This window comes from Halichoerus grypus, chromosome 5 (genome assembly GCF_964656455.1).
Source record: "Halichoerus grypus chromosome 5, mHalGry1.hap1.1, whole genome shotgun sequence".
Classification (NCBI taxonomy): domain Eukaryota; kingdom Metazoa; phylum Chordata; class Mammalia; order Carnivora; family Phocidae; genus Halichoerus; species Halichoerus grypus.
Genome location: NC_135716.1, coordinates 75618011 through 75690099, shown reverse-complemented (window position 1 = coordinate 75690099; position 72089 = coordinate 75618011). Strand labels below are relative to the sequence as shown.

The following is a 72089-nucleotide window of genomic DNA, read 5'->3' as shown; positions in this document are numbered from 1 at the left end:
CCCCTCCTACTAAATGGAAAGGCACAGTGAGGTCGAGGGGGGACATCAGAGTCTTTCAGGTACACACCTATGAGTCTACACCAGGACCCCAGATTCCAGGCCACTCTTGTGTGGAAGACAAGCCCGTGAGCTCCAAAGGCAGGTGACCCTTTCTGAATTCCGGCATTGCCACCATGTTTGTGTGAACTTGGCCAAGTTACTTAACCTCTACGAGCCTTAATTTTCTGCCTGTTAGATGAGTATCAGAATAAGAGTTCTACCTCATAGGGTTTTTGTTAGGATTAACTGAAGTAAGATATGTATATTTCATAGTAAAGAACCACTGAAAAGAGTTAGAAAATGATCACAAGGGCTAGCTGTTGCTGTTACCATGAGCTGGTGAGGAAGACCAGTCAGGCAATGGCTATGGGATTTGGGAAGGGTGGGGGAAATGGGTGGTGGGGAAGGGGCAAGAGGGACCAGTGAAGAGATAAACAGGAAATGAGAATTTGAACTACAGGGGGGTTGAAAAGAAGAGAGGATTGAAGTCATACAGGAAAGCACAGGTTAAGAGATCTTGGTGACTTGGCTGTGAAGAAGCAACAGCCCTGTCCAAGCTGCCACAAAGAGTTGAAGCATTAGTGACTGGGGGTGATAGGGTAACTGGGACAGAAAGAGGAAGTGTGCCAGGGAGAAAGGGTTTAGGAAGAAGAGGAGAGTGAGTCAGAGAAATTGGGATTTGAAACTACAATGTAGAGATGAGTCAAAGCCCCAGGTGGAGTTTGGGGATCCATCAATAAGAGCTGAGAGAGCTGAGAGGTGGTGGTGGGGTGGGTGGTGGGGACAGAGACACAGAGAAGCAGTTTTGAGAGGAAGGCCCATAAAGAGGGGGAGAACACACCAAAGAAGAGTAGAATCAGGACTCGAGAGGTGGCAGCTCATGGCACGGAGGGCAGCAGAAGCAAGGAAGGGACAAAAAAGCAGCGCTATCAAGCAGCTAAGTCTGCGGAGAGCCCAGATGCAACATGAGGACGTCCAGGCACTGATCACCCACGTCCATAGTGGGTGATGAGGAAAACAAAGGCAAGAGAAATGTAGCTTAAATTAAATCTCCTTACAGCTTGCAGCCCACTGATGGACACCTGAAACATGCAGAGCATGACCTACCTCAAGAAACTCATGGCTGCCTTAGGACTTATGTTTTATTAAAGACTAAAAGTAACCTTATCTTAACAGCAGCTGGTCCTCAAGGTCCTGAAAGCCTTGCATCCATATTCCTTAGAGACTTATGCTATCCCTAACCCCCACGAACTAAAAAGTATATAATCAGTCACTGCTCACCATCCCAGGGCAGCTCTTTCTGCCCACGGGTCCTGTCCCCATGCTATAACAAAATCACCATTTTGCACCAAAAACATCTCAAGAATTCTTTCTTGGCCATTCACTCTTGAACCCAAACTTCACATCATATCAGACAGTGGAAAAAAACAGTCTCACTCAGGCTTTAACTTTCCTCTTTGGTGAAAAGGGAGTTAACAACTGATCTCTGAGGGCGAAATGCTGTGTGGAGCCAGAGTGGTGGGGCAGAAACCAGGCTGTGTGGGATAATAGAGCTCTTTAAACAGAATGCAGTGAGGGAACTCTGAATTTTTCAGAATTTTTAAGGTGAAAGGAACTTGTATAATAGCTTCAAAGATCAGCAAGGTCAAAGGAAGGCGGTCCAGTAACCATGGGTGCAGAGTATTGACCTGGCTTCTAGTGGAAAAATAAAACAGGCTACAATAGTGGGCATAATAGAATAAAATCGGCAAAAGAATCCTATGATGGGTGTCCTTTCTCTCAGATATTCTCTGTGAAACATTCTGGTTCTTCTGGTTCTTACAAATTGAATCAAACCCACCAAGGCCTGGAGAGGTAGGAAAGCCAGAACCATGGAGTAGCTTGGAAACAAAGGCAGTCCTTAATGGAGACTGTAAATATTCATTTAAATATCTTAGGGTTCTGATTAACTGCTTATGATGTCCTGTGGACTAACACAAAACTACCTTCTCATGTCCTTATACTTTACATAACATTAAGTTTGTTCATCACCACTAAGGAAGTCAGTAAGCAACAGTCTTGATACATAAAGTGTGTGTGAGATTTCATATTCATGGACCTTAAGATGAAATGAAGTTTAATTAAGCAATAAAAGCCTAGAATTTCTATGGTGTGTTGGCGGTGACAAAGCTAACAGTTTCTTTATTACAGTGTTCTACCTTACTATAAAATTGTTCTGGGCAAAACTAACCCAAGTCTAAGGGTCCTACAATACATGAAAGCACATTTAAAGGAAAACAGTTTAGAAAAATCTCTCAGCAGTTAATGGTTCAGATCATTTAGTGGGCTTGGACCTTTAACAACGAACAGAAGATTTCTCCAAAGAAAGATTTTCTCAGAAAAAGGATGCTTTTTCATGGATGATGATGTTATTAAGAAAATGTTTTGTGTTCAAGAGTGAAAACTTAACAAAAGCCTTTTGAATTTTTGCCCAGAAAATCTGTCTGGATTTTGATTTAACATTTACCAAGTATATCTGGCATACAGATCTAGACAGACATTGCCAGACAGAGCTCAATGCTCTGAGATTAGAGTTTCTGAATTTACTTCTTCCTTTAGGTCACACAGACTTTAGTTTAAGCTCAGTTTCCTTTAAAGGCAATAATTGGCCCTAGACAGACTCCTTACTTCGGCATAAAACAAAGACAATAGGGAGTCTTCATTTTGGTATTCAGGAAAGTTTCTTGGTTACTAACCCATGCACTGTTAATAACAACTATTTTTTTGTATTGTTTGTTTATAAATCATTTCAATATAAATCATCTCATCGTCTCTAGATATAATCATCCTGAGATGTACTTACTATCCTCATTTTTCAGGTGAAGAAAACATAATGGCTCAGTCATTAGGCATCTGCCTTCAGCTTGGGTCATGATCCCAGTGTCCTGGTTTCGAGCCCCGCATCGGGCTCCCTGCTCGGCAGGAAGCCTGCTTCTCCCTCTCCCACTCCCCCTGCTTGTGTTCCCTCTCTTGCTGTGTCTCTCTCTGTCAAATAAATAAATAAAATCTTTAAAAAAAAAAAAAGAAACAGAATGGAAATAAATACAATAAGTCAATGCTATGCGATATTTTCTGGATTCCTAAGGTGATCTGGGTGGGAGATGGAATCAAATGAGTCCTAGGGACAGTGAAATTGGGAGAGGAGACAACATGAAAGGAAGAGCAGAAGACAGGCCAATAGAGACAGTGGGAGGTTTCACAATGATTTTTCTATCTGAATCCATGGTCTTGTCAGGAAACAAGTGACCACCTCCTCTGAATCGACAAGCATGATATCTAATCTGAAGCTTAAAATGGAGACTATATTGGACATCTTCAGAACCTATGGTTGTCATATACATGTAGTTGACCCTCCAGAGTTGAATTAAACAATTGAACCAATGGACTTTTAGTTGGTTGGACCTTTAGAATTTCTTCATGATCTTCAGACTCACAGGAATTTATATAATGGAGCATGGATCTTTTTTACTGCCTGTGATTTTAATATGTTTAAAATTAAAACCACACTAATGTTCTAGAAGAACTGTTGGTTCTCAAAATTTAAGCACGCATTCCCTATACTAAAATGATTGTAATAAGAACCACTCCATTTTATTTGTTTATTTATTAGATAAGTATTTTTTTGAGTACCTGGTAAGTGCAAGGTACTTTGCCAGGTTCTATGGAGAAAAATCAAGTGTTTTTAATTGTTGCTTGTTAACCCTGAAAATATAAATGGGAAGTACTATGTAGCATAAGACTCTTAATTGAAATTATTTGAGCATTTGGATTTTCTATACCTAATATTTGATATACTCATTAAGACAGCATAAGAATATTTAACATTCAAGCCAGAATGTTTAACATGTCAGTTCAACAATATTTGTCACACATATTCTATGGATTCCACACCATGTTAGTCTTTGAGGATACACAGATATGTAAACCTCTTTTATCATGAAGCTCATTAAGACCCAGAGCTATTAATATCAACTATGCTGCAAAATTTCCTTGGTGCCTTAGAAATACAAAGACCTCTCACTGTATTCTTCAGTGTTGATTTGGGACAGGGCTTGGTATCTATTATTTTTATGCCTCATGAAGGATTCTAATATCTAGCCAATGAAAAGAATCACTGGCCTCATGGAAGTTATTTTGCTTATGACCTATTCTTTATTTTTCAAAGAATCATTTACTGTAGTTTCTCATAAAACTAGACATACACCAGCCCTATCACCAGCAATTTTACTCCTAGGTTACTCAAAATAAATAAATACACATGTCCACAAAAGGACATGTACAAGAATGTTTGTGACACTTTATTAATAATAGCTCGTGTGTCCAACAAAAGGAAAATGAGGGGGAGCCCTCTGATATACTCATACAATGAAATACCACTCACCAACTTAAAGGAATGAACTACTGAATACACACAATGTGAATAAATCTCAAAAAATATTACACTAAATGAAAGTGTACTGAAACCTGCATACTGAATCATCCTATTTGTCTTCAGTTCTAGAATAGGCAACAGTAATTTATGGTGGAAAATAATCAAAACAGTGATTGCCTTGAGGGGGTTGGCAGTTGAGAAAGACCAAGAAGGAACTCTCTAAGATGACAGCAATATTCTATTTATTAATAGAGATTTGGTTACCCTGGGACATGCATTTATCAAAACTCAAAGCATGCTGTACCTAAGAAAAGAAGAAACCTCAAAAGAAAAAAAAAAAAAAACAGATCTTGAGCTCTAATTAATGGTATGTATTTTGAAGTATCTAGGGGAGGAATGTACTGATGCAGCTTACATTGAGGGATGTGAAAATGAGATAGATTGATGGATGGAAAGCAGGATGGATAGATAGATTTAAGAAAGCAAATAGAATAAAATATTAATGCAGAATCTAGGTGGTGGGCATAGGGGTGTGCACTATAAGACTGGTTCAGCTTTTTTGTATATTTGAAAATTTATATGATTAAATATTAGGAAAAATTATAAAAGCATGTCTATAGCGTTTAAGGTGTCTAATGTTATTCCAAGCACTTTGTATGCGTTAACTCATTCATTTTGCATAAGTCTTGTGACAGAAAGAGGCTGGTTGTCCACCGAATCTACCTCTTCTCCCCAGTTGCACAGCTGTTTCTAACCAGTCACGTGCTTACCTGTGGTCACATGACTGAGCTCTGGCCAGTGGACTGGGAGCAGAAGTGATGGGTACCATCACAAGGCCTGGCCCATAGAAACCGTTCCCATCTGAGACTGGATGGAAACATCATAACCTTGGTACCTTAAGCTGAAGGTGAGGCCCTGACCCGCTGGAGGAGCAATGCTGGCCTATCGGAAATATCTGCCTGGGACTTCTTTTGAGCTTGAAATATATTTCTTGGTTATACAATAGAAATGTGTGGTTTTATCTACTGTAGTAGCTAGTACCACTCTAACTTGCAGGTAATTCTACATGATAGGTCCTAAGAGTATCCTTATTTAACACATAAGGATATAATCTAGAAGTAAGACAGCTCAGCAGCAGGCTGGGATGCAAACTCAGGCAGTTTGGTTCCAGAGTCTAGACTCCTGAGTATTAACACTATTTCTGCCCCTTTCTCTCTTGTAGGTACAAATAAATAATTGTTTGTTTCTCCTTCAAGCAACCGATATAACTCAGCGGCAGTGGATCACCTTTCAAAATACAAATTTGTATTCCCAGGAGCAGACTTTTCTTAGTAATGACTGAGTGTGCTGGTCTGCCAATTCTGCTACATGTCAGCCAGGTCTGGGGAAAGCAGGGGGAGGCAGGAAGGAAGAAGAGGACACAAACAGCAGTGCTGACCGTTGAAGGTACATTATTGTCACTGTTAATCTAAATAGTTAAGAACAGGGAGGAATCCCTATCCATTGTATATAGCTTACTAATGTCCTTTTGACCAGTGCTTCCTCTGGTCCCCCAAAATTCATATCAGAATAGGGAGGGTTGAGCTTCTCCCTTGACCTCCCCCTGGCCATATCTCATCAGTAGCATAAAAGGGAACTTATTCACCCCAGATCAATACTTGATATAAACTATGTGTCTTGGTTTACTGAACTTCTGGTAATGAAGCAGGTGTCTACAAGACCAAAAATGTAAAATGGAGATGCCAGAAGAGAACCTCTGATATTTTGCTGAGCTGAGTTTTGATAGGTTCACCATATTCCAAAGAAATAAAGTAATGACTATAATACAGCATAGGTTTTCCACAATGCACACAGAGGCAGGAAGCAGAAAAATTTATATATAAACCTATTAGTGTGGTGCTCTGGAACTTGTACTAACCATCAGACTCCTAATTACCAGATGCCATGCAGCTTTGAGTTACATTTAGGAAATTACTGAGGTTGCCAAATTCATATTTAAAAAGAATAACAAAGTACGGTAATGACAGATAGCTTGGTGAATCAACACAGAATTAAGTGAAATTCAGCCATGTCCCTTCTGTTTTCATGTTTGTGATGTTTTATCAGGTTACTGAACATGAAAATAAATCAATACAGATCATCCTTTACTTTTTTATGTTTGTTATGCTTTATCAGGTCACTGAACATGAAAATAAATCAATACAGATCATTTTGCATTACTCCAGTCAGAGGTTGCAAGCCAGCAAACAGTTTGGTACCAGGACTATTGACAATTGTTTCTGAATATTAATGGTTAAAAATCTCTGAGCATCCAGATGATCTGAAATATCTTAGATTTCAAAATGCAGTCCTCAGCTTCCTCAAAGATCTCTAGATCTTTCTCAAACCTTACTCTTAAACTTAACCTTTATTTTTTTAATTTAATTTAATTTTATTATGTTATGTTAGTCCCCATACAGTACATAATTACTTTTTGATGTAGTGTTCCATGATTCATTGTTTTCAAATAACACCCAGTGCTCCATGCAATATGTGCCCTCCTTAATACCCATCACCAGGCTCACCCATCCCCCCACCACCCTCCCCTCTAAAACCCTCAGGTTGTTTCTCAAAGTCCATAGTCTCTCATGGTTAGTCTCCCCATCCGATTCCCCCCCTTCATTTTTCCCTTCCTTCTCCTAATGTCCTCCATGCTATTTTTCATGTTCCACAAATAAGTGAAACCATATGATAATTGACTTTCTCTGCTTGAATTATTTCACTTAGCATAATCTCCTCCAGTCCCATCCATGTTGATGTAAAAGTTGGGTATTCATCCTTTCTGATGGCTGAGTAATATTCCACTGTATATATGGACCACATCGTCTTTATCCATTCATCTGTTGAAGGGCCTCTCGGCTCTTTCAACAGTTTGGCTATTGTGGACATTGCTGCTATAAACATTGGGGTGCATATAGCACTTTTTTTCACTACATCTGTGTCTTTGAGGTAAATACCCAGGAGTGCAATTGCTGGGTCATAGGGTAGCTCTATTTTAAAATTTTTGAGGCACCTCCACACTGTTTTCCAAAGTGGCTGTACCAACTTGCATTCTCACCAACAGTGTAAGAGGGTTCCCCTTTCTCCACAACCTCTCCAACATTTGTTGTTTCTTGCCTTGTCAATTTTTGCCATTCTAACTGGTGTAAGGTGGTATCTCAGTGTGGTTTTGATTTGAATTTCCCTGATGGCTAATGATGATGAACATTTTTTCATGTGTCTGTTAGCCATTCGTATGTCTTCTTTTGAAAACTGTCTGTTCATGTCTTCTGCCCATTTTTTGACTTGATTATTTGTTTTTTGGGTGTTGAGTTTGAGAAGTTCTTTATAGATCTTGGATATGAGCCCTTTATCTGTAGTGTCATTTGCAAATATCTTCTCCCATTCTGTGGGTTGCCTCTTTGTTTTGTTGACTGTTTCCTTTCCTGTGCAGAAGCTTTTTATCTTGATGAAGTCCCAAAAGTTCATTTCCCCTTTTGTTTCACTTGCATTTGGAGATGTATCTTGAAAGAAGTTGCTGTGGCTGATGTCGAAGAGGTTACTGCCTATGTTCTCCTCTAGGATTTTGATGGATTCCTGTCTCACATTGAGGTCTTTCATCCATTTTGAGTTTATCTTTGTGTATGGTGTTAGAGAATGGTCGAGTTTCATTCTTCTGTATGTAGCTGTCCAGTTTTCCCAGCACTTTTATTGAAGAGACTGTCTTTTTCCCATTGCATACTTTTTGCTGCTGTGTCGAAAATTGGTTGACCATAGAGTCGAGGGTCCATATCTGGGCTCTCTATTTGTTCCATTGGTCTATATGTCTGTTTTTGTGCCAGTACCATGTTGTCTTGGTGATCACGACTTTGTAATATAGCTTGAAATCAGGCAACGTGATGCCCCCAGCTTTGTTTTTCAACATTTCCTTGGTGATTCGGGGTCTTTTCTGATTCCATACAAATTTTGGGATTGTTTGTTCCAGCACTTTGAAAAATGTCATTGGAATTTTGATCGGGATGGTGTTGAAGATATAGATTGCTCTGGGCAGCATAGACATTTTAACAATGTTTATTCTTCCAATCCATGAGCATAGAATGTTTTTCCATCTTTTTGTGTCTTCTTCAATTTCTTTCATGAGTGTTCTGTAGTTCCTAGAGTATAGATCCTTTACCTCTTTGGTTAAGTTTATTCTGAGTTATCTTATGGTTTTTGGTGCTATTGTAAATGGAATTTATTCTCTAATTTCTCTTTCTACAGTTACATTGTTAGTGTATAAGAAAGCAACTGAGGTAAATACCCAGTAGTGCAATTGCTGGGTCATATGGTTGCTCTATTTTCACCTTTTTGAGGAACCTCCATACTGTTTTCCAGAGTGGCTGCACCAGCTTGCATTCCCACCAACAGTGTAGGAGGGTTCCCCTTTCTCCACATCCTCGCTAACATCTGTCATTTCCTGACTTATTAATTTTAGCTATTCTGACTGGTTTTAAGGTAGTATCTCATTGAGGTTTTGATTTGGATTTCCCTGATGCCGAGCGATGTTGAGCACTTTTTCATGTCTGTTGGCCATTTGGAAGTCTTCTTTGAAAAAATGTCTGTTCATGTCTTCTGTCCATTTCTTGATTGGATTATTTGTTCTTTGGGTGTGAGTTTGATAAGTTCTTTGTAGTTTTTGGATACTAGCCCTTTATCTGATATGTCATTTGCAAATAACTTCTCCCATTCTGTCATGATCAGAAGGGGTACATGCACCCCAATGTTTATAGCAGCAATGTCCACAATAGTCAAACTATGGAAAGAGTCAAGATGTCCATCAACAGATGAATGGGTAAAGAATATGTGAGATATACACACACAAGCACACACACACACACACACGCACACAATGGAATATGATGCAGCCATCAAAAAAATGAAATCTTGCCATTTGCAACAATGTGGATGGAACTGGAGGATATTATGTTAAGCGAAATAAGTCAGTCAAAGAAAAACATGTATCATATGATCTTACTGATATGAGGAATTCTTAATCTCAGGAAACAAACTGAGGGTTGCTGGAGTGGTGGGGGGTGGGAGGGATGGGGTGGCTGGGTGATAAACATTGGGTAGGGTATGTGCTATGGTGAGCGCTATAAATTGTGTAAGACTGATGAATCACAGACCTGTACCTCTGAAACAAATAATACATTATATGTTGTTGTTTTTTTTTTTTAAAAAAAGAAGATAGTAGGAAGGGAAAAATGAATGGGGGGAAATTGGAGGGGGCGATGAACCATGAGAGACTATGGACTCTGAGAAACAAACTGAAGGTTCTAGAGAGGAGGAGGGTGGGGGGATGAGTTAGCTTGGTGATGGGTATTAAAGAGGGCAGGTATTGAATGGAGCACTGGGTGTTATATGCAAACAATGAATCATGGAACACTACATCAATAAATAAATAAATAAATAAATAAATAGGGAAAAAAAAGAAAGCAACTGATTTCTGTGCATTGATTTTGTATCCTGCCACATTACTGAATTGCTGGATGAGTTCTAGTAATTTGGGGGTGGAGTCTTTTGGATTTTCCACATAAAGTATCACGTCATCTACGAATAGAGAGAGTTTGACTCCTTCTTTGCCAATTTGTGTATCTTTTATATCTTTTTGTTGTCTGATTGCTGTTGCTAGGACTTCTAGTATTATGTTGAACAATAGTGGCAAGAGTGGGCATCCTTGTCGTGTTCCTGATCTTAAGGAAAAGGCTCTCAGTTTTTCCCCATTGAGGATGATATTAGCTGTGGGTTTTTCATAGATGGATTTTATGAACTTGAGGAATGTTCCCTCTATCCCTATACTCGGAAGAGTTTTAATCAGGAAAGGATACTGTATTTTGTCAAATGCTTTTTCTGCATCAGTTGAGAGGACCATATGGTTCTTCTCTCTCCTCTTATTAATGTGTTCTATCACATTGATTGATTTGCGAATGTTGAACCACTCTTGCATCCCGGGGATAAATCCCACTTGGTCGTGGTGGATGATCCTTTTAATGTATTGTTGGATCCTATTAGCTAAGATTTTGTTGAGGATTTTGGAATCCATTTTCATCAGGGATATCGGTCTGAAATTCTCCTTTTTGATGGGGTCTTTGCCTGGTTTGGGGATTAAGGTAATGCTGGCCCCATTGAATGAGTCCAGAAGCTTCCCTTCTGTTTCTATTTTTTGAAACAGCTTCAGGACAATAGGTATTATTTCTTCTTTGAATGTTTGGTAGAATTCCCCAGGGAATCCATCAGGCCCTGGACTCTTGTTTTTTGGGAGGTTTTTGATCACTGCTTCCATCTTGTTACTGGTTATTGGCCTATTCAAGTTGTCAATTTCTTCCTGTTTCAGTCTTGGCAGTTTATAGGTTTCCAGGAAGGCATCCATTTCATCCAGGCTGCTCAGCTTATTGGCATACAGTTGTTGATAATAATTTCTAATAATTGTTTCTATTTTCTTGGTGTTAGTCGTGATCTCTCCCCTTTCATTCATAATTTTATTAATTTGGGTCCTTTCTCTTTTCTTTTTGATATGTCTGGCCAGTGGTTTATCGATCTATTTAATTCTTTCAAAGAACCCACTTCTAGTTTCGTTGATCTGATCTACTGTGTTTCTGGTTTCTAATTCATTGATCTCTGCTCTAATCTTAATTATTTCTCTTCTAATACATGGCTTAGGCATCATTTGCTGCTTTTTCTCTAGTTCTTTAAGGTGTAGAGTTAGTTGTTGAATTCGGGATTTTTCTATTTTTTTGAGTGAGGCTTGGATGGTTATGTATTTCCCCCTTAGGACCGCCTTTGCAGTATCCCATAGGTTTTGGACCAGTGTGCTTTTGTTCTCATTGGTTTTCATGAATGGTTTAAGTTCTTCTTTGATTCCCTGGTTGACCCAAACATTCTTGAGCAGAGTGGTCTTTAGTTTCCAAGTGTTTGAATTTCTGCCAAATTTCTTCTTGTGATTGAGTTCCAGTTTTAGAGCATTATGGTCTGAGAATATGCAGGGAATAATCTCAATCTTTTGGTATCGGTTGAGACCTGATTTGTGATCCAGTAATTAGTCTATTCTGGAGAAAGTTCCATGTGTGCTCAAGAAGAATGAGTATTCTGTTGTTTTAGGGTGGAATGTTCTGTATATATCTATGAGGTCCATCTGGTCCAGTGTGTCATTCAAAGCTCTTCTTTGTTGATTTTCTGCTTAGATGATCTGTCTATTGCTGAGAGTGGAGTATTGAGGTCTCCTACAATTAACATATTGTTATCAATATGACTCTTTATTTTGGTGAACAGTTGGCTTATGTAGATGGCTGCTCCCATGTTGGGGACATAGATACTTACAATTGTTAGATCTTCTTGTTGGATACACCCTTTAAGAATGATATAGTGTCCTGTATCTCTAACTACAGTCTTTAGTTTAAAATCTAATTTGTCTGATATAAGAATTGCTACACCAGCTTTCTTTTGAGGTCTGTTGGCATGGAAGATGGATCTCCATCCCTTCGCTTTCAGTCTGGATGTATCTTTAGGTTCAAAATGAGTCTCTTGTAGACAGTATATGGACGGATCCTGTCTTTTTATCCAGTCTGCAACCCTGTGCCATTTTATGGGAGCATTTAGGCCATTCACATTGAGAGTGATTATTGAAAGATATGAATTTATTGTCATCCTGTTGCCTGTGAAGTCCTTGTTTCTATAGATTATCTCTGTAAATTTCTGTTGTATATCACTCTTGGGGTCTTTCTCCTTTTATAGAACCCCCTTTAATATTTCTTGCAGGACCGGCTTAGTGTTCACATATTCTTTCAGTTTCTGCCGGTCTCTGCATCTCTCCATCCATTCTAAATGACATCTTGCCAGATAAAGTATTCTTGGCTCCATATTCTTTTCCTTTAGTACCCTGAATATGTCTTGCCAGCCCTTTCTGGCTTGCCAGGTCTCTGTGGATAGGTCTTACATTATTCTGATGTTCCTCCCTCTGTACGTAAGGAATCTCTCCCCCCTTACTGCCCTTAAGATGGTTTCCTTGGTATAAGATTTGCGAGTTTTACTCTTACATGCCAGGGTGTTGGCCTGTTTTCCTTGATCTTGGGAGGGGTCCTCTCTGCCTCCAGGACATGAATGTTTGTTTCATTCCCCAGATTAGGGAAGTTCTCAGCTATGATTTGCTCAAATATATCTTCTAGTCCTCTCTCTCTCTCCACGCCCTCAGGGATCCCAATAATTCTGACATGGAACGTTTCATAGAGTCACTTATTTCTCTAATTCTGTTTTGATGGATTATAAGCTGTTTTTCCCAGGCCTCCTCTTTTTCCTTCTTTTCTGTCAATTGGTCTTCTAGATGACTAATCTGTTCTTCTGCATCATTTACCCTAGCTGTTGGAGTATCTAGATTAGATTGGCTCTCATTGATAGCATTTTTAAGTTCTGCCAGTTCAGCTTTCATTTCTGCCCTTAGAGACTCTATGTTGTCATTAATCAATTTCTCTATTCTAGCTATCATCTTCATAACTGTTACCCTGAAGTCCATCTCTGACATCTTGGTTATATCTGTATCCATTTGTAAATCTGTGGCAGAAGTCACAGTCTCTGAGTCTTTCCTATTTTGGGGGTTCCTCCTCCTAGTCATTCTATTGATGGGTGGTTGAGGGAATGTACAGAGTCCAAATTGCTGACCACAACCCAAACAAGATGCACCTGTTTTGTAGGGACCTTAGTGTTGTTGGCCTCTTCTCCCAGCCTGTCTTCTGGGGCAGGGGCCTGCCGAGCTGTTACTCAGGCAGCCCTGTTTAGGCAGCATTGCCCTGCCCCTGTAGGGGGGAATAGACTCAATGAAAACTGTTTTTTGGGGGACTTTTGTTCTCCGGTGGCTTTCCCTGGTGGATTTCCGTGTCTCTTCCAAGAGTCAGAGCAGAAGAGACCATTTCCAACCCTCTGTCAGAACAGAGAGATCACAGTCTTTTCTTCAGTGAGCTCTCCAGGCCACATTATCTCCATTTCTGTCTGTGGTGCTAAAAACTGCAACGTCCTGGGTTGTGTGCCTCTCAGCTTCCAGGTCCAAGCACATCTCTGCCCTTTGTGCTTCTAAAACTGATAGCCACCCCTGGTTTACATGGGCAGCCCTGCCATTCCAGGTTTCAGTCTGGGGGCTGCCTTAAAGTCCTTTCCCCACCACTACTGGTCTGCGAATCTGTACTCCATCCCCAGCATGGGAGGCTTTCACCCACCAATGATGCAAATCCCAACAGCTCTCTCCCCCTTCTGTTTATCTTCTGATATGTGTCTGCAGAATCATGGCTCCCTGCTTCATACCTCGAAACCAACTGCCTGTGATATTTGGTTTGTAGAGATCCAGATATATCTTCTTACATCTCAGGCTGATTTTGTGGGTGTTCAGAGTGGTCTGGCAGATATCAAGCTCAATTGAGGGGACCAGTTGGAATAGGTCCCCTACTCCTCTGCCTTCTTTTCTGAGCAACTAAACTTAAACTTTAAAAAACTTTTACAGCCTGAGCCTAAGTAAACCAGTGGCATTTGTGACAATGTTGACACCACCCTCAGTTTCTCTCATTCATGTCAGATTTTAGGGTTTGGTTTGCAAGTCTTTGTCAGCTGAGTCCCCAGGGATGACCACAGTCAAGGTCATGACCGCGCTCAAGGTCTGCTCTGTTGGTCACTGTGACAAATAAGAATTGGATCCCAGACTCTTGACTCTGTTCTACCACAGAATTTCTGAGGGGTAAATATTTATTTAACTACCCAACTTCCAAATAGTGCCCCCCCAATTCATGTCCATGCAGAACCCCAGAATATGACCTTATTTGGAAATAAGGTCTTTGCAGATACTGTCAAGTTAAAATGAGGTGACAGTGGATTAGAGTAGCCCCTAGATCCACTATGCCTGGTATTTTCATTTATTTTTTTAAAGATTTTATTTATTTATTTGAGAGAGAAAGAGCAAGAGAGCATGAGCAGGGAGGTGGGGAGAGCGAAAAGCAGATTCCTCCTGAGCAAGGAGCCTCGGACCCTGAAATCATGACCTGAGCTGAAGACAGACGCTTAACCAACTGAGCCACCCAGGTTCCCTGATGCTTGGTGTTTTTATAAGAGGAGAAAACACAGACAAGAAAGACACATGGGGAGATGGCCTTGTGACAGTGGAGGAAGAGATTGCTTGTCTTCAATTCAAAGAACACCAAGGATCCCCAGCAACCACCAGAGGCTAGGAAGAGGCAAGGATGGAGCCACCCATAGAACGTTCAGAAAGAGCCTGGTTCTGCCAACACCTGCATTTCAGACTTGTCTCCAAAACTGTGCGACAACAGTCTTTGTTGTTTTAAACTACCCAGTTTGAGGTTCTTTGTTTGGCTGTCCTAGGATCTCATACAGAGAACACCTGGTACAGAGATAATGTTTTCAAAGATTTATTATGAGATATTCGAAGCCAAATCAATATGGAATACATGACGGGTTTCTCTTTTTGCTCACAAGCTATCCTCTAAAAGCGAAAAAGAAACAAGTATTTTTGTTGAAGCGGTAGCTGGAGGACTGCAGGGCATTTGTCACCCTCCACTACTGTGTCTGAAGGAATGAAAGGCTTTGCATGGTAAAGGGGAGCCAGAGAGTATGCCCAGTGACCACAGTATCTCCTGAGATGGTACCTGTGACACTGAACCTGAGAACACCCTTGTTGTTTACAGTCGCAAATCATAGATGCATCCCTTTGCAAAAACGTTTGGCACCAGCCTCCAGGGCATGAGCTTAATGCCCCTTGTCATGTGCTTGGGCTTGCCTGGCTGGCCTACCCTTCCAAAGCCTTAACTTCATCACCTTGGAAATGCCAGCCACGGTCCTGCCTGCCTCTCTCAGTAATTTCAAGAGTTGAGTGAATTAACACATGGGAAGTGCTCAGACAATAGCCAGCCACAAAGCCCTGAATCAATGGCAGGTGCTGTTCTTGTCTAGGACAGCCCCAAAGGTCCCAGAAGGAGAATTTCATACAGAACATTCTTTGTTGCTTTATACAGCATAACAGTTTGGAAACCATTTCTCTGAAGAAAAAAGTTCAATATAGAGGATAGCATGGTCTAGGAGACATTTTATTTGACTCCTATTTCCAAATGCCTACAATAGAAGACTGGAACAAAATGATCATTGGTGCAAAATTAGAGAACCTTGTCTTTCACCTTCTTGCATTAAATAGAGCACTCGACCTTTAGCGGAGCTGAGAGTCAATTTTAAATGACACATTCAGTAGAGCTGGCACCAAATTTTCCTCCTACATCATGGAGGATTCTGACTTCATCCACATCTGAACCAGACCTTGGTGAGGCTGACAGGACATCTCTAGTGCTCAGAATGCACAAGTATCTTCACTGACAATTTGATCTGTTTTGCGTATTCTGGCTCCCTGAATCTGTCTCTAGTCTCTCACAATGTGTGTATTTCCTAGAGAGAAAGTTGATCACTTAATGTGAACAAACAAAAATCTATCACAGAATTTTGAGACCCCTTAAAACAAAATTTTAATGAGAAAAAAAAGTAAGTCACACTTCTAAGAAAGTGTGGAATCTATTTACTGCATTTCCACATAAAGTTGGTTATTTAAGTTGCTTAATGTCATTGACCTCTGTGTTGATTCATTTGCTCAAAGTGTAGAGTAATAGAATGAAGTGTCAAAAAGGTGGATGAGTATCAACATACCACTGCATTGAGTTTACATCCAAATTTCACATGGTCTGTGGTCAAATGGCCATCAAGACAACTAGGAACCATTTTCTGTTCTCAAGCTACTGCAAATCCCTGCATTCAGTGCACCAAATGGGCAACATAGCCTGGCTTCATTTTATTTCTGGAGACTTCCTGGTCTGGTCTGACATGTAAAGAGCTTAGATGTTATCACTCCCATCCTCCCAACAAGAGAAAAACTGAAAATCAGTGACTTTTCTTTAGATATTTCCAAGAACTGAGTTGACGAGGCAAACCACCAACCTGAAAACTGGCGGGGAGTTCAGAGAATCAAAACCCACAGGGAGCAGGCACTGCAGCTGGCGGGGACATGTGAAGGATATGTGACTGTCCTGGAGGCTGAGTGTGGATTAGCTGAAGAGAAAACAAACTTCTTGTGAGCCCAGTCTCATGGGTGCCCCACACTTATGTGAATTTTACCTCAAGGAACCCCACCAGATTCTCAAGGGAAAGATCAGAGAATAATCCCTGCCTGCTTCAAGCAGGAGGAGAGGAAAGTAAACATTATGAAATATACCCAGAGCATTCTGTTCTCCTACAAAAAAGCCTGCCATCAAGGGAAACCATCTTACCAGAACCTACCTGGCTTGGGTTTTACCAGAGTCCAACCAACAGTGGGGGAAGGAATGCCCAAGTCAAGCCCCCCTTAGTCTTTTTACCCACCTAACAGGGTGAAAAAGGAGCTGAGAGATGCTTGGGAAGGTCACAGCCCAGGGCCATGAGCTGACACCTAATCATAGGAACATGGAATGCATCTCCCTCCCTCAAACTTCACCACTCTAGCAAAAACACTTCTTTATAATAATGGAGGATTAGAGCTAAAAAGAACGGCAAGATTCAGACTCAATTTTAAGAGTCTCTAAGAGAGCCTAAACGCAATAGAGAAGACAAAAACAAGGACACCAGAGGACATGTTAGCCCCTGGCACCTGCCACTACAACTAACAGTAAACACAGCCTACCTGGTAGCCAGATAAACATGAAACCTCACACTAAAGGCATATTTACCTTTGTTCTTCTTACTCAGGACATCATGTCTGTCTTTTAATGACAACAATAGCAACCACAAACACAGGCTAAAAAGTAGAAACACAGATGGAAGGGGCATAGCAAGCATCACAACAGGACTCAGATGTGTCAGAGATTTTGAAATTATCAGACCAGGAATTTAAAATAACTATGAATAATGTGATAAGGGCTGTCAAATGGACAGAAAAACAGAAAAGTGGACAACATGTAAGAACAAACAGGTAGTGTAAGCAGAGAAATGGAAATCTAAGAAGAAATCAAAAGGAAATGCTAAAAATGAAAACTACTGCAGTAGAAATGAAGAATCTCTTTGATGGGCTCATCAGTGGACTGGACACAACTAAGGAAATTGTCAGTGAACTTTAAGATGCATCAACAGAAACTTCCCAAGCTCAAAATCAAAGAGAAAAAACAGTGGCTGAGGCTGGGAGCCAGAACCAAATATGCAAGAACAGTGGGGGGATTATTATGTTTTAAATAGACTTTATTTTTTTAGAACAGATTTAGATTTACAGTAAAATTGAGAAGATAATTCAGAGTTTCTCATATACTTTGTACCCAGCTTCCCCTATTAGTACTATCTTACATTATCATGGTACATGTTACAATTAGCAAACCAATATCAATACATAAGTATTTACTAAAGTCTAAACTTTATTCAGATTTTCTTAGTTTTTTTCCTAATGTCCTTCTTTGGTTCCAGTATCCCACCCATACACATTACATTTAATGGTGATGTCTCCTTGGGCTCCTCTTGACTGTGACAGTTGCTCAGACTTACATTATTTTTGATGATCCTGACAGTTTTGAGGAGTACTATTCTTTGGGATTTTTCTAGGGTTTTTATCATGATGTGGGCTTGAGTTATGGTTTGAGGGGAAGAAAACAGAGGTAAAATGCCATTCTCATCACATCAAGGGTACATACTATCAACATGACATATCATTGATGTTGGCCTTGGTCACCTGGCTGAAGGTAGTGTTTGTCAGTTTTCCCTACTGCAAAGTTACTCTTTTCCTCCCTTCCCATACTATACTCTTTGGAAGGCAGCCTGTACTTAAGGAGTGGGGGATTATGTAATACCTCCTTAAGGGAGAAATACCTACATAAAATACTTAGAGTTTGTCATTTCTCCCCTATTTATTTATTATTTATTTATTTATTCAATTATTTGGACACATGGATGTTTATTTTACACCTTGGGTTATAATATAATACTTTTTTTTTCCTTGCTCAAATTGTTCCAGCTTTAGCCATTGGGAGACCATTCATGTTCCTTTGACATCTCAGAATTATGGCTTTATATATTTATTTTGAGCACATCCTCACGTTCTGGCACTAAAGATGTACCAGGCCCATCTTATATATTACCTGTCTCAGACCTAGAATCATTTCTGGTCACTTGTACTGGAGGATGCTATTAGAAACCATGGTCTGGGTGCTAGGCATTGCTACTGGGACGTCATCTCTTTTAGACTCTCTCAGTTGACAGAGTAAGGAAACACATGTTATAGAATAGCACAAGTATATCCACACAACTACATTTTCTATATGTAACCATCTGTATCTGTATTAAGATCAACATGAGGTTAGACTGAGATCTCCATCTCATTGCTACACTGGTTATGCTAGCTTCCTCCCTTTGTTTGTCTGTAAATTCCCACTCCAACTAAAAAACTTGGCTCACACCATCTGTCATCCATTCACTTAGTTGCTCAATTCCAATATACATGTATAGCAGTATCAGCATTGCTAAGCCTTACCCTCTTGGGAAAAAAACGTCATCAACCAGAGTAGAGTGCTTACTTGCAGTTCCTTTGTCTCTAGTCCAACAGAGATTAAGTCATTTCCAACTAATCAGCACCTTTTCCCCCACCACGTCAGTGAACTTATTTTATATATTTGTAATACACGTAGATCCTCTTGTCATGGTTTGCATTCCTTCCTGGGACCCCTCAACCTCCTAAATTATCCTAAAAATTTGTATGCATTAAGGTTCGCTCATTATACTGTAAAGTTCTAAGGGTTTTGACATACATATTCATTTTATAATGCATCCACCATTACAGTATTAGGGAAATTATTTCACTGTCCTAAAAATCCCTTGTGCTTTACCCATTTAATCTTCTCTCCCTCCCCTTGAGCTTCTAGCAGTCAGCCATCTTATTGTCTCCATAGTTTCGACTATTCCAAAATGTCATATAATTGGAAACATATACTATGTAGCTTTTTAAGAGTGCCTTCTTTAACTTTGAAATATGTATTTAAGTTTATCCATATCTTTTTGTGGCTTAATAGCTCTTTTTTATCACTTAATAGTATTCATTGTATGTATATACCATAGTTGTTTACCCATTCACCTACTGAGGGATAGCTTGGTTGCTTCCAGTTTTCAAATCACTTGGGGACATACTTAGGAATGCAATTGCTGGATTATGTGATAATACCACATATTTTAAAAATCACTTCTGGTACCAATGTTTTATGATCCTACCAGAAGTTAGCATTAGTTCCATCTCATTAGTTTCATTAGTTTCATTCATACAAAATATGAATATGGGGATAGTTATTCTCAGTGAATTAATGCTTTATCTTAACTGGCTTATTTGGGATTAACAACAAATTTGCATAGTGAGATAGATGCTGATCTATTGTGACTACACCTAAGGGATCTCAAATAAATCAATGTATTTTCATACTAATAGTCATTAAGAAGTCATTTCCTTTTTCAGTGTTTCAAGGAATAGTCATTGACCTATCTCTGGCATTCAGTAGGATATGTTCATGCCAGATATTGCAATGTTATATAGTCATGTCACATCAGCACAGTGTTTTATGATATGACTTTTAAAATTGATAACAATACTATACAATATACCTGAAAGTTGCTAAGAGAGTGGATCTTAATTGTTTTCACCACAAAAAAAAAAAAAGGTAATGGTAATTTATGGGACATGATGGAGGTATTAGCGAACCCTACACTGGTAATAATACTACAATACAAAAGTGTATCAAATCAACATGTTGTACACCTTAAAGTTCTAAAATGTTATATGTTATCTCAATAAAGTTGGGAAAGAATTGAGACTTTTTTGGGAAAGAAACCTGATGAAATTTGGAATTTTCTAAGTTTTTTTCTAAGCTTTTCTAAAAGGTTTCAAAACTATACTCCAAAGCACTGTGCTAGGCTCTGAGGAAATACATATTACGTGTGTAAGACTCTGCAGCTGGACTCGAAAGAGCTTGTAACTGTATGCAGGTGACTAAGGGAAAGGGATTGGAACATATTCCAAAGTGTTTCTAGAAGATAGTTTAAGATTAGTATCATATGAATGAAACAGAAGAGTATCACAGGCACAGTAAAGATGAAGAAAGTATTTCCTGTGGAAGTGATCAATAAGGTTGAGATTTCCACAACTGAGCAGTGTCAAACAAGTGGCCTTATGTATCTCAATAAAAGTCATTAAGTGCCAACATGAATCTCAATCCCATTTGAAAAAGACACTTCGTAAACCAAGCATTTGGTTCATAAAGAGCGGTAACTCTAAGACACCATATTAAATGCCCTGCTATTAAAGTTAATTCTTGACAGTTATTTAACAACTGGACAATGCTACTAATCAGATGATAGTATTTTATGCAGGTGTTCTCTCTTTATCTCAAATATCTGTGTATGAATATGTACATACATGCAGGGGTGTTATTGAGAAGTATTTAATAAAAATAATGTAAATTAATATGAAAATTCAATATCCAAAGCAAAATACTTAAAACTATATTTATTTTTATTTTCTAAATAAGACTGTGTATGTGGGGGCACCTGGGTGGCTCAGTTGGTTAAGCATCTGCCTTTGGCCTAGGTCATGATCTCAGGGTCTTGGGAATCCAGGCCCACATCTGGCTCTCTGCTCAGCAGGGGGTCTGCCTCTCTCTCTCTCTCTCTCTCTCTCTCTCCTCTCTGCTCGTGCTCTCTCTCTCTCAAATAAATAAAGTCTTTAAAAAAAAACTATGTGTGTACCATAAAACTGCTTTCCAAATGATATAAGTTCATGTCATTTTAATCATTTCCAATCATTGTCATTTTAATCATTTTTGAGTTGTAGAATTTTTTTCCATGTAACCCATTGATTGTACTGCTTGCTCATCATTGGGTGTCCAATGCAGACTGAGTTGCAGTGAAGGAAGGGCTGGGAGTGAGGGTCTGCTCTTGGGACTAGCATCTCCCACAGGTCCCATGCTCCTGCCCACAGTGCCCCCATCAATGTCACAGGCTCACCTCCTCTTCCAGTGCCCCTGCCAACTGGAGCCTGGAAGCATGGGGGGCAGCCAACCCCATTGCATCTGCTATCACCTCCCCCTCTGTGCCATTGCACCAGCTCACAGCCTCTGCTGGGAAGATCATCCTCTTAGGCTCTTTGCCAAATGGTATGGAAGAATTTGCAGTTTGTGCCTCTCTATACCAGGGCCACAATTTAATTTTGTGTGTGTGTGCGTGTGAGTACAGAGATAACAGATGTATATATATGTTGGATAATGAAATAAATGATCCTATGTATTTAAGTTATAGTCTCATTTGTGGAGAATAGTGGAAATAGAAGCTTCTCCCTCCCATCCCTTTCACCTTACGTTTCTGTCTGAACACGTAAGTCTTATTTTTTTTATTATTATTATGTTATGTTAACCACCATACATTACATCATTAGTTTTTGATGTAGTGTTCCATGATTCATTGTTTGTGTGTAACACCCAGTGCTCCATGCAGAACATGCCCTCTTTGATACCCATCACCAGGCTAACCCATCCTCCCACCCCCCTCCCCTCTAGAACCCTCAGTTTGTTTTTCAGAGTCCATCATCTCTCATGGTTCTTCTCCCCCTCTGATTTCCCCCCCTTCATTCTTCCCCTCCTGTTATCTTCTTCTTCTTTTTTTTTTTTAACATATAATGTATTATTTGTTTCAGAGGTACAGATCTGTGAGTCAACAGTCTTGCACAATTCACAGCACTTACTATAGCACATACACTCCCCAATGTCTATCACTCAGCCACCCCATCTCTTCCACCCCCCTGAACACATAAGTCTTAAATGAAAGTCACTGTAAACTACAATCCAAATATTTTGAGTTTAAGAAGCTGACTGTAAGCTCTCCTGGTTTTTTTATTCTGTAAAGCTTTAACAAATTTGTTCCTGTACCCATTCATATAATCTAATACCCCACCTGCCACTAATGCAAACAGAATAAAACACAAATAAAATAAATGAATTACTCTAAGAGAAAATAATTATGGGCTCTTTGATGCTTTGTTCAGCCTATTAAACTTTATGCAATTTGCCTCGGGAAATGTATTCAACATTGTACCAACAAAGGACATATCTATTTGTATTTCTGATTTTTAACTCAAAATTTCAAACAATCTAATTTGATAACAGATTATCAAAGTAGACATTTTTTTATCTTCCCTTTTTTTAGTGCATAAAGAAACCAAGACAAAGAACTGTCAAATAACATGTCAGGAAATGGAGGTGGTGAGTCCAAATCCCACTTTCTCTGGCTCAAAAAACCATGATCTTTCAACATTCCCACAATGTTGTCAGTAATATCATTTGTATAATTTGATACAATATTTAGAAATCTGAAGTAATATGTAATGATAAATTTACTTTTTACAAACTATTATGATGGGGAAACTATCCATACCCAAAATAAATATATTTTCTGTATTCTTATAAAATTTCTATTCTCATTGCTTATTTCCATTATTAATAAATTCATTGCAGTATTATCTCCCAGTCCACAGCTGCCTTTTTAGTTATGTCTGTTATCTACTGTTTATGGTCCAGTGGTAGCTGGAGGGAAGGAGATATAATATGAGTTTCTTAGAAGCCTTAGCATTTATATATTTCTGTTCTTTAGAAAAGATGTGAACTGGTGAGCTAACAAGGTTTGGAACAAAGGCTAACTGCTCAGGATGATTCCTTTTCTCGTAAAGAGGAATAGTTTTTCACATCTGCTGTATGAAGAGGTGAACAGGGAGGTTCTAAGTGGAGGCCGGTCATGAAATCTGACTGCTTTTATCTGTGTGTGTTCTGGTTATTCTATGACAAATTGTTGCAGGACATCGTGGTGTAAAACGAGCATTTTATTATGCTCACTGATACTGTGGGTAAGGAATTTGGAGATAGTAGGATGGCTTGCCTTGTTTCACGTTGGGTTCTCAGCCAGGAGTGACTGTACAGCTAGGGACTGGAATCACAGGGAGGAATCTTCATTTGTCTGACAGTTGAAGCCATCTGTTGGCTGGGCCTGAGCTGGCTCTTCCACTGACCCATAGTTTCTCCATGCGGCCTCTCTGCAGGGTCTTGTTTGGTCTTCCTCACAACGTGGCAGCTGGCTCCAAGAGAGAAAGGCAGAAGTATTGGTGTTTTATGATTTAATCTCAGAAATCACATGGCTTCATTTCCACCATATTCTGTGGACTGAGACAGTAACACTGATATATCCAGGTTCAAGGGAGGGACATAAACCTCGCAGTAGATGAGAAGAATTTCAAGATATTCACACTGTGTGAAGATTACTTGGAACGAAAGATACAGTCATGCCAATTTGGAAAATACAGTCTGCCACAATGAGTCAAATCTTAAAAATTACTGTCATTATTTTATAAGCTGTGTGGTTTTCCAGCAGCAGGAGTATGAAAAGAATCAATGGTCTGGGGGTATTTGTAAATTCCATACCATGGGCCTCCCCCTGGAGACCAGTGAAAGTTGACTGTATGTCCACTCTTTATGACTGGATCTTTGCTCCTTCTGTATTCCTATGATATAGAAAGAGTGGTGTTAGTAAACAGCTAATACTTTACCCATTGACTGCCAGTCATTTCTTAATCTACTCCATGATAATGATAAGAAAGATACTAGCAAAGCCTGCTCAAGTAGATGTCACCCAGAAAACCCAGTTCAATGTGCAGCTGAATCACAAAAAATGAAATGCTGGAAAGCCTTGACCAAAACAATTCAGTAATAAAGACAATGTTGACTTTCATTTTTTTTTTAATCCCTAACAAAATATTTGAGGTCTTGTGTATGTATATATGGGTTGGTATTGTTTAAGTCCTTATTTATAACTGAACTAATATTTAAATTACATAATCAAGAAAATGTCCATAAGTCAAAAAAATTTTGCCTAAATATCTATCTAAATGGAAATACCCTCTATTCCTTGAAAAGTAGTCCTTAGAAACAGAGGCTTATGTACAGAGGAACAATTTCAAAATGTAACTTAAAGAAACACTGAGATTTATTTTTTAACCTGAAAATAAAGTTAGGGGTGTGAAAGTAGCATAGAATAAAGGAAGCATACTGGCAAAGATCTTGAGAGGGTCATCTTATTGTAGTATGTTCATCTAAGCAGAATTCCAAAATGAAAACAGGCTACAAAAAATATCTTCTAGTTTACAAAAAAAATCTATTCAGTGTTTATGGGTGCACTATTCTTCAAATTATCTCAGAATATAAACACTCTTAATTTTCCCTCAAATGGAAGCATGCTCCAGTTGGCATATGTCATGGCTTTGTGTGGGGTTACAAGGAAGAATGGCAAAACTCTCCCATCTGTACACGGATTGAAGACACATTATTTGAAGTCATTTTCTCTCATTTCCCCTGTATCATAATCTCTTCTCCATGCCAATAAAATGCCTGGATCTCTCATCCTCCAAATGGTGTCTAATTTAAACCTGATAGTTGCAGGATAAATTTGGGTATAAAATAGCCACTGTATGACAAAGTCTCATTGTTATGCAAGATACAAGGAGGTATAAGATATGGAAGATATGGAGGGTATAAGAAAAGCATGAATTTAGTCATCATGGTAAGCAATTGTACATTGTGTTTTTTATTAGCAGTGCCATTTTTAGCGTTATTTCTAACATCTGCAAATATTCATTTTTTCTAACAGATGTCACCTTGTATTATTTCTAAAATATTGTCAGTGTTAGAAACCTTCAAAAGGGGGTGACTGGGTGGCTCAGTCGTTAAGCGTCTGCCTTCGGCTCAGGTCATGATCCCAGGGTCCTGGGATCGAGCCCCACATCGGACTCCCTGCTCAGTGGGAAGCCTGCTTCTCCCTCTCCCACGCCCCCTGCTTGTGTTCCTGTTCTCGCTCTCTCTCTCTCAAATAAATAAATAAATTCTTAAAAAAAAAAAAAACCTTCAAAAGTATTACTTATTCTGGGGCTTATGTGTTAAATTTTACTTACTAAATTGAAGACTATTTAAGGATTCTTTTTTAATATAAAATTTGTAAATTTGAATACTAATTGCTATTTAGAATTAATACTCAAGAATATAAATATTTTCAGTGTGGGTTTTCTTCTTGGCTATACATAAATCTGGAGCCCCATTCCCAGAACAGGAAAGAAATGATGCAGCTGTCAGAACGCCATGTCCCCCATCCCTGTGGCAGCCAAGGTAAATGACAGTGCTGTTCTTATTCTCCCCATCCCACACCTCACCTCACCCCCCACCTCCTCCTGCAAATACCTTTCACATGCACATTTCTTTAAATGCTACTATCCCTGGTTTTCTATTCCTACCAGATTCTTCCCCTTTCTTCCTCTGGAGCCACTGAGGAAAAAATGGAAGATTTGATGAGGTGGGTACTGTGGTAGATAGCTGTGGGAGTTCTCTTTCCAGAGTTGTGTCCTCACTACCTGCTGGACCTCACATGGCGATGATGTGTCACATGGCTGTGTGAAGCAGCCCATGGGGAATCTCAGAGTTGTGCAGTTTTAGAATTGGAAGAAACCATGGAAATCATGGAATCCAATGTTTTTGCAGTGGGGCTAATTGAGAATAGTAGTAATTATATTAACTAACACTTGTTGAGTACTGACTTTAGTTATAGGAGCCCAATAATTCTATGCAGTAGATAATCTTTTTGTCAGTGTTTACAGAGGATACTGTCATGCAGAAAAAATAATACTTGCTCACGACCACACAAATCTCAACTGGAGCTGGGATTTAAGTGTTTACTAGTGTTTACTCTCCCGATCTCTTTTGTTGCAGCTTACCAACATCCAAGAACGCTGATCCTGAGAAATCCCATCATTTTCCATGTCATAATCTCTGCCACTTACTATGTCACACTGGCAAACTTACTTGACTTTTCCATTTCAACTAACTCATAGGCTCGTTGAGTGTAGGAACCCAGGACATAGAAAACACTCAGTGTAACAATAAATATGACGTTTTATAATTATTAGTACTAGCCATAGCAGCATTGTTAGTTTTAAATCAAAACTTAACTGATACTTATATACTGATACTTAAATCAAAACTTAACTGATACTTGGTAAATAACTTGTAGGCTTAAACAGCATATTTTTAGTGTAAATTTACAGTTGAGGCACAGTATGACACAGAAATATCAATTTTTATTTATACTTTCAAGGATACAGAAAATCTACAACTTTGATGAAGTAGAGAGTCATCTGAGACTTCATGGGTGGTCCCTGGTCCCTTTTTCCCACATTTGACATGGAATCTCTTTCCCTAAACAACAGTTGAGGTTTCTGATGAAATTGTAGGCCACCACAAGGAGTGTTTATGTTATGAAACATACCCACTTCATGCCCTTCAAAACTGTAAACTTATAGATCACTGGTTTATTACAAGTAATCTTCTAGCCAGGGACATCCTGCTAAGGGCATTCTATAGATAAGGTCTCTTCTACCAGGCAAAAATCATTATTTATCAGAGGTCCCGTTGAGGATATTAGGCAGTTACCGATCTTTGTTCCTGTCCCACCTGTAAAGAGGGCTCCTCCACAAGGGGAATGAATTGGTTGCAAACCAGCTATTTTAACTCTTTCCTCCTTAGTTTCATTAAAAATTGTTGAAAGTAACTACACTAGACCCTGTAGTTTGGTCTGTGTTTTACGAACACCTTTATAGCACAGCTCATAATTATCAATGTCTCATCCTCTGGTATAATTCCAAGACTATATTGTTCCTAATTGAACATATAGCCTTCCTTGACTATTTAAAACCCACAAAGTCACTTATGTTATTTACTAGTAGTTGACATTTTAACTATCTTCATATGTAAGAATACTGTTACTCTAACTTTTCTAGTAGTTTCAGGTGCAGTGTATAGACATAGATAAAGCATTTTTAAAAGTATGTCTACATAAATGGATAAACCTTTTAGAATAGGTTGTATCCACTAAGTTGTGCTCTCATTGCAATACATTGTAATTTTTTCCTTAATTGCTTGTTTTTCTTAGACATAAGTATCAAAATTGTGTCTGTTTTGTTTATCTATGCAGAATCTGGCATAATTCCTGACACAAATATGATTGAACATCCTCTCAAGCAACAGTTATTGAAAAAATTAGTTATAATATTTGTTTTTTATTGTTATCAACTAGTTTCTACAAACCTCAAGACTATCTGTAGGAATGTACAGTGCAGCAAATTAATTACAGAGAGGAGAAGATATCATAATGCCTAAAATTTGCTGCATAGTTTTCTCTCCAGTCCAACTTATACTTGATATCCAATCCCAAATGAAATTGAGTTATCAATCAAAGATAAAGTTTGTATCAAGAAATTTGCTGTTTTAAATGAAAATAGAACCTGCTAGTGTGTTCTCTCCAATTAGCAAGAGGAGTCCCTCTTTGACTTCCCTTCCCTAAGTTTGTTTCTATTTACCAAAATATATATATATATATATATTTCTTTTGTCAAGATACCAGTTTTTAAATTACTCTCTATGTGTACAAATACCATGAGGCTTAGAAACAGGTAATTTATGGTATTGTATTGGAAGAGGGGCAGGAGAGTGTGATTTCTTTATGTTTTTATTGATGGGAAAGTTTCATTTTGAATTTTGAATATTTTCCATAATGAAAAAGTGGTTTTCCATAGGGAAGGCTTTGTGTAACATTGATTCTGGGATCTTGACAGCACAACTGTGGAAAGATGCGAATTTTCCTAAGTGATTGTAGGTTTTGGAATTTAGCATCATGGTTTAGATCCTTACATGTTTTGTTCCTTTCCATTAATTATCCATGACATTGTCATGGATGAAAAATCAAAGAGACTGTTTTTAGTTTTGAGAAACAGGTAACATTGTTCTTACTGAAGTACAGCATCATCAAAGCCATTAAATAATAAATGATTTACCACAGTAATCGACTGCTGTGTTTTGAGCAGGTGCAATTTTTATTTTATTGCAAGACAGACAATCTTATATACAATGCATAATTATCACCTTCCAAAAGTACAAGATATAAGTATATACAATAAAGAATATATGAGTATACCTTTGTTTCAGAGAAGAAAACTGCCTCAGGGCAAACAGGTTTATGTCTTTTGGGGATGGGATTTTCATATTTATCCTGAATCTTCCAAACAGTTCTTATTTAGAAAATAAATCTCATTGGATGGACATACAGGCTTGTCATAGTTTTTTCCTTAAAAAGGTCTAATTTAAAGCCAGCCAATAAGGAATACCAATAAAATGTATTCCTTTTATTCTAGTTATTCATCTTATTACATCCCAATACTAGACGAAACATCTATAAATTGTCCGATAATGGTTCTACAGATTTAAGAACTTGTATTTCTCAGTAATACATCATAGAATGGAACCACTTTCTTAAGATTTATGTAAATATTCCTTGATTTTTTCAAAACTAACTTTCTAAACTGTGTTTCTTTTGTAGCATTATGCTTTGAGTTTTGACTTAAGCTCTTTGCATAGGGGATGATTTTAGATTCTTAAGAGTATTTCTGAGACACTAATGCCAGTCTCCTCCCAGTTAGAATTATGGGTTTTCACCCTCATTGCTGCCTCCTGCATGGCTGTTTCATTTCTCTGTATCTTTTTATGATCCCTCACTAGATCTTATCTTCCAGAAGTCACCAAGGTGGGAGGATGGAATATATGTAGAGTTGATCTTGAGGTTCAATACACACAGTTCTGGTCTCAAAGAGACCCAGCAAACAGTGTGCCCTCCTTGCTGTGATGAGAGAGCAGGAATATCAAGACATGGGACACAAACATACATCATCTCATACACACATGCATGCATGTGCACACACAATCACACACATGTAAACACATTTACTCACACTCACACATGCATGCACACACACATATACTCATGCAAACTAACATGCACAAACATGTATACTCACACGTGCATACATAAACAATCACACACATATATTCACACACACACACGCAGGTATGCACACCCACAATTCACACACAGAAAGACATATATTCACACTTTCACATATGCATGCCCGCATGAGCACACACACATGCACACACAGACACACACTCACTTACTCGCACATGCATGCACACGTGTGCACACATACACACTTTTGACAAATGAATACTTTTGTGTAAGTGGTATTTTCTCTAACATATATGACTCACTTTTTCATTCCTAAAAGCAGTGCCCTAAAATGACAAAGCCACTCCCTCTTCCTCCAGTTTGGGGAAATTGGTGTCCACAATAATAGAGAACTTAGAACATCTCTCATGGGCACTCAGCTATTTCTCTCTCTCCATGGGCTGCAAACTTAGATATAAAGACATGCAGGATAATCTGGCTAAAGTTCAGACTCCAATAATGGCAACAGATGCCATAAGGGTACATGGGGTGCTAAGTGAAAGAGAACCCATTACTATAATCACTATAATTTTATTCCATAATTGTATATTTGTGCACTGCGTAAGAATCCTTCAAGAAAATCTCCTGGGTCTTACTGTTCCATAAAGAGATTTGTATATTTCTCACATCAGTAGGGCTTGTTCCTGAAGTTACTCTCTGTATAAATATCCCTTCTATATGATAGCCAAGATTTTTAACCAAGGGATGAATGCCAACCAATATTTAAGCTATTCCTATTTACATTTAGTTATAAGAATACAAGGACACCAAAGAAAATCACTGAAATTTTAGAAATGCTCAAAAGAGCACTTTGGGTTCATTCAGAAGAACTTTGCCTTTCTGCCTTAAGTCATGTTAGATGCCATGAAAATCTGGAATGTAGACAAACATCATCATAGTAAAATTCTGAAGCCACATATAAAGCTTTCAATGCAAGGTTTGTTTCCAAAAGGAACGAGTATATACACAAGACAGAAAGTACACAGTGAACAGAAATTAGAGATGTAATGATGTCTATGAGTATGTAGGTCTATAAATTTGATTTTCCCATTAAATTCCAGGGGGTGCTGCCTTGATAACATATAGGCTTAAAGAAGAGAAGAGACAGGGGTTATTTCTAAATTATCCCTTTCTTCTGCCCAGGCAAATTACAGAAAAAGCCATTACCTCTGAAATCATAAGTTTCAGAGGAAAGATGAGGGAATTAACATATCATCTGGAAGTTTTAGCAAAATTATCCTAAATGTGCTACTCGTGGCATGATCCTCAGCTAGTATGCTCTTCACAGAACACAGTCCAAGGTATGTCCAAGCACCACGGGTGACATAATGTCCTTGTTCAGCCCACAATTAGGAACATTTCTACTTCCTGCCAAAAGCCACAAAATCCTAGCCCAAGATTAACATGAGCAAAACGCCCTCCCTCCACAGATAGAAAATTTGGTAACAGCTATATGTTCATGAAGAGATGCTGCATATAAATTAGATTCTGCCAAGTCAATAACCTGGGAATGAGTGAATATTTTGTGGTTGTTTAACACATGATTTAAGAGCACCACTGAAGGCCTAAATGGTGCTCAGGGGTCTGAAAGAGACGGCGTCTGACTGATGCCAGAAAGAAATTCATGTTGCCACAAAATGTCTCCGCATCAACCGTCAATAACTCAGGCAATATTGTTAGTGTGTCCTCGGGAAAGTGCCTGACTGGAAGGCAAGCCCGGTCCTTATTTACACGTATACTATTATTTACAGATGAAATATATATACTTTCAGTGATATTTAAACCACTTTATATTTCTTGACATCAGAACATGATTTATCATGAAATTATTTATCTGAATAGCATGCTGCGAAACAAACTGTGCCTTTTAAGAAATTAAACTATGTTGGAAATCACCTTTGGCATGTTTAAGTAACTTCATAAATATCAAGATAATTTCCTATTATACATGAACATCAGATACCTCAGGTGTGGGTCCAAGCCATACTTAAGCCAGAATCATCACTATACGGCCACAGGAAATGTGTATCCATGTAGCATAAAGTGAGCTGGGCACATGCCCTGGAAATGGTTCTTGTTTTTACTCAGGTTGTTGCTGTCAATGTAAAGCATCTGGATTGGACACCTACTATCCTCTGAAACCAAGAATTTTTTCCTTGTCCTTTTTTTTAAACAGAGCTTTTGGAACCACATTGCATGGAAAGGCCACAGCAGATGGGTCCTGGACTAAATCTAGGTAACCAGAAGGAAAAGGCTTATTTCTTTGTTCATCAAAGGAACTTGGAGTCAGCCTTGCTTCCCTGCCTTATAAAGGGGCTGTATTTGCTTACTTGAATCTTTTATACTCCATCCCTACAGCCTCAATGCTTCCACTGACCTGGATGGCTAATGCAGCCTGCATCTTACGATTTCAGGCCATGAGATTTCTAGAAGTTTGTTAAAAATTCTACCTTATCTCAGACTTCAGTACTAATCTGAGTTAACCCAAGATCATTAAACTCTTCTCTTCCCGAAGAACTATAAGAAGACATCTCCACGACTAGTCATACTGGTTTATTTATCCCATCAACATCCCTCGCATAAGCAGGATCCTGAACTGTATTTCTGACCCTACTAGTACTCTGTCGCTCCATCCTCATCTTAATTGGAAAGCAGAAGTCTCTGAAACACCGCTTGAAGTTTTCATCAAGAAAGGCGTAGAGAATGGGGTTCAGGCTGCTGTTGGTGTAACCCAAAGCAATGCAGAAGTAATAGCTGGAAAGGGCAGCTGTGCTGTGAGAGGCATTCCCCAGAGCCTCCACAAGGATGAAAATGTGAATGGGGGTCCAACAGATGATAAAGACTGCCACCACTACCAGGACCAGCCTGGTGATCCGACGGAGGTTGCGATCTTTCTCTCGGGAGCCAGAAAGGAGTCGGACACTCTTCAAGCGCAGGATCATCAGAGTGTAGCAGATGATGATGATGAGGACAGGGATCACAAAGGCAAAGACGAAGACACAGATCTTCATGAAGAGGTCCCACCAGGAGTAATCATCATCTGGGAACTGCAAGGAGCACTCTATGACATCCACGTCTGGACAAGGTGAACAAAACAAACAAAAGCACAAAAAGAAAATATTTTCTCATTACTGTGGCTGCAAAGTATTCTAAAAGTGAGTTTTTTGGGTACAAAGGTCCAATTATGGTGAGATGATATTACCTGAAGTAGATCACCAAATTAGGAATAAATTCTATGTATAATATTAACCATCCTATCTGTGCTTAGATCAATGAAGCCAGAAAGTCACCATTTATTGGTAACACACGCAATTCTATGAAATACATATTACTAGCTAGCAATATGAATTATGTAGTTGTGGAAACCAGTTTAATGTGGATGACTTTCAGAAGAGCTAAATTGGTAATATAGCATAAGCCCTTACTTGCATTTCCATTCATTAACAATTCTCCCAGACCTAAGACTCTGACAATAAAAGCTAGTATCTATTTGTAATAAATGACTAAATATTCCAAATCTAGCAAAAGCCAACTTGTCTGAAAACATCAAGTGATTTACAAGAAAGCATTAGGTGGGTCAGTAAAAATTTATACAAAGTGTGTTTAAATATGACCCAGGAGTTGTGACTTAATGGAATCAATTGATTAAGGGTGTTGTTGAAACATGAGTAAACTTTTGGAGAAGGAAGAGAAGGAGGAAGAAAAGAAAAAAAAAAAAAAACAGAACAAGGGAAGGTAGAAAAAGGAGGAAGAAAATCATCTTTATTAGCACCATCATCAAGGAAATTCATAAGTGAGACACATTTTTCATTTTTACCAACACTGACTATGTAACAGATAAAATAAATATTTTATTTGATTACTTGGAAAATTATATATTTGCTCTGCTTCTCTTTGCTGGATAGTATTCTCTTTGGAGTGACCTTCATAGTGGAAAGAGCAGAGACCAGAAAGAACAGAGATCCAATATAAGCACTTTTTTGATACTTTGCTTGGGGGCTCCCTTCCTCCCCAAGCATCAACCAGTCCACATTTTTTCCTCTTCCCTCTGAGAGGTCATTGAGTTCAGAGCAGGCAAAACTCTTTGTCCTAATCTGATCTTTCCTTACCAATAAAGTAATCATGAGCAATAATAAGAGCATAACTTTTATTATGATATTTTCTTCTGATATTGAGAAAATCTGCTTCAAAAATAGGACAAGAGTATTTTGTAGTGAAACAGCTCTATTTATATTTTCTAAAATATTTTTATGTGATCTTAATCAAGTATCTCTTAGTAAAAACAAAATGTACCATCTTAGAATTTCAATTAGACATACTTACAATACAAAGAATATAATCATTTTGCCCAATTAATAAAGATGACTATCTTAGAAACCTATCTTTTATCAACTAGATACCGGATCAAAACTTTCATTAGTAAATGCAAACTTCCAGAATAACTCAGAATTTTTGATTCTCTAAAAAAAATCATTGTTTAAAGTACTATTACTATGAAGAGTATTAGAAACAAACAAGCATCTTTTTAAATTTGTGCTTTTAGTGGGGGGTTTTTTGTTTTTGTTTTGTTTTGTTTTTTTTAAAGATTTTATTCATTCATTTGATAGAGAGAGACACAGTGAGAGAGGGAACACAAGCAGGGGGAGTGGGAGAGGGAGAAGCAGGCTTCCCGTGGAGCAGGGAGCCCGATGTGGGGCTCGATCCCAGGACCCTGGGATCATGACCTGAGCCGAAGGCAGACACTTAATGGCTGAACCACCCAGGCACCCCTGTGCTTTTAGTGTTTATGGGAATATTAACAGTTAAAATCATTTTTTAAAAATCATCAACATTAATCATTGAAAAAAGTATTAAACAACTTTTGACAGGTGCACATTGCGAAAAATCTGAATTTTAAAAATATACTAGTCTGGATTTGATTTGTCTATTGAATCTAGTCTCCTTGAAGGTAGGGAACACGTTTAGTTTTGTTTTGTCCTTTCCATGCTTAGCTTTTGTGTATTCCAACATTGTCTCTTTCTTGAGGTTGGCCTCAGCTTAAATGTCACATCAGAGACATTTATACAGAGGCTGATCCATTTAAATAGTTCTCTCCCTTGCAACTTATATTCTCTCTATATATTATACTCAACTTATTTTTTAATCATTATATAATGACAGAAGCTAGACAGAAGCTCTTCTGTAATAATATTACCTTTCCTGGCATTTTTCTCTCCATCCAGAATGCAAACTACCTTAGGGTGGATAACCAGCCTGCTTTATTCAATATATAATCCCTGCCACATAGGGTGGCAAGAACATAAGATGCTTAAGGAATACAAACCGTTAAATAAGAACATAAGGTGCTTAAGGAGTACAAATTGTTAAATAAGTGAATAAATGAATACCACATGGAAACCCTTGAAAATGGGGACTGATTACAGTAGTTATTATGGAAGAGCAATCTGCTGAGATAAGTAAGGCAACATAAGAGCTGATGTTTAATCAGCTTCCTCTTGAACAAATTGTCTTGCATGTTGTAGGAGCTCAATAAATATTTGCTGAATGGGTGAAATAATCGACTACAGCTACTTTTACAAGACTTTGGAAAACATTCAGTGATAGGGTTAGAAATATCCTCCAGAAATATCAGTGAAGCTAAGCTTATACCAACAAATAGAAAGGAGAGTACTGAGGCAATCATCAAGGAAATTCAAGTCCACATGCACCATTTTTATTAAATGTTCTCTTTCAGGAAAAAGAATGCATCTTTAACTTTAATGACACACATAGGTTGAAAGTGAAGGATAGAAAAAGATATTCCTTGCAAATGGAAACCAAAAGAGAGCAGAAGTAGCTGTCCTTACATCAGACGAAACTGGCTTCAACTTAGAAACTGTCATAAGAGACAAACAAAGTCACTATATAATGATAAAAGGACCAAGTCATTTAAAGGATGTAACAATTGTAAGTATATATATGCACCCAACATTGGAACAGCTAAATATATAAAGCATATATTAACAGAACTGAAGGGAGACAGAAATAGCAATAATAGGGCACGTCTATATCCCACTTTCAACAATGGATAAATCATCCAGATATAAAATCAATTAGGAAACAGCAGACTTGAACAACACTATAAATTAAATGGGGGGGATGGTGCCTGAGTGGCTCAGTAGATTAAGCATCTGACTCTTGGTTTGGCTCAGGTCATGATCACAAGGGTCATGAAATTGAGGCCTGTGTGAGTCTCTGCACTCAGTGTGGAGTCTGCTTGAGAGTCTTTTCTCCTCCCTCTCCTTCCCTTTCTGCTCCTCCCCACCAAAATAAATAAATAAATAAATAAAATCTTTAAAAAAATAAAATGGACTTCACAGATATATACAAAACATTTCATTCAAGAGAAACAGAATGCACATTATTCTCAATTGCACATGAAATATTCTCCAGTATAGAACATATGTTATGCCACAAGACAGTCTTAACACATTTAAGAAGATCGAAATCATATCAAGTATCTTTTCTGACCACATAAAAATAGGCATTAAACAGGAGGAAAATTGGAAAATTCACGAAACTGTAGAAATTAAATAATACACTCCTGAACAACCAATGGGTCAAAGAAGAAATCAAAGGAAAATTAAAAAATGCTTGAGATGAATAAAAATAGAAATAAAATATACCAAAATTATGGGATGTAGCAAAAGCTGTTCTTGGAGGGAAGTTTATAGTGATAACCACCTACATTAAGAAAAAGAAAGCTCTCAAACTTTACAGATTAAGGAACTAGAAAAAGAAGAACAAACAAAGCCCAAAGTTAGTAGAAGGAAGGAAATAAAGAACAGAGCAGAAATAAATGAAATAGAGCCAAGATGCCCTTCAACAGACGAATGGATAAAGAAGATGTGGTCCATATATATACAATGGGATATTACTCAGCCATCAGAAAGGATGAATACCCAACTTTTCTATCAACATGGATGGGACTGGAGGAGATTATGCTAAGTGAAATAAATCAAGCAGAGAAAGTCAATTATCATATGGTTTCACTTATTTGTGGAACATAAGGAATAACATGGAGAACATTAGGAGAAGGAAGGGAAAAATAAAGGGGGGGAATCGGAGGGGGAGATGAACCATAAGAGACTATGGACTCCGAGAAACAAACTGAGGGTATTAGAGGGGTGAGGGGTGGGGACATGGGTTGGCCCAATGATGGGTATTAAGGAGGGCACGTATTGCATGGAGACTGGGTGTTATACAAACACAATGAATCATGGAACACTACATCAAAAACTAATGATGTAGTTTTGATTTGAATTTCCCTGACGGTTAATGATGATGAACATTTTTTCATGTGTCTGTTAGTCATTTGTATGTCTTCTTCAGAGAAGTGTCTTTTCATATCTTCTGCCCACTTTTTGACTTGATTATTTGTTTTTTGGGTGTTGAGTTTGAGAAGTTCTTTATAGATCTTGGATACCAGCCCTTTATCTGTAGTGTCATTTGCAAATATCTTCTGCCATTCTGTGGGTTGCCTCTTTGTTTTGTTGACTGTTTCCTTTGCTGTACAGAAGCTTTTTATCTTGATGAAGTCCCAAAAGTTCATTTTTGCTTTTGTTTCACTAGCTCTTGGAGATGTATCTGGAAAGAAGTTGCTGTGGCCGATGTCAAAGAGGTTACTGCCTATGTTCTCCTCTAGGATTTTAATGGATTTCTGTCTCATATTGAGGTCTTTCATCCACTTTGAGTTTATCTTTGTGTATGGTGGTAGAGAATGGTCAAGTTTCATTCTTCTGCATGTGGCTGTCCAATTTTCCCAGCACCATTTATTGAAGAGACTGTCTTTTTTCTATTGCATGTTTTTTTCCTGCTTTGTCGAAGATTATTTGACCATAGAGTTGAGGGTCCATATCTGGGTTCTCTATTCTGTTCCATTGGTCTATATGTCTGTTTTTGTGCCAGTACCATGCTGTCTTGGTGATCACAGCTTTGTAATATAGCTTGAAATTGGGCAACGTGATGCCCCCAGCTTTGTTTTTCTTTTTCAACATTTCCTTGGCAATTCGGGGTCTTTTCTGATTCCATACAAATTTTGGGATTGTTTGTTCCAGCACTTTGAAAAATGTCATTGGAATTTTGATTGGGATGGCATTGAAGGTATAGATTGCACAAGTTAGAATGACAAAAATGGACAGGGAAAGAAACAACAAATGTTGGAGAGGTTGTGGAGAAAGGGGAACCCTCTTACACTCTTGGTGGGAATGCAAGTTGGTACAGCCACTTTGGAAAACAGTGTGGAGGTGCCTCAAAAAGTTAAAAATAGAGCTACCCTATGACCCAGCAATTACACTTCTGGGTATTTACCCCAAAGACACAGATGTAGTGAAAAGAAGGGCCATATGCACCCCAATGTTCATAGCTGCAATGTCCACAATAGCCAAGCTGTGGAAAGAGCCAAGATGCCCTTCAACAGATGAATGGATAAAGACGATGTGGTCCATATATACAAAGGAATATTACTCAGCCATCAGAAAGGATGAATACCCAACTTTTACATCAACATGGATGGGACTGGAGGAGATTATGCTAAGTGAAATAAGTCAAGCAGAGAAAGTCAATTTTCATATGGTTTCACATATTTGTGGAACATAAAGAATAGCATGGAGGACATTAGGAGAAGGAAGGGAAAAATGGTGGGGGGGGTATTGGAGGGAGAGATGAACAATGGGAGACTATGGACTCTGAGAAACAAACAGGGTTTTAGAGGGGAGGGGGGGAGGGGGGATTGGTTAGCCCAGTGATGGGTATTAAGGAGGGCATGTACTGCATGGAGCACTGGGTGTTATATGAAAACAATGGATCGTGGATCACCACATCAAAAATTAATGATGTATTGTATGGTGACTAACATAACATAATAAAATTTAAAAAATTAAAAAATTAAAAAAAAGAAATATCATGATAGTACTCAGGTAATAAAATAATCATCCAAATAATCCAGAATGTGCTTATATTTTTAAAATAAAAGCAAAAATCACATAAGAAAAAAAACTAATGATGTACTCTATGGTGACTAACATAACATAATAAAATAAAATTTTAAAAAAGAGAAATAAATGAAATAGAGACCAAAAAAAAGGTAGAAAAAAACAGTTGCTTTTTGAAGTAAACAAAGTCAGACCCTTAGTTAGACAGGAAAAAAAGAGAAAAGACTAAATGAAAGAAAAGACATAATAACTGATAGCACAGAAATACAAAGGATCATAAGAGACTACTATAAACAATTACATGCCAACAAATTGAATAACCTAAAAGAAATGGATAAATTCCTACTAGAAACTTACAACCTACAAGACTGAATCATAAAGAAATAGAAAATCTGACAGACCAGTAACAAATAGATTGAGACTACATCAAAAACCTCCTAACAAAGGAAAACCAAGTGCCAGGTGGTTTCACTGGTGAGTTCTATCAAGCATTTAAAAAGGGTAAACATCCATTTCAAACTTTTGCAAAAGTTGAAGAAGAAAGTATACTTCAAAGCTCATTTTACAAGGCCAGCATTACCCTGATACCACAAGGATACCACAATATCCCTGATGAACAGAGATGCAAAAGTCCTATAAAACACTAGCAAACCAAATTCAACAGCACATGAAAAGAATCATATATTATAATCAAGTGGGATTTATCCCTGGGATGCAAGTATGGCTCAATATACACAAATCAAATAATGTGATAGAATGAAAGATTAAAAGTCAAAAGATCATCTCAATAGATGCAGAAAAATATTTAACAAAATTCAACATTTATTCATGATTAAAACTCTCAACTATTAAGTATAGAAGGAATGTACCTCAACATAATAAAGGCCATATATGACAAGTCCACAGCTAGCATCCTACTCAATGGTGAAAGATTGAAAGCTTTTCCTCTACGATCAGGAACAAAGCAAAGATGCTCCCTCTCACCACTTTCACCACTTTTATTCAACATATTACTGGAAGTCCTAGCCAGAGCACTTGGGCAATAAAAGAAATAAAAGGCATCCAAATCAGAAAGAAAGATACAAAATTGTTTGGCGATGACACAATCTTATGTATAGAAAACCCTAAAGACTCCATTAAAACACTATTAGAAAAAACTAATTGAGCAAAGTTGCAGAATTCAAAATCAACATACAAAAATCGGTTGCATTTCTATACACTAACAATAAGCTATCTGAAAAAGAGATAAAACAATACCATTTGTTTCACCATCAAAAAGAATAAAACACTTAGAAATAAATCTGTAAATAAATATAAAATATCTGTATACTGATAACTAAAACATTGATGAAAGAAATTTAAGAAGATACAAATAAATAGAAAGATATCCTATGTTCATGGATCAGAAGAATTAATATTGTTAAAATGTTTATACTACACAAAACAATCTACAAATTCAGTGCAACCTCTAACAAAACCCTATGGCACTTTTCAATGTAATAGAAAAAAATCCTCAGAGGCACCTGGGTGACTCAGTCAGTTAAGTGTACAATTCTTGATTTTAGCTCAGGTCATGATCTCAGGGTTGTGAGATTGAGCCCCATGTCAGGCTCTGCACTGAGCATGGAGCCTGCTTCAGATTCTCTCTCCCTCTCCCTCTGCCTCTCCCCACCCCGCACTCACTCACTCTCTCTCTCAAAACAAAACAAAACAAAAAGAAAGAAAAAACAATCCTCAAATTCATATGAAACCACAAAAGACTCTGAAGAGTCAAAGCAATCTTTTTTTTTAATTTTTTTATTGTTATGTTAATCCCCATACATTACATCATTAGTTTTAGATATAGTGTTCCATGATTCATTGTTTGTGCATAACACCCAGTGCTCCATGCAGAACGTGCCCTCCTCAATACCCATCACCAGGCTAACCCATCCTCCCAACCCCCTCCCCTCTAGAACCCTCAGTTTGTTTTTCAGAGTCCATCGTCTTTCATGGTTCGTCTACCCCTCCGATTTCCCCCCCTTCATTCTTCCCCTCCTGCTACATTCTTCTTTTTTTTTTCTTTCTTAACATATATTGCATTATTTGTTTCAGAGGTACAGATCTGAGATTCAACAGTCTTGCACAATTCACAGTGCTTACCAGAGTACATACCCTCCCCAGTGTCCATCACCCAGTCACCCCATCCCTCCCACCCCACCCCCCACTCCAGCAACCCTCAGTTTGTTTCCTGAGATTAAGAATTCCTCATATCAGTGAGGTCATATGATACATGTCTTTCTCTGTTTGACTTATTTCGCTCAGCATAATACCCTCCAGTTCCATCCACGTCATTGCAAATGGCAAGATCTCATTCCTTTTGATGGCTGCGTAATATTCCATTGTGTATATATACCACATCTTCTTTATCCATTCATCTGTTGATGGACATCTTGGCTCTTTCCACAGTTTGGCTATTGTGGACATTGCTGTTATAAACATGGGGGTGCACATACCCTTTCGGATCCCTACTTTTGTATCTTTGGGGTAAATACCCAGTAGTGCAATTGCTGGATCATATGGTAGCTCTATTTTCAACTTTTTGAGGAATCTCCATACTGTTTTCCAGAGTGGCTGCACCAGCTTGCATTCCCACCAATAGTGTAGGAGGGTTCCCCTTTCTCCACATCCCCGCCAACATCTGTCATTTCCTGACTTGTTAATTTTAGACATTCTGACTGGTGTGAGGTGGTATCTCATTGAGGTTTTGATTTGGATTTCCCTGATGCCGAGTCATGTTGAGCACTTTTTCATGTGTCTGTTGGCCATTTGGATGTCTTCTTTGGAAAAATGTCTGTTCATGTCTTCTGCCCATTTCTTGATTGGATTCTTTGTTCTTTTGGTGTTGAGTTTGATGAGTTCTTTATAGATTTTGGATACTAGCCCTTTATCTGATATGTCATTTGCAAATATCTTCTCCCATTCTGTCAGTTGTCTTTTGGTTTTGTGGACTGTTTCCTTTGCTTTGCAAAAGCTTTTTATCTTGATGAAGTCCCAATAGTTCATTTTTGCCCTTGCTTCCCTTGCCTTTGGCGATGTTCCTAGGAAGAAGTTGCTGCGGCTGAGGTCGAAGAGGTTGCTGCCTGTGTTCTCCTTTAGGATTTTGATGGACTCCTGTCTCACATTGAGGTCTTTCAACCATTTGGAGTCTATTTTTGTGTGTGGTGTAAGGAAATGGTCCAGTTTCATTCTTCTGCATGTGGCTGTCCAATTTTCCCAACACCATTTGTTGAAGAGACTGTCTTTTTTCCATTGGACATTCTTTCCTGCTTTGTCGAAGATTAGTTGACCATAGAGTTAAGGGTCCATTTCTGGGCTCTCTATTCTGTTCCATTGATCTATGTGCCTGTTGTGCCAGTACCATACTGTCTTGATGATGACAGCAGAGTCAAAGCAATCTTAAGCAAGAACAAAACTAGAGGTATCACACTTCCCAATTTCAAATTATATTACAAAGCTATAATAATCAAAACAGTCTGGTGCTGGCATAAAAAACAGACACATATTCCAATGGAATGGAATAGAAAGCCCAGAAATAAACCCACACATATACAGTCAAGTAATCTTCAATAAGGGTGCCACAAATAGAAAGTGGGGAAAGGACAGGCTCTTGAATAAATGGTGCTGGGAAAATGGGATATCCACATACAAAAGAATGAAATTGGACCCTTATCTTACACCATACACAAAAACCAACTCAAAATGGATTAAAGACTTATGTAAATAAAGCCATAAAACTTCTAGAAGATAACATAAGGGAAAAACTTCTTGACACTGGTCTTGGCAATGATTTTTTTTTTTTTTTTTTTGGATATGACACCAAAAGCACAAACAACAGAACCAAAAATAAAAAAGTGAGATTACATCAAATTAATTCAAACTAAAACAAAAACAAAAACAAAAAAATCCAAAACAAACAAAAAAACCTCTTGCACAGCAAAGGAAACAACAACATGAAAAGGCAACCTACAGAATGGAAGAAAATATTTGCAAATCATGTATCTGATAAGGGGTAATATCTAAAATATATAAGGAAATCATACAACTCAATAGCAGGAAAGCAAATAACCTGATTTAAAATGGGCAAAGAACCTAAATAGACATTTCTCCAAAGAAGACATACAAACTGCCAACAGGATTATAAAAAGGTGCTCAACACCACTAATCATTGGAGGAGTGCCAATCAAAACCACAATGAGCTATCACTTCATACCTGTTAGGGTGACTATTATCAAAAATAAACAAAAAGATAAATGTTGGCAAGGATGTGGAGAAAAGGGAAGCTCTGTTGGTGGAAACACAAATTGGTGCTGCCACTATGGAGAGCAATATGGAGGTTCCTCAAAAAGTTAAAAATAGAAATATCATATAATCCAGTAATTCCACTTCTTGGTATATATCCAAAGGAAATGAAATCAATATCTCAAAGATATCTGCACCCCCATGTTCACTGCAGCATTATTTACAATAGCCAAGATACGGGAAAAAAAACTAAATGTCCACCAATGGATGAATGGATAAAGAAAATGTGGTATATGGTGTGTATATACACACACACAATGGAATATTATTCAGTTTTTAAAAAGAAAGAAATCATGCCATTTGTGGCAACATGGAGAGACCTGGTGAACATTATGCTTAATGAAATAAGCCAGACACAGAAAGACAAATACTATATGATCTCCCTTATATATGGAATCTCATAGAAGCAGAGAGTAGAACTGTAGTTTCCAGGAGCTTGGTGCAGGAGGGATAGGAGGCAAAGGTCAAAGGGTACCATTACGCAAGTAAAAAAGTTCTGTAGATCTACTATGCAGCATAGGTTCTATAGCTATCGATGCTGTACTGCATACTCTAATATTCCTCTTGGTCATCCAAGAGTATTGACTTGTCACCCAGCACTCAAAAATGAGCGTACTAAATGGTTCAGAGACAACCTTTCAACACATAAACAAAATCTGCTTTAGAAAATAAAAGAAACAAAGAAAGAAGGGAGCTCTCTACAAGACTACTTTTTATCCCATTTTCCCCCTATTTGCTGCACAAATTAATCTCCTGACACTAGTGAATCCTTTCTTCATGGCGTCTGCACACATTCATCTACAGCAACTCCTTCCTGGAAAACCTACATTTATCTTCATTTCATCTTTCAAGAACTGAATTGAAATCCATTGCTTCTAGGATGCCATTTTTCTGACACTGATTAGAGGAGTGTAGTGGCTAAGCCTGCAAGTATGTCATGAAATATCAAAATCAGTTCTTCAATTGCCCTGGGTAAAATCGCCATCTTCTTTTATTACATGGCCCATTCTTCTAGTCCTCATGGTGTATATGCAGCCTTTCCTCTTGAATCCAGTTATTAAGTATCAACACCCTGAGCTCGGAAGAGTTTCTTGTAACTTTATTTCCATTTGTTGTATGCATGAAGAAACAAAATCCTGTGTGTAATTAATCATATTTTAAAATGCTTCTCTGATAAATTTTGGCATATCTTAAAATTTACCAAGTATTATAGCTTAACACCTTCCACAGCTAAGCTGGAAATTCATTTTATAGTTTAAGAGGGAAAAGGTTGTGTTTCATTACAAATGTGGACTATGCCAGATAAGCTATGATTTTAGCACCTGCCCTTTCTATGATCTGGCAGCTCCCTACTACACATATTCAATTATCTGTATTTACAGGTATCATGAGCCTCCCTAACAAACTAGACCTTTTGGAGAACTGCTACAGCAATAAATAGCATTTATGAAGTCCAAAGTTCTGCTCCCCTCTTCCCAATGAATTTCTACTAAGACCAAAGATATTTTCATAGTTTTACTTTTACTAGTAAAGCAAAACTGCAGCAACAGTAGTTCTCACCCTGGCTGCAGGTCAGAGTGACCTGGGGACATCTTAAAAATCTTGACACCCAGGGCTGCCTGGGTGGCACAGATGGTTAGGCATCTGACTCTTGGTTTCAGCTAGGATCTTGGGATTGAGCCCCACATTGGGTTCCACGCTCAACATGGAGTTCACTTGGGTTTCTCTCTCCCCCTCCCAATGCCCACCCTCCTTCAAAAATAAATAAAAATATCTTGATACACAGACTGTGCCTCAGTTCAATTAAACCAGAGCCTCCAGGGGGGAACCCAGGCAGCAATATAGGTGACCCTTGAACAGCATGGGTTTGAACTGCACAGGTGCACTTACACGCAGATTTTTTTTTCATTGCAGAGCAGTACTATAAATGTATTTTCTCTACCTTATGATTTTCTTCATAACATTTTCTTTTCTCCAGCTTACTTTGTTGTAAGAATACAGCATATAAACATAAAACATACAAAATATGTGTTAATCAATTGTTTATGTTATCAGTAAGGCTTCTTACTGATAGTCAACAGTAGACTATTAGTAGTTAAGTTTGGGGGAGTCAAAGGTCATACAAGGATGTTTGACTGCATGGGGCCGGTGCCCACCACATTATTCAAGGATCATCTGTATTTTCTGAGGTGCCCAGGTGATTCCAACAGGCAGCCTGGGGTGAGAACCACTAGCGTAGCAATACTGGGAAAACATCTAGTATCCTGTTTGCATTGGGTAAGAACTAGTATGTCCAAAATCTAAGTTGTAGCATAGCAACACTGGGAAAACATCAAATATCCTGCTTGCATTGGGTAAGAACTAGTATGTCCAAAATCTAAGTTTTGCTCATGTGTACTATCATCCATCTGTGAACCCAATTCTGAATGTCCTACAGCCAAATGAAGTTATGATAGTAACATGGAGACTAACCCCTAAAGAAAAAGAGTAAAGAGCCAGCATAGGTCTCTAATGATTTAGGGCCCTTTTTTAGGGAGAAAGAAGAGGAGAGAGTAGGTGTATCTTACAATTGCCAGCACACAATGGATTGTATTCTAAAAATCTACATGCCTATGGTTCCCTGCTTCATCCTCACCCCTCCAGATTCTGATAAGCAGTTCCAGAATAGCAGATAGGTTGGGCATCTGTGTTTGGGTAATGTCTTTATCCCATCCTATGTTTAGATATGGAAAGCACAAAACTGTTGTGTTTTTCATCCATGGATTTAGGCATTATATTTCCACTAGCTTTTGGTTTTTCCCCTAGATATGTGTCCTACTCACGTGCAAATTAAAAGTTTGTATAATTAGAAGTAGGGTGGTTAAAAATGAGATGAACATGACTGCCCTTACCTTCCCTGACTTTGGTCCCTCCAAGGACTATCGCAGATATGCCAACAGATGACGATAAGAGCCAAATACAGATGTTGATGATCTTTGCCTTCATAGGTGTGCGAAAGTCTAAAGCCTTGACAGGGTGGCACACAGCAATGTATCGGTCCACACTCATCATGGTCAAGGTAAATATGCTGGTAAACATGTTATAGTAGTCAATGGAAATGACTATCTTGCACAGCACATCCCCAAATGGCCAGGAATTCATCAGATAGACCGTGCTCTGGAAGGGCATGGTTGTAGTAACTAAAGCATCTGCCAACGCCAGGTTAAATATATAAATGTTGGTTGCTGTCTTCATCTTTGTGTATCTAAAAGACAAGAAACAAGATCATTTCTCTTCAACTTTATGTCAAGCCCATGAGGTAAATGTATTTGTAACAACCTTTGAATTATTAAATTTGTTTTTCATTCACTTATTCTTTACATATTTATTGAGCATCTAATATATAAAAGACTCTTCTAGTTATTAAGGGTAGTAGGAAACGTGGACAAAAATCTCTGACTTGACTTAGCTTTTATTCTAGTGCTTTGTTCAAAATATATTTAAATTTAAAAAGGGGAAGAAAATAGCATAGATAAATAGATAAATATACATACAGATCTTTTTGACAGACTTACACATAATACAGGTCTTTCTTTTGTGACTGACAATTCATTTTAATCCTATCGGAGTTGCTTGCGTTTAAGCATTTTTTTTACATACTTTATTACTTCCCTTTCCCTGTGTAAAACAAAGATAAAGCTTACTCAACTTTTCCTCAGGGTCATTTTGAGAAATCCATCATTGTAATTACATCTTTTGAAAATTTGAAATGGTTTTCATTTTTAAAATACATTCAATTTCAATGGCTAAAACACAGCTGTTTGTTGATTTTTGTTTGCCAGTGTGCCATTAGTTTTTCATCTTAAATGCATTATGTAAATAAAGCAGGCTGAGTTCTTCCTTATACACATCACAGCACTAAATGTAATCTAGCGCAGTAGGTGAGAAATAACTCAGTTTTTCTTCACTCTCATTTTGAGAGATTTTTAAAGCACATAAGTTGTTTCCTCTTCCAACTGAGGGGACAGTAATTTTCAAAACAGGTCAAAAACATTGCCTTTAAGCCCAAATTATTCTTTCCATTATAACATGAAGTTGAGAACAATTCCGTTTTCAACTAAAACTGAATTAAGAAGATTGTTTTACTTAGAGAATGCTCCCTGAGGGATCTATAGGGCATGAAACATTCCAAACAGTATCAGCAGGTTTTCAGAGGCCAAATGCCTTTGAATATGTAGGGGAAATCCATGTTAATTACTTTCTACACACCTCAGATTTGTAGACCTTATCGTAATTAACTCAGTCATGCCCCACGTACCTTCTTAATGTTATGGCTTTGACTGTTATTAAAGGTCACTTATAAGGAACTGTCTTATGGAAAATTACCGCTTTGGCTATAAAATCAATATCAATGTTTTTTATTGATCCCTGCTAGGGTGTCTTTCAATACATAAATTTCTACATGAGAAATGTCTTTTAAAACATGTAGTGACAGAACAGCCTTGGCTCTCCTGGGGGGCAGGACTTCTATGAAGTCAGATCATCCAGAGTCTGGATTCAGTGTATGATTTTCTGAGTTTCAGGTCCTGTCACATAAAGATAATAAAACCAAATTGTTGTACCCGAGGTAAAGGCAGTAGTTGACCTGACTCAAAATGTGTGACACACAGGGTCACACTTCACTCTCAGCATCCCACTCACCCTCCCCCCAAATCCTCCCCTCCTCTCTTTTCTTCTTGCTAGAAAATGGTTTGTCTGTGCTTGGATGAACGCATGGTAAAGAATGGCACAGAGTCAGTATCTGTGGGTTTCCATTTTTATGCTCTGCTATCTAAAGAGTGCTTTAATCTGGAGAGTAAGTTTATTTTAAAATAGGTTATGTTTTACCTTTACAATTTTCACTCAAATATTATTAAGTGGCCTATAAGTTTTAGAAAGTGATTAAATGTGGGGTGCCTGGGTGTCTCAGTCAGTTAAGCATCTGCCTTTGACTGAGGTCATGATCTCGGGGTCCTGGGATCAAGTCCCATGCTGAGTTCCCTGCTCAGTGGGGAGTCTGTTCCCTCTGCCTCTCCCCCCAATGCTTATGCTCTTTCTCTCTTAAATAAATGAATGAATGAATAAATAAATAAATAAATAAATAGTGATTAAATGTATATGGCCAATGCTCAGAGCATAGGCATTATAAAGGCACAGATAACTAGGGAAGTCCACTTCCCGAGACAGAGCAAATGTTTCCAGTGAGCAAGACTGAAATGCTATCTGTTCAAATGTTGTCTTCTTTAAGGTATGGTTTTGTGTTTGAAAAGTACATCTTATAAGCCAACCTCCTATTCTGTCAACTTTCTCTCCAAGAATCCCTGATATTAACAAAGATTGTAGCGGGCAGTACCTTTGACTTCTGCTCTCATATTTAGTGACCCTGATACTCTCCTCTTACTTTATGAAGTTAGACAGACATTCCCTGTCTCATACAGTTGGGTAGACCTAGGTTCTATTCCTTATTTTTCCCTCCAACTGTAAGATTTTGGAGAGGTTACTAAGAATGGAGCTTCAGTTTCTCAACTATAAAATGGGAAATATAATGTTTATCTCATAGAACTCCTGAGATAGTTAATGGAATGCCCCTAATCCAGAGAATATGTCTAATTTTTTTCATGGTCTTCAACTCTTCTCCCTCCCTTATGTATGTGGCCATCAGTCACAACAAGAAGAAAAAAAGGAACCTAGTTTTTAGTTAGAGCCATTGTTCAGCTTGAATATGAAAGATAATAGTAAAAATGACGCCTGTGACCTTACATGTTAGAAGAATGTGAATGGAATGAAATATGAGTTATGATAAAATATAATATGCACCTTTATCAACAATTATGGAAAGAGCCCAAGTGTCCACCGACTGATGAATGGATAAAGAAGATGTCTATATATACAGTGGAATATTACTCAGCCATAAACAAGAATGAAATCTTGCCATTTGCAACAATGTGGATGGAGCTAGAGAGTATTATGCTAAGTGAAGTAAGTCAATCAGAGGAAGACAAATACCATATGATTTCCTCATATGTGGAATTTAAGAAACAAAACAGATGAACATAGAGGAAGAAAAAAAAGAGAGGGAAGCAAACCATAAGAGACTCTTAACTATAGAAAACAAACTGAGGGTTGATGGAGGGAGGTGGGTGGGGAGATGGGCTAGATGGGGGATGGGCATTAAGGAGGGCACTTGTGATGAGCACTGGGTGTTATATGTAAGTGATGAGTCACTGAATTCTATACCTAAAACAAATATTATACTATATGTTAACTAACTAGAATGTAAATAAAAATTTGATGCAAAAATATGTATATAATATGCATCTTTAATCATAAAATGATGAGTGATTTTCTCTTAGCTTTTCAAAAATACTTTAAAAAATAAATATGAAATTGCTTAAGACTTGAACTTATAAAGAATTCAAATTCTGTCATCAGATCTCAGAATAAGAGAGATGAGCTCCTATAACAGAAATGTCTACAAATTACACTAATTTTAACTATACCAATTATAGCAAAGGTTCTTGCTCCCAGAGAAACAAGCTCTGGCCAGACCATTCATGTAGGGTCTGTCACCATCCCCCAAGGCCAGAGACACTTACCAGAGACCTAGAGACATACCTGCACCCTCCTTTCATGGAGACCTTTGGATCTGCCAGCATCCCGATGTCAGGGCGTCACTCTCATTTTGAGATGGTTCATGTTGATGATGATCTTACTAACCATTTATTTCTAACACTCCCTGTGTCAGACTCTGTGTACATCCCACATATTTATCCCATTCAGCCCTCACCACAACGTCACATGGTAGGTATCAGTATCCCTTTTCTACAGGTGACGCCACTGAGAATCAAGGGAGTTATGTGCATTTCTCAAAGTCATACGGCTGTAAACAGCATTGCATGACTCAAACCTGGGTGCTGGATGCCAGTCTCTGCATTCTTAAATCCCCCCAGCACTGTATAATTTACAAAGACCAGTACTTTGACCTCCATGTATTTTATCTGATTCTCGAGACAATGACTCCTTGAGTTTAGCCAGGAGATTTATGTCTTCTCCCTAATATTAGTGAGGCAAGTTAGACTCAGGTGAGTAAAGTGATGTTTCTTTTTCTTTTTTTAATTTAGTTTTTAAAGATTTTACTTATTTATTTTTGAGAGAGAGAGAGCAGGAGCATGCACAAGCAGGGGCAGGGGGGTGGGGGGGTAGGCAGAGGGAGAAGCAGACACCCCGCTGAACAGGGAGCCCAGTGCAGGACTCGATGCCAGTGTCCTGGGATCAAGACCCAAGCCAAAGGCAGACACTTAACCGACAGAGCCACCCAGGCACTCTAAAGTGATGTTTCTAATGTTGGCAAAGGCGGACCTTGGTGGCATGATCTGGAAGGGGCAGAAGGGCAAGGCCTTTTCCCAGGGTTCTGGAAGACACATACTTATAAACCTACCACACTGAAAGAGAGAACTGACAGGTATAATTCAAACTAGTGAATAAACTATGAGTTCAACAAATATTTACTGACGGTCTTTTATGTACTACACTGGACCGGATCCTGTGAAAGTGTGATAGTAAGACCCTCACCCTCAAAGACAGTCTTGTTGAGCACTCTGGTATTGTTCATTTAATCAAAAGGAGATAGTAGCTAGTCCTTTCAGTCAAATGTCCCCTGAGGGGAGAAAAAAGTACACTTTCTTACTATGATAAGATATGAAATGATTTTCCATTTCATCCACCCTGCTTTACAAAAATGTGCAAATATTTCAAGTAAAATGGCATCATGTGGGTGGGAAGCTTTGGCTCGTGTGGAGAAGCTGGAGGTGGGCTGGCAGCGAGTGGTTGCACTTTTTAGCATACATACCACAGGGGCATATGGCACTAAAAGAGCAAAGTCTGTGGGGTTGTCCTCACTACACTTGTCAATGTTACAAACCTGAAAACGATGGTAACGTGTACCGGACGGGATGCCAGGAGCAGGCCAGGAAGAGAGGTCAACCAGAGAACCCAGGGTGCCGGCTGTGAGGAAGGTCATTGCCTGGCTACATGGCAGAGGGTGTCTCCGGGAGTAAGAAATGCCCCTCATCATACGTTAACTCAAGACCTTCCTACTGGAGTTCTCTTTACAGAGAACTGAGGGGTGTCTGCTGGATTGGCAGCCATATGCACACAAGGTTATCTGCTGAGCTATCAGGAACCAATGTCACCAGGCAGGGTTTCTGGGAGAGCCTGGCACTTGCCAGGAGAAAAATGAGGCACCAGCGGGAGGAACATTGACCTTGAGCCACAGCAGTCTCACATCTTCCCGTCCTTCCCATGTGCCTGCTGTGCTCAGACACTGTGCAGGTAGAAGAGCTCATTCTTGAATTATTAGCATCCCTTGCTGTTGAGGTTCATTGCCCGAGTGCTTTATTTTAAATTTAAGTGATGCTTCTTTAATCAGGAGCTCCTTTTTAGCTTTATGACAGCATAATAAACCCATAATCTTGATGGGTAATCACCATATATCTTTAAATACATACATGTTTCCCATTTTACTGGAAAGTTATTTTTAGCTCTTACCTGCAATTGTCCCCCATGCTGACAATACACACACACCCTCTCTTCTCTCTGGTTATAGTCAAGCTTCCTCCCCTGTCTTCATCATTTCATTATTTCAACACATTTTTAAGTGTCTGCTCCATATACAGCAATATACTGGGCATTGAGGATGATTGAAAAACTCAATATACAGACCGTGCCCCAGGGAACTTTTCAACTGACTGAGTCAAAATTACAACGTGAACTAGAGGAATGGATGGAAGAGCAGGATCAGCGTGTAGTGAAGAGATCAGGACACATCATAAAGAAGACAAAACCTGGACAGGATCTTGACCTTTCAGAAGGATTTGGAGAGAGAGGCTTTCATGGCTACAGTAATGGGAACCTGGCTGAGCTGGAAAAAGGGGTGTCAGGGCACAGAGGACCTTGAATACCAAAGAGGCAAAACCATGTGGAGTGTTCATTGAGGGCTTACTACGGGACAGACTCTGTTTTGGGAACTCTATCTGGCAGAGTTATCTTGATGACTAAATGAGACAATCCCTCAAAGTACCCAGCACAGGCCTTGGTATTTGATGATTGCTCACTGGATGCCAGCCCTCACAGTCATTAATGCTGCTGCTAGTATCATTACTGTGGTCACTGATGACCTGCACCGGTCCTAATAACCTGCCTGACAGTCCCATAAGATTCCACTGCCCCCAATTCTTCTGAAGAGTAAGCAGTCTTAGAGATGATTCTCAGGGGTTCTCAGAGTCCATAGCTAATCAGTAAAGGAATTCAGGGCTGTCATTCCAAAGTTTCTTAAGGAGGCAGAAATTTTATCAGAGAAATAATGTGATTCTGTGAGTTCTGCTCCTTCCAGCAGCTAAAGATTGAAAAGCATTCCAATAAGTGTGGTGAAATACGTGTCATGAGGGTAAAAAAAACATTTGATATGAGGGAATGGGGCATGAGTCGGGGAATACTAATATTGAACACTAGCACGCTGCCCATCCATGGACAAAGGCTGTCATGTACATTATATATAGTGTTGCAGTTTTTCCACAAACAATACCCATCCTTTGGGTGAGGAAACAGTAAAGAGGAAGTAAATGGCTTGCCTGAGACCACAAATTAGTGAGACTTTAGGGAGTAAAAATCTGTAGCCATCAAACCACAGCTGTAACAGAATGAAACAAACAAACATACACCCTAATGGTCATTTTTCTGAATAGACCCCTTTAGTATAGCAAATACCTATGGGCCAACAGAAAACAACTGAAGAATTGCTGTTTGGTCCTGGTGAAAAAAAAGGAGTGTGACCAAACGCTCCTGACCCACAGGAAGCTGGCCACTCACCCCCCAACACACCAAGCTCAATAGAAGGAAATTTCTGTGATACCTGGGAAAATGCAGTCCTTTTAAACCAACAGTGGAAGACTAGCATAATGACACTCTTTTCTCTGCGCTGCCAACAAGCATGATTTATTCATTTTCCTGGGCATGTTTTCCAGATACAGAGCATTCCAGATTTTACGTTTTAAATGATCAGAAATGATGGCTTTACTGATGTGAATTTTCAGAAGAATTTATTCAAAAATATAATGAGTTTGCTTCATTAATTCTCCAGATAAGTTTCAGTTCCTCTCAAAATTAAGTTGCTATGTCTTTTTGGACTATTTACCATTGAAATTATGGTTCTTTACTAAGGGGCAATAGCTTACTAATTTTTTTTAAGATTTTATTTATTTATTTGACAGAGAGAGACACAGCGAGAGAGGGAACACAAGCAGGGGGAGTGGGAGAGGGAGAAGCAGGCTCCCTGCTGAGGAGGGAGCCCGATGCGGGGCTCCATCCCAGGACCCTGGGATCATGACCTGAGCCGAAGGCAGACGCTTAACAACTGAGCCACCCAGGGCCCCAGCTTATTAATTTTTAAGGGAAGGAAAGGGAATTCATTTATTGTTTCTCCAATGATCTGACTCTGCAATTGACTACATTCACTATATTCACATTCACTATGTCAATCCACAGATTCATTCAGATGTCAGGCAGGCCCCTTCAGTTCCCCAGAATTACCCTCCCATATGCAAAGAGCAAAAGCTATAGAAAAAACAGAGGGGCAGAATGTGTCCCCGAGTTCCACAACTGACACAGCCTCGGTGACCATGCTGGCAGTGATGGACGGCCAGAATGGTGGACAGGTGTCACGTCGCATGGGGGGCAGGCTGTCCATGCAGGGTGGTGGGAGAATGTAGAATAGTGATCTCACTGCAAGAGCTGGTGCCCAGGATCTGCTCGTCCTCTGTAGGCATGGTCCTGACACCCAGAATGAATGTTCTAGTGTATTCAGCTGTGCACATAGGGTGAGCGTTTATCATGCCTGACAACACCCAGTAGAAAAATTACAAATCTCATGTGATTGACATGTTGTTTCTCGGCCTACGACTATCTGGATATTTAGAAGTACACAGATATCTTAAATGATTTTTCCAATTTTATACAGAAAACTGACGTAGCGAAGGGAGCCGCAGGATGCTGGTAGAGAGGAGACAAGATTACCCTTCCTCTCTGCACTCTTATCAGAAGGAAATGGTCCCTTCACTGGGTGGAAAGCAATGTGGTAAGCAGAGAGAGTTTAGTTGTGTTGTGAGGTTAAGTAAGTTAATACTTAGTAGGAGCTCAGAAAAATGTTCCCATTGTCTCTAAATGCTTGAAATTCTAACCGTTGTTAATCTGAAGGCTCCCTTCCCCACCTTCAGACCAGTCCTTTGGGATCTTTCAATTCATCACATATTCATCACGTGCTTTCTGTTCTTCTCATCTTTCATCTAAATTCTGACTTGCTAGATCAGAGAAGGGGTAAGTGTTTAAACACACACACACACACACACACAGAGAAGCCTTTTACAATATTATTCCCACTCCTAAAATCTCCTTTCTTACATCGGTCTTCCTTATCTCAGACATAAGCCAGTATCCCCTCCAAAGAAAGAAACAAACAAAAGTTGGCTGATTTTCTGTGGAGGAATAAATCTTTGTTAATACAGTTTTGAGCCTGCATTACTTACACCACTGAAACCATGTAAGCCAAACCTTAGAAAAAAGACTGTCCTGCAGCCATACAGTTTTAGGTTTTTGCACTGAAGACAGAGCCCCCCATGGCAACGATAACTGAGTGCATCCAGAAGTTAATCTGGAGTGAAGAAAGTGCCAACTGCACAGTTCACATGAAGATACTGCTACTCAAGAGATACAGCTGAATGATTGATGGAGAGGGGCAACCATCTCCTAGCCAGAAATAAGTCCCTCCTAAAACTAATTCAAAGACAGGCACCAGGAAAAATTGTAAAGTCTCATAAAATGAACAGAATCAAGAAGGGATTTTGAAGACTACAATTTTGCCTAGAGTCTGTTAGAGGTTAGGAGCTCTATGCCTGATGACCAAATTGGTTTTCTTTCTCTTTCTTTCTTTCTTTTCCTTTTTTTGGGGGGGGGGATGCAGCTGGTTAGTCTCCGATCTCTGAAACACAAGGATTTGGATTTCAGCTCCAATCACATGTTCCACAGGGAAGAAAATAATTCTATTTTGCTAATCCATATCACCAGTTGCAATGAAACCAATTCTCTCTTTTAAGAGCTTGTGAAATAATAAAATTACTTGGAGAAGTGCAAGATAGGCACTTTTGAAAATAATTTCTGGAGGGATCTTCACTATGCTTACTTTTAGGAAATGTTCAACATTGATTCCAAGAGAGGACTCAGGATAAATGAGAACATATTTTTCAATCAAAGCCTGAGATAAGATGGATGTCAGAGAGGGAGCAGCACCAGGTTAATTATACCAATATGCCTCTGCCTTTTCTTCAATGCCTGGCTAGGTGTAGTCTGGTGATACTATCCAAGGTAGGCTACGGTGACATTTGAGAGAATATGGAATATATTTGTACATACAACTGCTGTGATTGCAATGAGAACTTCCAGAAGGAACAGACACTTTCCCTGGATGGAAAAGAAGGCACTGCATCAGACACTCTGATTGGTCACCTCATTTCTTCCCATATCTCCCCAATTTGGTGATAGCCACACAGTTTCCTGGGACTGACACAAGTTCAGCCATGGGGCCCAGACTAACTCAGAGGTGACCTGAGTCCATATATGCAATGTGACCTAAGATGGTCTCCGTAGAGTGGGACTTCTGTCAGTGACTTGGAGAAGAAACACTCTGTCCCCCAATTTATGAACAAGAAAACGGGTACCCTTGCAAAAAACAACCTATGTACTCGGCAAGCTTGGGTGGGTTGGCTGCCTTTGGAGGAGAAATTTGAGTTCAGGAAATGGAAATATTTCCAGAGTATTTTTGTGGTTTTGTTTTGGTTTTTGTTTTGGTTTGGTTTGGTTTGGTTTGGTTGGTTGGTTGGTTTTTTCCTAAGCCTCTTATAAAGTTGCCCTTCTTAGGAAATTTCAACACTGCCCAGGCTGAACTACAGGGAAGCACAAGTCTTCTACTCTCAGGGCAACGGTAGCAGAAGACTGACCCCCTAGAGGTCTTTATTGTGGTAGCAGTGAATTAATGAAAACTAATGAAAAAAGCAAAAGGCAAAACTTAAGACCAAAAACCAAGTAATTTTGATTCCTGTTATTTTTGTCCTAATAATTTTTCCTTGTTTATCCTTACACTTAACTTAAAAAGAAGAATAAAGCTTTTCTTCAAATTAAACAAAAGAGAACATATATACATAATTATCATGAAAATTGAAGCTTGAGGAGAGTGTTTTCTTAAGGAGAACAGAAAGGGGATTGGCAGTGATTAGGGCTGAGTTATGTCCCCTCAGATACATGCGTTCAAGTTCTAACACCCCAGTACCTCAGAATGTGACTGTATTTGAAGATAGAGCCTTCAAAGAGGCAAAGTGAGGAAAAATCAAGGTAAAATGGGGTCATGAGGTTGGGACCTAATCCAATTTGACTGGTGTCCATATCAAAGGAGGAGATTAGGACACAGACACACACAGAAGGAAGACCCTGTGAGGACACAGGGAGAAAATAGCCATCTGCAAGCCAAGGAGAGAGGTCTCAGAAGAAACCAACCCTGACAATACCTTGATATTGGACTTCTAGCCTCCCTGTGAGAAAATAAGTTCTGTTGCTTAAATCACCCAGTTTGTGGCACTTTTTGATGGCAGCCCTAGCACACTAATAGAGAGCAGAGCAGCAGAAAGAAGTTCCACCTGCGGTCAGCAGCCTACCTCTGCTGATGCCTGCCCTCCAGGTTTCAGACTAGCTCAGCCAGTCCCACTGTCACATAACCCAAGCCCTTGCAACAAATCTCTTCATATGTACATCTCCTATTGGTCCTGTTGTTCTGATTGAATCCTGACTAATACAGAGAGTGTGTAAAGTGAGGACAGAAAAGCTGAGAAGGCTCTGGAAAACATGACCATTTAAGAAACACGAGAGGAAGAGGAGTCTGTGCTGTAGACGAGAAACCCCAAGGATGTGGCAGGAAGTGAAGGACAGGGTGATATCAGAGAAAGTGAAGGGCGTAAGACTGGTCGAGCATGCCAAATCTCCACAGAAATCAAGGGACAGTCAGCCTGAAATGAGCAGCTGAAACGTGATGTTCTAGCTTTGGTAAAGGAGCTTCAGGGAGCGAACCCAAGTACATGGGGCTGAGGAACAGGTGGAAGACAAGAAAATGAAGAAGAAGGTTTATCCCTCCAAGAAACTTACCTACAACACACAGGAGGATGAAAAGACATTAGCTAAGGGAACTCAGAAAAATGGAAGGGTCGTGGATATTAATTACCTGTAAGATGACAGATGCTTGAGTATGTCCAGATGCATAAGGGACAAAAGCAGTGAAGAAATTACAAATAGCGTAGAAAGGGGATAGCTAACACAGCAGAGACCTCAGGAGAGCTGGAGATGATGAGATTCAACTCTCAGGAGCAGGGATTTGCTCTGGATACAAAGAAGGAAACATCGCCACAGAGATGGAATGATACAAGGCAGGGCAGCTGCCAGTGCACGTATGTAGGAAGAGCATTCCCAGCAACTAGACTCTAGCGTCACAGTGAACTACTGAGTTAAGACCATCCCCTGACCATGACGAAATATGGTCAGGGAGAGGGTTTAGGAATTAGTGCCAATGAAATTAGTTTGAGGTTCTTTTTGTTGGTTCTTTTTTTTTTTTTTTTTTTTTTTTTAGTGACAATTGGGAAAAGAAATCGGCTCTTTCTGGAAATAGGAGAGAGACATAAAAGCACTAGGCAGACTTGGGGTCAGATACACTTGAAGGCGGTGACTTTGCCTTCAAGTGTATCTTTACAAAGATAAAATTGATTTTATTCAGCAGCATTCAATTTGCTGGGAATAGGAATAGGAAGATAAGGTACAGGCTTGATCCAGGGTCGAGGTTCAGACAACGGCAGAAGGACAAGAAGGCAAGGCAGCCGAATGTATTGTCAAGAGAGACTGCAGTGATGGTTTATGGTGCCCAGGCGAGGTAAGAAAAAAAAGAGCATCTGGGAGAAAATGAAGGGCTGCCTGGTAAGAAAGTATCCACAGGTCTGCAGAAGTGGTATAGAGGGCAATGAATTCAACAGTAAACCAAAGCACAGGCTCTGGGGTCAGGCTGGCTCCACAATCAGCAAGGTGCGACCTTGGTCAGTTTATTTAATCTTACTTTGCCTTCATTTTCACCATCTGTTAAATGGGGATGGTAAGACACCTATAGTTGTGAAGAGTAAATAAAATGATTCACGTGAAGTAGGAGCTTTACCGGCCTGGCATATATTTAGTGTCCCTTGGGTTCTGGTCATGTCCGCTGGGAGAGGAGACAGTCATATGCATGGAAGTTGTGGGAGAATGGTTTAAGATGTCACAGGTGAGACTGCCTGGCAAGTTCCAGGATGTGGGTGTGGGTGGGCATCACAGCATTCACTGCAGGGGACCTGCACAGGAAGAGGTGGAGAGAACACAGGCTTAGGATCCTAAGTGCTACACCCACGGGCACACCTGAGGTGTCGTAAGAGCCAAAGACAGAGATCCAGGGCTGAGGTAAGAACCTCCCACCCCAGGACCACAAACCCCAAAGCCTGGTGAGAAGAGAGGCTGGTTTTCACAATGAAAAGTTACTATGCCCTAATATTAGGCAGTTATGGCAGTTGGTACCTATGAAATGATGAAAACACTTGAAATTATAAATATATTCAGAGGGTACTGGGCAGTATTTCAGGCACCCAAGATGGGAAAGCTATTTGTAAGACAGGTCTAAAAATAGTCAAAGCTTTTTCCACAACCCTAACTTCCTCCCCAGGTCTGAACTGGCCATCTCGGACCTGCAACTGCCCCAACATCCAAGCATCTTTAGAATGATGTCCTAGATGACTGAACCATGCCCCTTTTCAATGTGTAATATTTTAAAATAGTGTCCCTCTCAAAAGTGATCCTCCATCTTTTCAAGCAGTGTTGCTTAGCTCTCAACATCAATTATAAAAACTGCATATGAATTCCTCACTCCGGTTCTGCTCTCAGTCCTGGTGTGTACACCACAGCCACCTCTCTCAAGTCTTCAGTTCCTTCTTCTCCCGAGTGAAATAAACCCACATCCACCAACTTTTCTTTTGAGGTTTTATTTTTCAACTCTTTGACCATCTCTCAGTCTTAACCAACTCCAAATACTCCTTAATCCTCTTAGCTATAGATGTAAGCAAACTAATGTTTCAGTACATTGGCATTCCAGGATGATAGTGAAACTCCTCACTTTTCGTACTTCATCTCCAAGTAGTTGGGAGTGGAGTGGGAGGACGGATGATGTTACATGAACTAGCTAACTTCTTTCGTATTTTTAGCTAAATGTATCTCCTTTTAACAAATTTTAGCCCTGGATATCTTTTGGATACACACACACACACATATATATATAATTATATATTGCATATGTTATATAAATATATGAATAATTAGTAAGTGTACTATATTATTATTTATAATGGTGATTATTCATTATAATTACATGTAATTATTATATATATTTATATTTCATTTCTACTTCTATTTCTTCATATTCATATTTGACATTAAAATCCTAGTTAATCTATAATTCTGTTTTCATTCTGACATGTCTACTGTTCCCCATAGGGATGTCTCTGCACATATTTTAGGATTCTTCATTCCTTTTGATCCTACTCTGCAGGGCTATATAAACGGTTGTTAAGCAACTAAGAAGCTCTTCCCAAACTCAAAACTTCAGGTGCTCATTCAAATAACAATAAGATGTATTTATTTTGCTCATGCATTTAAATATGATATAAGTAGGAACAGAGTTGTTGTTTTTCCTTAGCATCTTCTTCTTGTGTAATAATGTTTTATTACAAAACAACAGCCTGTGAACCAAAGATCTCCTAAAAATTTTAATTGTAATTGAGAACACAGCTGTCTTTTCTTTTGGTTGCTATAATCTTCTCTCTAATGGAGAGCAGCCCTGAAATTACTAATGACTTGGAAAAACAATGTGCTTTTAAAATATTTTCTCCCTCTGTAGCCTTTACTCATCACAGATAGAATGCCTATAAAATGCAATACACAATTATGGAAACCAAGGCTACCAAGCTACAAACACTAATTGTAGGTGAAATGAGCTTTATAATATATATTTGGAGGCTTAAAAGATGGGTTTTAGTTCCAGAGCACAGATGAAGATAAAAGACCTGACATTCTCAAACCTAGATAGACAGATAAATGGGCATTTTTTTATTATGATGATTTCCCAAGACTCATGCTACTATAGGTAATGTTCTTAAGGTTCATAATAAATAAAGAGCTAAACTAAAATTAGAATTAAAAAACAAAAACGTAGTTTTTCTTCATCCCTTCAATGTCCTTGAAAAGAGTGACTTATGTCCCTTATTTTACAGGGACGTCTCAAAGGAATGTAAGCTCCTTATTCACTCTTAAAGGTGTATTTCCAAAGCATTAACTCTCCCAGAAAGGGAAATACATATCTATCAAAGGGCACCCAGAGCAAAGTTGGGATTTTTTTTCTTTTCTTGTTTTCTTTGTTGAAAGAGGTCAAAATAAGAATCACATCACTTACCAGAAAATTAGCAGATATAGGTGGATATTTGGGTATTTATAATTAGAAGTTGACTTCAATGTAATGCCACCAAAGAACAATAAAATAGAACCATCGGTTTCTCTCGGTGGAAAATAAAAAGTAAAGCAATTTTTGAAAACCTCCACAACCCACAGTTTAGAGGATAAATATTGGATGGCTTATTTACAAAAATCACTGATATTCTAAATAAATGAGATAACATTTCAGTACTAAAAGGGCTCATGCGTGATACCAACAACCCTAAATAGTATACTGGCTTTTGCTCATAAACCATAATCCCAATCTGATGAGTCACAGAAAATTCTGAATATCTCCAGTGCATTCGATGGGCCTGAATTTTACCTTAAGAAATATTTGCAAAGGACAGAACAAAGTGCTCTGAACTGGCGCGGGCAACCAGGCAAAAAAGCCAGGAAAAGGAACTAGCTTCCCTTCCAGAAGACGCTGACATTCCTCCACGCCCTAGTACTTTCCCTGACCACAGTTCTTAGTAGGGGTTTGGTTAGGGGGGAGGGGGGGAACTGGAAGGGGGAGTGGAGGGTCATTCAAATGCTCAAAACGCCCCTGGCTGTTCGATTCGCCCCCTGTGAACCTCGCAGTTCCCCACCCAAAACCCTTCCAGGAAATCCTTTACTTCAAGGAGGCCACCCTCTGAGAATCTCCAGAGTCCTGCACGGAGGGCAAGGAGTTTCCGCAACCTGGAGGGAGCCGCAACCGCCGGTCCTGGCGGCAGAGCCCGACCTTCCCTCCCGACCCCAGCCACTGCGGCGCCCGGGCCCCGCACTCACCGGATGATCACGAACATGACCAGAGAGTTGCCCACCAAGCCCACGACAAACACCACGGAGTAGACAGCCGTGATGATGACAGGGATGGCGGGAGAGATGTGCGCGGACTCCAGCGGCGCGCCCTCGGATCCCCGGCTGCTGTTGCCGTCAGTCTCGGCCCAGCCCGGCAGCCAGCCGCTGCCGTTCGGGAGCAGGCAGGTGCTCTGGGAGCAGGTGGGGCCCGGCTCCCCGCGGAAGATCTGGACCGGGGACTCCATGGTCAGGCGGCTGCAGCTGGAGGGCAAGCAGAGGCAGAACCTGCAGGGCCACGAGACCGAGAGAACCAGCTGGACCCGGAGAGGCAAACTTTGCTCGCCCACCGGCCAGCGCGCGGAGGCCAGCAGCCCGGGGAGCCCGGGACCCGCTGATGCCCACCCCGGCGCACGTCCCCAGAGGCGGAAAAAGGAGGGCGGACATCTCGCTGCAGCTGAGTACTGGTGAGGCGGACAGCACTGGCTCCTCTTCCCGGGCTCCTGAAATCCCCTCCAACCCTTTCCTAGGCACGGTCCCCTGGTGGAATTGTCCCCAAACTGCTGCTCTGAGCCCCCAGGAACAAAAAGCTCTCGAGCACAAAGCCCTCGCTCCCCAGGACTGCTCCTCGAAAGTCAAAAGCCCAAAGCTCACCTCCGGCTCCCGGAGACCCGCACAGTGGTCCAGGGGACGTCCTGGTCCCTGCGGAACCTCACGCTCCCGGGGCCGCTCAGCTCTCGGAGTCGCCGCGCACCCGCAGCCCAGCGCTCTGGCAGAGGCACCTTTTCAGTCGAGCTCGGTCGCCGCGCTCAGCGCGCGGCTCCCACGACCCGCGGCGGCTCAGCCAGGCCTTTGCTTCTAGGAGTCGGCGGGCTCACTGGCCGGTTGGGTGGAGAACTCCAGGGCGCCCCGCCCCGGGCCGCGCCCCGCCCCACCCCGTCCCGCCCACCCAAACCCAGCCCCGCGCCCCCAGCTGAGGCTCAGGGAGCACCAACTACCCAGAGCCTCAATCAGCCTCTCTTGGATGGCCCTAAGACTGAGCTGCTGTGCCGCTTAGCTTTAGTAATAAGGAAGGGTGTGCCTCAGTGCGAGTATGCATCTGGATTATTCAAAATAAAGTCTAGAACTACTGTGGGCCTCATTCTCCAGACAGGTCTTCTTTCAAGAGAGGAGAAAAAGCATACTTTTATTTGAATGACCCATCCAAATAAAGTAGCAAAATAATCCAATTAGAATAAGACCAGGTCATAAGATATTAATGATTTAGTATACATAAATAGAATATTCCTGTGCATTCTATTCCTTCTAGTCTTCTCTGAGATGACACACAGACTGCACCTTACAGGTATTACCTATATTTCGTTGTATTACCTGCGAATGAGTAAAACACTCTCCTTAGTGTTGGCCAGGGAGTTGACAATGTCTCTTTCTCTTTTTTTAATCCCTGCAATCATCACTTTTCTGTCCCTAGGGTGACTTCTCTACGAAGCCCCCAAGAACCTGAACTCCCATAGAGGAATTCAGTCATCATTTCTGTGCTTAACTCCACCAGTCAAGGATTGCTGTCAGATTCTGCTGGTGAAAGACACCCTCAGGCAAAGAGACCCAGGAGACAATGAAGAAAAGGAAGGAAGGCCAAGGTAAGTTGCACAGGGGAGCCAGGACTCAGCCACTGAACTGAAGGTCCTGAAGGACATTGGGGAAGTTCCCCTCTCCCAACTGGGTATGGGAGTCAGGATGCTGATACAGTCATTCCATTCATCAGTTGACTGCAGAAGAGAGCTCTTACCTTGTTCAAGATATTGTGACCCCCAGAGATGAACCATGAGAGACTATGAACTCTGAGAAACAAACTGAGGGTTTTAGAGGGGAGGGGGGTGGGGGGATGGGTTATCCTGGTGATGGGTATTAAGGAGGGTAAGTACTGAATGGAGCACTGGGTGTTATACGCAAACAATGAATCATGGAACACTACATCAAAAACTAATGATGTAATGTATGGCAACTAACATAATAAAATAAAATAAAATAAATAAAATATGAAATAAAAAATATGAAATAAACAAATGTGAACTGAAAAAAAAAACAGATGAATGGAGAAAAAAAAGATATTGTGACCCCCAAAGAGGCATTTGACCACCAGAGTCTTAACAACAACCTCAAAATGCACAGCTCTTCTTAGCAATTTGATTCAAAGAACAACAGGAAAGCTCTCCTTTGCCCAACAGAATCCCTCCAACCCTGGGATCATTGGTGTTTTGAAAATTATTATCAAATCTTATATCTTTTTAGGTTTTGATTGCAGATTTTCATTAGAAGATGACAAAACATCAGAATGATGGGATCTCCATGTGTCTGAGGGTCCTTCTCTGTTAGGAAGATGGCAGATGAATCATCTCCATGTATCTGGGGGCTTGTTTCCTGCCAGAGGGATCCCAGACTATCATCAAACCAACCTAGGAAGACGTTTTGTTTGAAAACTAAGCAGTATCCAAATAAGAAAGAAAGTAAAAATAGTATGTTAAAGTAAAATAGCTAAGAAAGACAGAATTATCCATCTATCTTTCTGTCTACTACCTATTTATTTATGATTTCATGCATTCAACATACACACAACTGTCTGTGCAACACACTTTTGAAAGGGTGTTTACAATATCTATCCTCCTTTTGCACTCACCACATTGGTTAATTTTTGTTGTTGTTGTATTTAGCACACAGGTGGCTCACACAGCTGGTAACATTACTGAGTTGGCTCAAACACAGGTGTTTCTGGCTCTTGCAATATGCTGATTGCACAGAATGATTTCATGTAAGGGAGCAAATGCAGAGCCACTCTTCCCCAAAAGACAAAATATATATAGAAAGGGTTATTTGGCAAGGACAAAAAAGAAGAACAGGAAAGGTATTACTTGAAAAGATTTAGGTAAAGTTGTTTTTTTCTTTTTTAAGATTTATTTATTTGAAAGAGAGAGCATGAGTGGGTGGGGGGGCAGAGAGGGAGAGGGAGAACCAGACTCCCTGGTGAGCAGGGAGCCCAATGTGGGGCTGGATCCCAGGACCCTGAGATCATGATCTGAGCTGAAGGCAGAGGCTTAACCGACTGAGCCACTGAGGTGCCCTAACAGTTTTAAAGAGGTAAAAAAACTTTAAAGACGTTTCCAAGTTGGTACAATTCCAATAACCTGAACTTTTGCTCTCCCTGTACGTCTCATATCTATACATAGTGTATGTGTATGGAGAGGTTTGCCAGGTACTTCTATAATGAAAGCAGAATGCAGAACTCAGCCTGGGACTTCTAAATTATAAGATGATGTTCTCATTCTGATCACCAATAAGAAACCTCTACTAGTTGGGACAGTCTTTTGAAGGCAAAAATTACTAATTATGATAAAGGCAGTTTTGTTTCATTTGAGTACTCCTATTTTTTTTTTCTTTTTTACCAAACTAATGGCCAAAATAAAGTGAAGCCAAAATGGGCAGAGCATTAAAAAACCTTCAGGCAGTTGCGGTTGCCAGGGGAACCTCGCTTGTGTCTCTGAACACAGTGAGGAAGTCCACTTATGTGGATTCAGGTTGTCAGGAGTATGAGATTTTTATCATAATATTGGAGAAAAGCGAGGAGGGGCAGAGCAAGATGGCGGAGGAGTAGGAGACCTGGATTTCGTCTGGTCTCAGGAAGTCAGCTGGATAGGGATCAAACCATTCTGAACACCTACAAACTCAACAGGAGATAGAAGAAAAGAATAGCAGCAACTCTCTGAACAGAAAAGCGACCACTTTCTGAAAGGTAGGACGTGCGGAGAAGTGAATCCGAGGTGATATTCGGGAGAATAGACGGCGGGGGAGGGGGCCTCCATCGGCCACTTCTGGCAAGTGATAGAGCCGCGGAGCTTAAAATCGGAACTTTTAGAAGTCTGCTCCGCTGAGGGATGTAGCTCCAGTGGCTAAGTGGGGGGTGGAACCCTTGTGGGACAGTGTGGTCTCAGGACCCTCGGGGTCACAGAAAGACCAGGGGTGCCTGAGTGCAGCAGAGCTCCCAGGTATCAGAGAAGGGAAGCCGGCTGCAGAGGCGGAGCCCAGGCGCGGGCTCTCAGCTCGGGGTTGCCATAAACCGTGATCCGGGGCACAGTCGGGCCACTGCTCCTCCAGCAGGGACCCAACAAGCGACAGATCCGGGGAGACTCCCCTTCCTCCCCTGGAGGAGCGGCGAGGGAGCCCACCACAGGGATCTGCTGGGTTTGGAGACTCCACACCGAGTCGGGTACCAGAGATAGAAATGCTCGGTCACAGGCTGGGTGAGCACAGAGTGCGGCCGGAGACCGGGGAGACAGGAATGACTGACTGCTTTTCTCTGGGGGCGCACTGAGGAGTGGGTCCCCAAGTACTCGGCTCCTCTGGGGCGGAGATTGGGAGGCCGCCATTTTCACTATCCTCCTCCAAAGCTGTATGGAAAGCTTGCAGGGAACAAAATCTCCTGAGAGCAATCCCGAGCAGATTACTTAGCCCGGACTGGGCAACGGGGGGCAATTCTGCCTCCGGCAAAGACATTTGGGAACCACAGCAACAGGCCCTTCCCCCAGAAGATCAGCGAGAACAGCCAGCCAAGACCAAGTTTACTGATCAATAACAGCAGAACTCCAGCGCTAGGGGAAAAATGCACAGAGAATCCATGGCTTTTTTACCATGATTCTTTAGTCTTTCAAAGTTAATTTTATTTTTAATGGTCTTTTTTTTTTTGAATTTTTCTTTTTCCCTTTTTCAACCAACATCTTATCAATCCCTTTTTTAAAAAACATTCTTATTTTTCATTTTTAGAGTCATATTCTATCCCTTCATAGTAGTTACCCTTATTTTTGGCATATATATATATAAGTTGTTCTCTCTTTAAAATTTTGAGATACAGCTTCTTCTAACAGATCAAAATATACCCTAAATCTCTAGTGTATGGTTTTGTTCTACTCTCCTGCATGATCACATTCTCTCCTTTTTTTTTCTTTTTTTTTTTAAATCCTCTTCTTTCTTTTTTCAAACAACTTCTTATCAATTCCTTTTATAAAATTTTTTATAATTTTTATCTTTACAGTCATATTCCTTCCCTTCATCATATCAACCCTTCTTTTTGTACATATATAAATTTTTCTTTCTTTAAAATTTTGGGAGGCACTTTCTTCTAACAGACCAAAATACACCCAAAATCTAGTGTGTGGCACTGATCTATGCACCAGCTGGATCATATTTGATCATATTCTCGTTTTTTTTTTTGTTTTGTTCTGTTTTTGTTTATTTTTATCTTTTTCTTTTTCTTTTTCTTTTTCTTTTTTCTTTCTTTCCCTTTCTTTTCCCCTGGCTTCAGTTTTTTCTGATTTGTTTAGAGTATATTTTCTGTGGACGTTGTTACCCTGTTAGCATTTTGTTCTCTCATTCATCTATTCTCCTCTGGACAAAATGACAAGATGGAAAAAATCACCTCAAAAAAAAGAACAAGATGGGGCGCCTGGGTGGCTCAGCCGTTAAGCGTCTGCCTTCGGCTCAGGTCGTGATCTCAGGGTCCTGGGATCGAGCCCCACATCGGGCTCCCTGCTCAGTGGGAAGCCTGCTTCTCCCTCTCCCACTCCCCCTGCTTCTGTTCCCTCTCTTGCTGTGTCTCTCTCTGTCAAATAAATAAATAAAATCTTAAAAAAAAAAAAGAACAAGAGGTAGCACCGACTGCCAGGGACCTACTCAATATGGACATGAGTACGATGTCGGATCTAGAGTTCAGAATCATCACTTTAAAGATACAAGCTGGGCTTGAAAAAAGCATGGAAGTTATTAGAGAAACCCTTTCTGGAGAAATAAAAGAAATAAAATCTAACCAAGTCGAAATCAGAGAGGCTATTAATGAGGTGCAATCAAAAATGGGGGCGCTAACTGCCAGGATAAATGAGGCAGAAGAGAGAATCAGTGATGTAGAAGACCAAATGATGGAAACTAAAGAAGCTGAGAAAAGAGATAACTACTGGATTACGAGGGGAGAATTTGAGAGATAAGCAATACCATAAGACGAAACAACATTAGAATAATTGGGATCCCAGAAGAAGAAGAAAGAGAGAGAGGGGCAGAAGGTATACTGGAGCAAATTATAGCAGAGAACTTCCCGAATTTGGGGAAGGAAACAGGCATCAAAATCCAGGAAGCACAGAGAACCCCTCGAAAATCAATAAAAATAGGTCAACACCCCGACATCTAATAGTAAAACTTATGAGTCTCAGAGACAAAGAGAAAATCCTGAAAGCAGCTCGGGACAAGAGATATGTAACCTACAATGGTAGAAACATTAGATTGGCAACAGACCTATCCACAGAGACCTGGCAGGCCAGAAAGGACTGGCATGATATATTCAGAGCATTAAATGAGAAAAATATGCAACCAAGAATACTATGTCCAGCTAGGCTGTCATTGAAAATAGAAGGAGAGATAACAAGCTTCCAGGACAAACAAAAACTAAAGGAATTTGCAAACACGAAACCAGCCCTACAAGAAATATTGAAAGGGGTCCTCTAAGCAAAGAGAGAGCCTAAAAGCAACATAGACCAGAAAGGAACACAGACAATATACAGTAACAGTCACCATACAGGCAACACAATAGCACTAAATTCCTATCTTTCAATAGTTACCCTGAATGTAAATGGGCTAAATGTCCCAATCAAAAGACACAGGCTATCAGATTGGATTAAAAAACAAGACCCATTGATATGCTGTCTGCAGGAGACTCATTTTAGTCCCAAAGACACCCCTAGATTTAAAGTGAGGGGGTGGAAAACCATTTACCATGCTAATGGACACCAAAAGAAAGCTGGGGTGGCAATCCTTAATTCAGACAAATTAGATATTAAACCAAAGACTGTAATAAGACATGAGGAAGGACACTATATCCTACTTAAAGGGTCTATCCAACAAGAAGATCTAACAATTGTAAATATCTATGCCCCTAACATGGGAGCAGCCAATTATATAAGGCAATTAATAACAAAAGCAAAGAAACACATTGACAACAATACAATAATAGTGGGGGACTTTAACACCCCCCTCACTGAAATGGACAGATCACCTAAGCAAAAGATCAACAAGGAAATAAAGACTTTAAATGACACACTGGACCAAATGGACCTCACAGACATATTCAGAACATTCCATCCCAAAGCAACGGAATATACATTCTTCTCTAGTGCCCATGGAACATTCTCCAGAATCGATCATATCTTAGGTCGTAAATCAGGTCTCAACTGGTACCAAAAGATTGGGATCATTCCCTGCATATTTTCAGACCACAATGCTTTGAAACAAGAACTCACTCACAAGAGGAAAGTCAGAAAGAACTCAAATACATGGAGGCTAAAGAGCATCCTAATAAGAATGAATGGGTTAACCAGGAAATTAAAGAAGAATTTTTTAAAATTCATGGAAACCAATGAAAATGAAAACACAACTGTTCAAAATCTTTGGGATGCAGCAAAGGCAGTTCTAAGAGGAAAGTATATAGCAATACAAGCCTTTCTCAAGAAACAAGAAAGGTGTCAAATACACAACCTAACCCTACACCTAAAGGAGCTGGAGAAAGAACAGCAAATAAAGCCTAAACCCAGCAGGAGAAGAGAAATAATAAAGATCAGAGCAGAAATCAATGAAATACAAACTAAAAGAACAGTAGAACAGATCAACGAAACTAGGAGCTGGTTCTTTGAAAGAATTAATAAGATTGATAAACCCCTGGCCAGACTTATCCAAAAGAAAAGAGAAATGACCCAAATCAACAAAATCATGAGTGAAAGAGGAAAGATCACAACCAACAGCAAAGAAACACAAACAATTATAAGAACATATTATAAGCAACTCTATGCCAGCAAATTAGATAATCTGGAAGAAATGGATGCATTCCTAGAGATGTATCAACTACCAAAACTGAACCAGGAAGAAATAGAAAACCTGAACAGACCTATAACCACTAAGGAAATAGAAGCAGTCATCAAAAATCTCCCAACAAACAAAAGCCCAGGGCCAGATGGCTTCCCAGGGGAATTCTACCAAACATTTAAAGAAGAATTAATACCTATTTTTCTGAAAGTGTTCCAAAAAATAGAAATAGAAGGAAAACTTCCAAACTCGTTTTATGAGGCCCCCATTACCTTGATCCCAAAAACAGACAAAGACCCTGTCAAAAAGGAGAATTACAGACCAATATCCTTGATGAACATGGATGCAAAAATTCTCACCAAAATACTAGCCAATAGGATCCAACAGTACATTAAAAGGATTATTCACCACGACCAAGTCGGATTTATCCCTGGGCTGCAAGGTTGGTTCAACATCCACAAATCAATCAATGTGATACAATACATTAACAAAAGAAAGAACAAGAACCATATGATCCTCTCAATAGATGCAGAAAAAGCATTTGACAAAGTACAGCATCCTTTCTTGATCAAAACTCTTCAGAGTATAGGCATAGAGGGTACATACCTCAATATCATAAAAGCCATCTATGAAAAACCCACAGCGAATATCATTCTCAATGGGGAAAAACTGAGAGCTTTCCCCCTAAGGTCAGGAACGCGGCAGGGATGTCCACTATCATCACTGCTTTCAACATAGTATTAAAAGTCCTAGCCACAGCAATCAGACAACAAAAAGAAATAAAAGGCATCCAAATTGGCAAAGAAGAAGTCAAACTCTCACTCTTTGCAGATGATATGATACTTTATGTGGAAAACCCAAAAGACTCCACCCCAGAACTGCTAGAACTCATACAGGAATTCAGTAAAGTGGCAGGATATAAAATCAATGCATAGAAATCAGTGGCATTCCTATACACAAACAACAAGACAGAAGAAAGAGAAATTAAGGAGTCGATCCCATTTACAATTGCACCCAAAACCATAAGATACCTAGGCATAAATCTAATCAAAGAGGCAAAGAATCTGTACTCAGAAAACTATAAAATACTCATTAAAGAAACTGAGGAAGACACAAAGAAATGGAAAAACGTTCCATGCTCATGGATTGGAAGAACAAATATTGTGAAGATGTCCATGCTATCTAGAGCAATCTACACATTCAATGCAATCCCCATCAAAATACCATCCACTTTTTTCAAAGAAATGGAACAAATAATCCTAAAATTTGTATGGAACCAGAAAAGACCCCGAATAGCCAGAGGAATGTTGAAAAAGAAAAGCAAAGCTGGTGGCATCACAATTCCAGACATCCAGCTCTATTACAAAGCTGTCATCATCAAGATAGTATGGTAATGACACAAAAACAGACACATAGATCAATGGAACAGAATAGAGAGCCCAGAAATGGACCCTCAACTCTATGGTCAACTAATCTTTGTCAAAGCAGGAAAGAATGTCCAATGGAAAAAGGACAGTCTCTTCCACAAATGGTGTTGGGAAAACTGGACAGCCACATGCAGAAGAATGAAACTGGACCATTTCCTTACACCACACACAAAAATAGACTCCAAATGGTTGAAAGACCTCAATGTGAGACAGGAGTCCATCAAAATCCTAAAGGAGAACACAGGCAGCCACCTCTTCGACCTCAGCCGCAGCAACTTCTTCCTAGGAACATCGCCAAAGGCAAGGGAAGCAAGGGCAAAAATGAACTATTTGGACTTCATCAAGATAAAAAGCTTTTGCACAGCAAAAGAAACAGTCAACAAAACCAAAAGACAACTGACAGAATGGGAGAAGATATTTGCAAATGACATATCAGATAAAAGGCTAGTATCCAAAATCTATAAAGAACTTATCAAACTCAACACCCAAAGAACAAATAATCCAATCAAGAAATGGGCAGAAGACATGAAGAGACATTTTTCAAAAAAAGGCATCCAAATGGCCAAGAGACACATGAAAAAGTGCTCAACATGATTCAGCATCAGGGAAATCCAAATCAAAACCTCAATGAGATACCACCTCACACCATGCAGAATGGTGAAAATTAACAAGTCAGGAAACGACAGATGTTGGCGGGGATGCAGAGAAAGGGGAACCCTCCCACACTGTTGGTGGGAATGCAAACTGGTGCAGCCACTCTGGAAAACAGTATGGAGGTTCCTCAAAAAGTTGAAAATAGAGCTACCATACGACCCAGCAATTGCACTACTGGGTATTTACCCCAAAGATACAAATGTAGGGATCCGAAGGGGTACATGCACCCCGATGTTTAAAGCAGCAATGTCCACAATAGCCAAACTATGGAAAGAGCCAAGATGTCCATCGACAGATGAATGGATAAAGAAGATGTGGTATATATATACAATGGAATATTATGCAGCCATCAAAAGGAATGAGATCTTGCCATTTGCAACGACGTGGATGGAACTGGAGGGTGTTATGCTGAGCGAAATAAGTCAATCAGAGAAAGACATGTATCATATGACCTCACTGATATGAGGAATTCTTAATCTCAGGAAACAAACTGAGGGTTGCTGGAGTTGGGGGTGGGGTTGGAAGGTTGGGGTGACTGGGTGATAGACACTGGGGAGGGTATGTGCTATGGTGAGTGCTGTGAATTGTGCAAGACTGTTGAATCACAGATATGTACCTCTGAAACAAATAATGCAATATATGTTAAGAAAAAAAAAAAGAAGAAGATAGCAGGAGGGGAAGGATGAAGGGGGGGAAATTGGCGGGGGAGACGAACCATGAGAGACGATGGACTCTGAAAAACAAACTGAGGGTTCTAGAGGGGAGTCGGGTCGGGGGATGGGTTAGCCTAGTGATGGGTATTAAAGAGGGCACGTTCTGCATGGAGTACTGGGTTTTATGCACAATGAATCATGGAACACTACATCAAAAACTAATGATGTATGGTGATTAACATAACAATAAAAAATA

General features: G+C 39.6%; 1 protein-coding gene and 1 long non-coding RNA gene across 2 annotated transcripts; one reads left to right on the top strand and one right to left on the bottom strand.

Annotated features, from left to right (window-relative positions):
- Nucleotides 1-28470: 28470 nt before the first annotated feature.
- On the bottom strand, nucleotides 28471-62084 carry OPRK1 (opioid receptor kappa 1). Its single transcript, XM_036106324.2, has 4 exons — nucleotides 61861-62084; nucleotides 61198-61494; nucleotides 45654-46006; nucleotides 28471-32525 (listed from the first exon to the last, which is right to left on the bottom strand). The coding sequence occupies exons 2-4, from the start codon at nucleotides 61452-61454 to the stop codon at nucleotides 31993-31995; spliced, it is 1143 nt and encodes a 380-aa protein (XP_035962217.1). The 5' UTR covers nucleotides 61455-61494; nucleotides 61861-62084; the 3' UTR covers nucleotides 28471-31992.
- LOC144381861 (uncharacterized) lies at nucleotides 61441-63819 on the top strand. Its single transcript, XR_013447896.1, has 3 exons — nucleotides 61441-61673; nucleotides 62678-62846; nucleotides 63499-63819. It is a non-coding gene; the product is annotated as an uncharacterized LOC144381861 (long non-coding RNA).
- The last annotated feature ends 8270 nt before the right edge of the window (nucleotides 63820-72089 follow it).

Bases quoted from the DNA above. Each gene is read 5' to 3' on its own strand.
- OPRK1 (XM_036106324.2), bottom strand. From the start codon at position 61,454: ATGGAGTCCCCGGTCCAGATCTTCCGCGGGGAGCCGGGCCCCACCTGC. The intron at 46,007-61,197 runs GTGAGTGCGGGG...CTTGTCTTTTAG, and splicing joins GTCATGTTCGTGATCATCCG to ATACACAAAGATGAAGACAG. The intron at 32,526-45,653 runs GTAAGGGCAGTC...CACCTTGTCCAG, and splicing joins AGGGACCAAAGTCAGGGAAG to ACGTGGATGTCATAGAGTGC.